The sequence below is a fragment of the Populus nigra genome, chromosome 17, assembly GCF_951802175.1.
Source record: "Populus nigra chromosome 17, ddPopNigr1.1, whole genome shotgun sequence".
Classification (NCBI taxonomy): domain Eukaryota; kingdom Viridiplantae; phylum Streptophyta; class Magnoliopsida; order Malpighiales; family Salicaceae; genus Populus; species Populus nigra.
The window spans coordinates 5,187,471-5,259,559 of NC_084868.1; the positions used below are offsets into that span (position 1 = coordinate 5,187,471).

At 42.2% G+C, this 72,089-nt stretch overlaps 1 pseudogene; it reads left to right on the forward strand.

The window, feature by feature from the left end:
- The first annotated feature begins 14,706 nt into the window (after positions 1-14,706).
- On the forward strand, positions 14,707-18,687 carry LOC133677530 (uncharacterized; annotated as a pseudogene).
- Positions 18,688-72,089: the final 53,402 nt, after the last annotated feature.

Sequence of the window (72,089 nt, forward strand, 5' to 3'; positions counted from 1 at the left end):
ACAAGTGAAAAGGGTCATAGGTTTTGATTCAATACTTGGATCGCGCTCAAAGTTTTACTGTAGTTTCTGGAGCCTGTTTTCCTCGAAGTATCTATGGAATCCCTACTCGTTGAAGAGGATGTCATATTGCCAGACTGGAATAACAGCTAAAAAGGGTCATAACTTTTGATCCAATAGTTGGATTGTGCTCAAAGTTTTACAGTAGTTTCCAGAGGCCTGTTTCCTTGTACAACATATGGAATCCCTACTAGTTGAAGAGGAGGTCTTGTCACGCAAGACTTGAATTATAGCTGAAAATGACTATAACTTTTGATCTGACCTTTGGATCGTACTCAGTTTTACCGTAGTTTTTGGAGCTCGTTTTCCTTAAAGTACCTATGGAATCCCTACTTATTGAAGAGGACGTCATGTCGCCAAATCGGAATAACAGCTGAAAAGAGCCATAACTTTTGATCTGATCATTGGATCGCGCTTAAAGTTTTACAGTAGTTTTTGGAGCCCCTTTCCTTGAAGTACCTATGGAATCCCTACTCGTTGAAGAGGACGTCATGTCGCCAGACCGGAATAACAGCTGAAAAGGGCCATAACTTTTGATCCGATAGTTGGATCGTGCTCAAAGTTTTATAGTAGTTTCCGGAGGCTTGTTTCCTTGTACAACATATGGAATCCCTACTAGTTGAAGAGGAGGTCTATCGCGCAAGACTTGAATTATAGCTGAAAATGACCATAACTTTTGATCTGACCTTTGGATCACACTCAAAGTTTTACAATAGTTTTTGGAGCTCGTTTTCCTTAAAGTACCTATGGAATCCCTACTCGTTGAAGAGGACGTCATGTCGCCAGATCGGAATAACAGCTGAAAAGGGCCATAACTTTTGATCTAACCGTTGGATCGCGCTTAAAGTTTTACAGTAGTTTCGGAGCCCATTTTCCTTGAAGTACCTATGGAATCCCTACTCGTTGAAGAGGACGTCATGTCGCTAGATCGGAATAACAGCTGAAAAGGGCCATAACTTTTGATTTGATAGTTGGATCGCACTCAAAGTTTTACAGTAGTTTCCGGAGGCCTGATTCTTTGTACTATCGATGGAATCCTACTCGTTGAAGAGGAGTTCTTGTCGCGCCAGACCGGAACAACAGTTGAAAAGGGCCATAACTTTTATCCGACCATTGGATCGCGCTTAAAGTTTTACAGTAGTTTCCAGAGCATGTTTTCCTTGAAGTACCTATGGAATCCCTACTCGTTGAAAAGGATGCTTGTCACCAGACTGGAATAACAACTGAAAAGGGCCATAACTTTTGATCTAACCATTGGATCCCGCTAAAAAATTTATAGCAGTTTCCGGAGGCCTGTTTCCTAGTACTACGTATGGAATCCCTATTAGATGAAGAGAAGTTCTTGCCGCGCAAGACTGGAATTACAATTGAAAAGGGCCATAACTTTTGATTTGACTATTGGATCGCACTCAAATATTTATAGTATTTTTTGGAGACCCTTTTCCTTGTACTATCAATGGAATCCTACTTGTTGAAGAGGAGGTCTTGTTGCCTCAGACAGGAATTACAGCTGAAAAGGGCCATAACTTTTGATCCGACCGTTGGATCATGCTCAAAGGTTTACGGTAGTTTCCAGAGCCTGTTTTCCTTAAAGTACCTATGGAATCCAACTTGTGGAAGAGGAGGTTTTGTCATGCCAGACCGGAATAATAGATGAAAAGGACCATAACTTTTGATCCAACCTTTGTATCGCGCTCAAAGTTTTACAGTTGTTTCCGGAGCCCATTTTCCTTGAAGTACCAATGGAATTCCAACTCGTTGAAGAGGAGGTCTTGTCGCGCCAGACCAGAATAACAGCTGAAAAGAGCTATAAATTTTGATCCGACAATTGGATTGCGCTCAAAGTTTTATAGTAGTTTTCGGAGCCCGTTTTCCTTGCAGCACCTATAGAATCCCTACTCATTGAAGAGGATGTCTTGTCGCCAGACCGAAATAACAGCTGAAAAGGGCTATAACTATTGCTCTGACCGTTGGATTGCGCTCAAAGATTTATTATAGTTTCCGGAGGTCGTTTTCCTTGAAGAACCTATGGAATCCAACTCGTGGAAGAGGAGGTCTTATCGTGCAAGACTGAAATAACAGCTGAAAAGGGCCATAACTTTTGATCTGACCGTTGGATCGCACTCAAAGTTTTACAGTACTTTCCGGAGGCCGTTTTCCTTATAGCATTTATGTAATTCAACTCGTGGAAGACGAGGTCTTGTCATGCCAAACCAAAATAACAAATGAAAAGGGTCATAACTTTTGATCCGACCGTTGGATCGCTCTAAAATATTTACAGTAGTTTCCAAAGGCACGTTTCCTTGTATAACCTATGGAATCCCTACTAGTTGAAGAAGAGGTCTTGTGGCACCAGACCGGAATAACAGCTGAAAAAGGTTAAAACTTTTGATCCGACTGTTGGATCGCTCTCAAATATTTACTGTAGTTTCTGAAGGCCCGTTTCTTTGTCCTACTTATGGAATCCGAACTAGTTGAAGAGGAGGTTTTGTGGCGCTAGACCGGAATAACAGCTGAAAAGGGTTGTAAGTTTTGATCCAACCGTTGGATGACGCTCAAATATTTACAGTAGTTTCCGGAGGCCCGTTTCCTTGTACTACCAATGGAATTCCTACTAGTTGAAGAGGAGGTCTTGTCGCGACAGATTGGAATAACTGCTGAAAAGCGCCATACTTTTGATCCGACTGGTGGATCGCACTCAAATATTTATAGTAGTTTCTGGAGGCCCGTTTCCTTGAACAACCTATGGAATCCCTACTCATTGAAGATGAGGTGTTGTCGCGCGAGACCTTAATAACAGCTGAAAAGGGCCATAACTTTTGATCCGATAATTGGATCGCGCTCAAATATTCAAAGCAGTTTTTGGAGGCCCGTTTCCTTAGACTACCTATGGAATCTCTACTCAATGAAGAGGTGGTCTTGTTGCACGAGACCTGAATAACAACTGAAAGGAGCCTTAACTTTTGATCCGACCGTTGGATCGCTCTCAAATATTTACCTGAATAACAGTTGAAAAAGGCCATAACTTTTGATCCGATAATTGGATCGTGCTCAAATATTCAAAGCAGTTTTTGGAGGCTCGTTTCCTTAGACTACCTATGGAATCTCTACTCATTGAAGAGGTGGTCTTGTTGCACGAGACCTGAATAACAGCTGAAAGGAGCCTTAACTTTTGATCCGACCGTTGGATCGCTCTCAAATATTTACAGTAGTTTCTGGAGGCCCGTTTCCTTGGACTACCTATGGAATCCCTACTAGTTGAAGAGGAGGTCTTGTGGCGTCAAACCAGAATAACAGCTGAAAAGGCCATAACTTTTGATCCGATCGTTGGATCGTGTTCAAATATGTATAGTAGTTTCCGGAGGTCTGTTTCCTTGTACTACCTCTGGAATCCCTACTAGTTGAAGAGGAGGCCTTGTCGCGCCAGATTGGAATAACAGCTGAAAAGCGCCATAACTTTTAATCTGACTGTTGAATCGCGCTCAAATATTTACAGTAGTTTCTAAAGGCCTGTTTCCTTGGAATATCTATGGAATTCCTACTCGTTGGAGAGGAGGTATTGTCAAGCGAGATCGGAATAACAGCCGAAAGGGGCCATAACTTTTAATGCTACTGTTGGATCGGTCTCAAATATTTATTGTACTTTCCGGAGGCCCGTTTCCTTATACTATCTATGCAATCCCTACTAGGTAAAGAGGAGGTCTTATGGCGCCAGACTAGAATAACAGCTGAAAAAGGCCATAACATTAGATCCGATCATTGGATCGCGCTCAAATATTTACAGTAGTTTTCGGAGGCCTGTTTCCTTTTATTACCTATGAAATCCCTACTAGTTGATACGGAGGTCTTGTCGCTGACCAGAATAACAGCTGAAAAGGGCCATAACTTTTGATTGGACCGTTGGATCGCTTCAAAATATTTACAGTTGTTTCCGGAGGCACGTTTCCTTGTACTACCAATGGAATCCCTACTAGTTGAAGAGGTGGTCTTGTGGCGCCATACCAAAAAAACAATTGAAAATGGCTATAACTTTTGATCCGACCGTTGGATCGCGCTCAAATATTTACAGTAGTTTCTAGAGGCCCATTTCCTTGGACTACCTATGGAATCCCTACTAGTTCAAGAGGAGGTCTTGTGGCGTCAGACCGAAATAACAACTGAAAAGGGCCATAGCTTTTGATCCGACCGTTGGATCGCACTTCAATATTTACAGTAGTTTCCGGAGGCCCATTTACTTGGACTACCTATAGACTCCATACTCATTGAAGAGGAGGTCATGTCGTGCCAAACCGGAATAACAGCTAAAAAGGGCCATAAATTTTGATCCGGCCGTTGGATCTCGCTCAAATATTTATAGTAGTTTCAAGAGGCCCGTTTCCTTGTACTACATATGGAATCCCTACTAGATGAAGAGGAGGTCTTGTCGCGCCAGACCGGAATAACAGCTGAATAGCTCCATAACTTTTGATCCGACCGTTGGATCGCGCTCAAATATTTACAGTAGTTTTCGGAAGCCCGTTTCGTTGTACTACGTTTGGAATCCCTACTAGGTGAAGAGGAGGTCTTGTCGCGCCAGACCGGAATAACAGCTGAATAGCGCCAAAACTTTTGATCTGACCGTTGGATCGCACTCAAATATTTACAGTAGTTTCCAGAGGCCCGTTTCCTTGTACTAGCTATGGAATCCATACTAGTTGAAGAGGAGGTCTTGTCGCGCCAAACTGGAATAATTGCTGAAAAACGCTTTAACTTTTGATCCGACTGTTGGATCACGCTCAAATATTTACAGTAATTTTCGGAACCTGTTTCCTTGTACTATATATGGAATCCATACTAATTGAAGAGGAAGTCTTGTCGCGCAAGACCGAAATTACAGTTGAGAAAGGCCATAATATTTGATCCGACCATTGAATCGCACTCAAACATTTACAGTAGTTTCCAAAAGCCCATTTCCTTGAACTACCTATGGAATCACTACTAGTTGAAGAGGATGTCTTGTGGAGCCAGACCGGAAGAATAGTTGAAAAAGGCCATAACTTTTGATTCGACGGTTGGATCGCGCTCAAATATTTACAGTAGTTTTTAGAGGTCTGTTTCCTTGGACTACCTATGGAATCCCTAATCGTTGAAGAGGAGGTCTAGTCGCGTGAGACGTTAATAACAGCTAAAAAGGGCCATAACTTTTGATCCGACCGTTGGATCCCTCTCAAATATTTACAGTAGTTTCCGGAGGCCTGTTTCTTTGTCCTACCTATGGAATTTGAACTAGTTGAAGAGGAGGTCTTATGGCACTAAATCAGAATAATAGCTAAAAAGGGCTATAACTTTTGATCCAACCGTTGGATCCCACTCAAATATTTAAAGTTGTTTTTGGAGGCCCGTTTCCTTGTACTACCTATGGAATCCCTACTAGTTGAAGAAGAGGTCTTGTGGCGACAGACTAGAATAACAGCTAAAAAACGCCATAACTTTTGATCCGACCGTTGGATCGCGCTAAAATATTTACAGTAGTTTCCGGAGGCCCGTTTGCTTGGAGTCTACATATAGAATCCCTACTTGGTGAAGAGGAAGTTTTGTCTCCCCAGACTGGAATAACAGCTAAAAAGGGCTATAACTTTTGATATGACCATTTGATAGCCTTCAATGTTTTACAGTAGTTTCCAGAGCCTGTTTTCCTTGAAGTACCTATGGAATCCCTACTCGTTGAAGAGGAGGTCTTGTCGCGCCAGACCAAAATAACAGCTAAAAAGGGCCATAACTTTTGATCCAACGGTTGGATTGCGCTCAAATATTTACAGTAGTTTCTGGAGGCCCGTTTCCTTGGACTACCTATGGAATCCCTACTAGTTGAAGAAGAGGTCTTGTGGCGACAAACTAGAATAACAGCTAAAAAGCGCCATAACTTTTGATCCGACCGTTGGATCGCGCTAAAATATTTACAGTAGTTTCCGGAGGCCCATTTGCTTGGAGTCTACATATAGAATCCCTACTTGGTGAAGAGGAGGTTTTGTCTCCCCAGACTGGAATAACAGCTAAAAAGGGCTATAACTTTTGATATGACCATGTGGTAGCCTTCAATGTTTTACAGTAGTTTCCGGAGCTTGCTTTGCTTGAAGTACCTATAGAATCCCTACTCGTTGAAGAGGAGGTCTTGTCACGCCAGACCAAAATAACAGCTAAAAAGGGCCATAACTTTTGATCCAACAATTGGATTGCACTCAAATATTTACAGTAGTTTCTGGAGGCCCGTTTCCTTGGACTACCTATGGAATCCATACTAGTTGAAGAGGAGGTCTTGTCGCGCCAAACTGGAATAACAGCTGAAAAGCGCTCTAACTTCTGATCCGACCGTTGGATCGCGCTAAAATATTTATAGCAGTTTTCGGAGCCTGTTTCCTTGTACTATATATGGAATCCCTACTAGTTGAAGAGGAGGTCTTGTCGCGCAAGACCGAAATTACAGCTGAGAAAGGCCATAACTTCTGATCCGACAATTGAATCGTGTTCTAATATTTACAGTAGTGTCCCGAAGCCCTTTTCCTTTTACTACCTATGGAATCCCTACTCGATGAAGAGGAGGTTTCGTCGCGCCCAACCGAAATAACAGCTGAAAAGCGCCATAACTTTTGATCCTACAGTTGGATTGCGCTCAAATATTTACAGTAGTTTCCGGAGTCCCGTTTCCTTGGAATCCCTACTCGTTGAAGAGAAGATCTTGTGGCGCCAGACCAGAATAATATCTGAAAAGGGCTATTACTTTTGATTCGACTATTGGATCGCATTCAAATATTTACAGTAGTTTTCGGAGGCCCGTTTCCTTGTACTACCAATGGAATTCAACTATTGGAATAGGAGGTCTTCTCGCGCCAAACTGGAATAACAGCTAAAAAGCGCCATAACATTTGATCTGATGGTTGGATTGCGCTCAAATATTTACCGTAATTTTCGAAGGCCTGTTTCCTTGTACTATATATGGAATCCCTACTAGTTGAAGCAAGCTTGTCAATTCCATTCCGTTTCGTCCGGAATGGCCAAAACATTCCATACCAATTCAAAAAACAGAACAATGCGGAACAATTTTCATCTCATTTTAAATCTTAGTCCGTTCTGGATTTTTCGGCTAAATTTCGGCCGAAACGTTCCGGTTTCATTCCACATGTTCCGTTCTACTCTTGAAAAACCATTGAACCTTGTTCAATTTAATTAATTAAACTACCCAAGTATAAAAAACTCTTTTTCATTACTATTTTCAATAACAATGATATTAATAATAATATTGAAAATTATTATTACTATTTTCATTAACAATGATATTAATTTTTTAAAATTAGATTTATCACTAATATATATGGTTTATATTCATGTTGTTTTTTTCATGTTTATACTTTGTAAAAATTTGAGCAAAACAAGGGATGCTTTAGATTCCATTACCTTAATAACATTGACCTAACTTTATATTTAAAAATTTGTGTTAAAATATTTTACTTTTATAATATTTTGATATTTTATTTAAGTTGAATTACTTTAAGTTAAAGATCTATTTAATATTGACTATTTAGAAATATTTTAAATTTTGAAATTATATTTGTTTGGCATTGTGTTTGTATTGCATAATTTATAATGAATTTATCTTGAATTTGAATTATGTTTGTTGAATATATATATATATATATATATATGAACAGTATAACCCCGAAAAGGCACGCCAAAACACTCCGAAACTGAAACATTCCATTCCAATTGAAAAAACGAAGCACCTACCGAAACGGAAATGACAACCTTGAGTTGAAGAGGAGATCTTGTCGCGCAAGACCGAAATTACAATTGAGAAAGGCCATAACTTTTGATCCGACCGTTGGATCGTGCTCCAATATTTACAGTAGTTTCCGGAAGCCCTATTCCGTTTACTACCAATGGATTCCCTACTCGGTGAATAAGAGGTTTTGTCGCGCCAGATCGGAATAACAGCTGAAAAGCGCCATAACTTTTGATCCGATTGTTGGATCATGCAGAAATATTTACAGTAGTTTCCGGAGGCCCGTTTCCTTGGACTACTTATGGAATCCCTACTCGTTGAAGAGGAAGTCTTGTGGCGCCAGACCGGAATAATATCTGAAAAGGGCTATTACTTTTGATCCGACCGTTGGATCGCACTCAAATATTTACAGAAGTTTCCGGAGGCCCGTTTCATTGGACTACCTATGGAATCCCTACTCGTTGAAAAGGAGGTCTTATGGCGCCAGACCGGAATAACATCTGAAAAGGGCTATTACTTTTGATCCGACCGTTGGATCGCACTCAAATATTTACTGTAATTTCCAGAGGCCTGTTTCCTTATACTACCTATGGAATCCAACTGGTGGAAAAGAAGGTCTTATTGCGCCAGACTGGAATAACATCGAAAAAGGGCCATAACTTTTGATCCGACCGTTGGATTACGCTGAAATATTTTTAGTAGTTTTCGGAGGCCCGTTTCCTTGTACTACCTTTGGAATCCCTACTAGTTGAAGAGGAGGTCTTGTCGCGCCAAACTGGAATAACAGCTGAAAAGCGCTTTAACTTTTGATCCGACCATTGGATCACACTCAAATATTTATAGTGGTTTTCAAAGCCTGTTTCCTTGCACTATATATGGAATCCCTACTAGTTAAAGAGGAGGTCTTGTCGCATAAGACTGAAATTATAGCTGAGAAAGGCCATAACTTTTGATCCAACCGTTGGATCGTGCTCAAATATTTACATTAGTTTCCGGAGGCCCGCTTCCTTGTACTACCTATGGAATCCCTACTCGTTGAAGAGGAGGTCTTATGGCGCCACACTGGAATAACATCAGAAAAGGGTTATGACTTTTGATCCTACCGTTGGATCGTGCTCAAATATTTACAGTATTTTCCGAAGGACCGTTTCCTTGTACTGCCTGTGGAATCCCTACTAGTTGAAGAGGAGGTCTTGTCGCGCCAGATCGGAATAACAACTGAAAAGTTCCATAACTTTTGATCCGACTGTTAGATCATGCTCAAATATTTACAGTAGTTTCTGGAGGCCCGTTTCCTTGAACTACTTATGGAATCCCTACTCGTTGAAGAGGAAGTCTTGTGGCGCCAGACTGGAATAACATCTGAAAAGGGCTATTACTTTTGATTCGACCGTTGGATCATGCTCCAATATTTACAATAGTTTCCGGAAGCCCTTTTCCTTTTACTACCTATGGAATCCCTACTCGGTGAAAAAGAGGTCTTGTCGCACGAGACCTGAATAATAGCTCAAAAGGGCCATAACTTTTGATCCGACAATTGGATCGCGCTCAAATATTCAAAGTAGTTTCCGGAGGCCCGTTTCCTTGGACTACCTATGGAATCCCTACTCATTGAAGAGGTGGTCTTGTCACGCGAGACCTGAATAACAGCTGAAAAGAGCCATAACTTTTGATCCGACCGTTGGATCGCTCTCAAATATTTACAGTAGTTTTCGAAAGCCCGTTTCCTTCTCCTACATATGGAATCCCTACTAGGTGAAGAGGAAGTCTTGTGGCGCCAGACTGGAATAACAACTTAAAAGGGCCATAACTTTTGATCTGACCGTTGGATCGTGCTCAAATATTTACAGTAGTTTTCGGAGGCTCGTTTCCTTGTACTACCTATGGAATCCCTACCAGTTGAAGAGGAGGTCTTGTCGCACCAAACTGGAATAACAGCTGAAAAAGGCTTTAACTTTTGATCCGACCGTTAGATCGCGCTCAAATATTTATAGTAGTTTTCGGAGCCTGTTTCCTTGCACTATAAATGGAATCCCTACTAGTTGAAGAGGAGGGCTTGTCGCACAAGACCGAAATTATAGCTGAGAAAGGCCATAACTTTTGATCCGATCGTTGGATCGTGCTCAAATATTTACATTAGTTTCCGGAGGCCCGCTTCCTTGTACTACCTATGGAATCACTACTCGTTGAAGAGGAAGTCTTATGGCACCACAATGGAATAACATCTGAAAAGGGCTATTCATTTTGATCCTACCGTTGGATCGTGCTCAAATATTAACAGTATTTTCCGGAGGACCGTTTCCTTGTACTCCCTATGGAATCCCTACTAGTTGAAGAGGAGGTCTTGTCGCGCCAGATCGGAATAACAACTGAAAATCGCCATAACTTTTGATCCGACTGTTGGATAGTGCTCAAATATTTACAATAGTTTTCGGAGGCCCATTTCCTTGTACTACCTATGGAATCCATACTAGTTGAAGAGGAGGTCTTGTGGCGCCAAACTGGAATAACAGCTGAAAAGCGCTTTAACTTTTGATCCGACCGTTGGATCGCACTCAAATATTTATAGTAGTTTTTGGAGCCTGTTTCCTTGCACTATATATGGAATCCCTACTAGTTGAAGAGGAGGGCTTGTCGCCCAAGACCGAAATTATAGCTGAGAAAGGCCATAACTTTTAATCCGACCGTTGGGTCGTGCTCAAATATTTACATTAGTTTCCGGAGGCCTGTTTCCTTCTCCTACCTATGGAATCCATACTAGGTGAAGAGGAGGTCTTGTGGCGCCAGACTAGAATAACAGCTAAAAAGGGCCATAACTTTTGATCCCACCGTTGGATAGCGCTCAAATATTTACAATAGTTTCCAGAGGCCAGTTTCCTTGTACTACCTATGGAATCCATACTAGTTGAAGAGGAGGTCTTATCGCGCCAAACTGGAATAACAGCTGAAAAGTGCTTTAACTTTTGATCCGACCGTTGGATCGCACTCAAATATTTACATTAGTTTTCGGAGCCTGTTTCCCTATACTATATATGGAATCCCTACTAGTTGAGAGAGGTGGTCTTGTCGCGCAAGACCGAAATTACAGCTGAGAAAGGCCATAACTTATGATCCGACCGTTGGATCATGCTCCAATATTTACAGTAGTTTACGGAAGTCTTATTCCTTTTACTACCTATGGAATCCCTACTCGGTGAAGAGGAGGTTTTGTCGCGCCTGACCGGAATAACAGCTGAAAAGCGCCATAACTTTTGATCCGACTGATGGATCGCGCTCAAATATTTACAATAGTTTCCGGAGGCCCATTTCCTTGGACTACCTATGGAATCCCTAGTCGTTGAAGAGGGGGTCTTGTGGCGCCAGACTGGAATAAAATCTGCAAAGGGTTATTAATTTTGATTCGACCATTGGATCGCCCTCAAATATTTACAGTAGTTTCCAAAGGCCCATTTCCTTGTACTACCTATGGAATCCTTTCTAGTTGAAGAGGAGGGCTTGTCGCGCCAGACAAGAATAATAGCTGAAAAAGGCCATAACTTTTGATTAGATCGTTGGATCGCGCTAAAATATTTACAGTAGTTTTCGGAGGCCCGTTTCCTTGTACTACTTATGGAATCCCTACTAATTGAAGAGGAAGTCATGTCGCGCCAGACCGGAATAACAGCTGAAAAGGGCTATAACTCTTGATCAGACCATTGGATCGCTCTAAAATATTTACAGTAGTTTCCGGAGGCCCGTTTCCTTGTACTACCAATGGAATCCCTACTCGATGAAGAGGAGATTTTGTCGCGCCAGATCGGAATAACAGCTAAAAAGTGCCATAACTTTTGATCCGACTATTGGATCGTGCTCAAATATTTATTGTAGTCTGGAGGCCCGTTTCCTTAGACTACTTATGGAATCCCTACTCGTTGAAGAGGAAGTCTTGTGGCGCCAGACCAGAATAACATCTGAAAAAGGCTATTACTTTTGATCCGACCGTTGGATCGCACTCAAATATTTACAGTAATTTTTGGAGGCCCGTTTCCTTGTACTACCCATGGAATCCAACTGGTGGAAGAGGAGATCTTCTTGCGCCAGACTGGAATAACAGCTAAGAAGGGCCATAACTTTTGATCCGACCGTTGGATCGCACTCAATTATTTACAGTAGTTTTCGGAGCCTCGTTTCCTTGTACTACCTTTGGAATCCCTACTAGTTGAAGAGGAGGTCTTGTCGCGCCAAACTGGAATAACTGCTGAAAAACGCTTTAACTTTTGATCCGACCGTTAGATCGCGCTTAAATATTTATAGTAGTTTTTGGAGCCTGTTTCCTTGTACTATATATGGAATCCCTACTAATTGAAGAGGAGGTCTTGTCGCGCAAGACCAAAATTACAACTGAGAAAGGCCATAACGTTTGATTCGACCGTTGGATCGCGCTCAAATATTTACAGTAGTTTCCAAAGGCCAATTTCCTTGTACTACCTATGAAAACCTTTCTAATTGAAGAGGAGGGCTTGTCGCGCCAAACAAGAATAATAGCTGAAAAATACCATAACTTTTGATTAGACCGTTGGATCGCACTCAAATATTTACAGTAATTTTCGGAGGCCCGTTTCCTTGTAATACCCATGGAATCCATCTGGTGGAAGAGGAGATCTTCTTGCGCCAGACTGGAATAGCAGCTAAAAAGGGCCATAACTTTTGATCCGACCGTTGGATTGCGCTCAATTATTTACAGTAGTTTCCGGAGGCCCGTTTCCTTGTACTACCTTTGGAATCCCTACTAGTTGAAGAGGAGGTCTTGTCGCGCCAAACTGGAATAACTGCTGAAAAACGCTTTAACTTTTGATCCGACCGTTGGATCGCGCTTAAATATTTATAGTAGTTTTTGGAGCCTGTTTCCTTGTACTATATATGGAATCCCTACTAATTGAAGAGGAGGTCTTGTCGCGCAAGACCAAAATTACAACTGAGAAAGGCCATAACGTTTGATTCGACCGTTGGATCGCGCTCAAATATTTACAGTAGTTTCCGAAGGCCAATTTCCTTGTACTACCTATGGAATCTCTACTCGTTGAAGAGGGGTCTTGTCGCGCAAGACCAAAATAACAGCTGAAAAAGGCCTTAACTTTTGATCCGATCATTGGATCCCGCTCAAAGTATTACAGTAGTTGCGGAGGCCGTTTTCCTTGAAGTACCTATGGAATGCAACTGGTGGAAGAGGAGGTGTTGTCGTGCCAGACCAGAATAACAACTGAAAAGGGCCATAACTTTTGATTCGATCGTTGGATTGTGCTCAAACATTTACAGTAGTTTCCAGAGCCTGTTTCCTTGTACTATATATGGAATCCCTACTAGTTGAAAAGAAGGTCTTGTTGCGCAAGACCGCAATTACAGCTGAAAAAAGCCATAACTTTTGATTCGACCGTTAGATCGCGCTCAAATATTTACATTATTTTTTGGAAGCCCTTTTCCTTATACTACCTATAGAATCCTGACTCGGTGAAGAGGAAGACTTTTTGCACCAGACTAGAATAGCAGTTGAAAAGGGACATAACTTTTGATCTGACCGTTGGATCGCACTCAAAGTTTTACAGTAGTTTCCGGAGCCCGTTTTCCATGAAATACCTATGGAATCCCTACTCGTTGATGAAGAGGTCTTGTAGCGCCAGACAGAAATAACAACTGAAAAGGGCCATAAATTTTGATCCGACTGTCAGATCGCCCTCAAAGTTTTACAGTAGTTTCCGGAGCCCGTTTTCCTTGAGGTAGTTTAGTTGATTTTCTTGAGTTTCTGGAATGTTTTTGAATTAAATCCTTAGTTCTTGATAATTCGTAATTGTTTAGCTCTTTTCTGATTTTTTTCATGTCTTCAAATTGTCATATTAATCGTACAAATTTGTATTGTTATTTGTGAATTTGTCATCAAGTTTCATTTTGTTAGTTTCGTAATTTCTTGCTTCTAGAGTCTATATCATATTTATAAATTCACTGCATAGTTGGTTGGTTTTTTTTTCCTGAATTGTTGCTAAGTGATTTCAAGAACTAAAGAAAGGCAATTTGAGTGGAAAAAGGCATAGGGAGCATATTTGAGTGAAAAGCCTATAAATTTGTGTGAAACACGTGTGTGAGGTGTTATTTTTATTGCTAACGATTTTCGTGTAGGTTTTAAAAAAAATGTCTTCTAATAGTGTGCCACAAAAGAACAGTGAAATCCAAGAAGATGGGCTTTCGAGAATACAACAACATATGGAATTTATGTTTGGTAAGCTTATGACTTGGATTGAAAAATTAGAGACTAGGTCTGATGGAGGGCGTAGTAAAAGGGGTAGAGAAGCTAGGAAGGAGGAGAGTGTTGTTGGAAACTCTACAGATGAAGTCGAGGATGATCTTAACCGTGGTGGTGGGTTCTATACACATAGGGGAGAGAGGTATGAGAATCGGTCAAGGATGGGACATATTCGACCACATAGGGATTTTGAGTATAGAGGGGATTTTGATGATTTGGGAGATATAGACCAAAATTTAGGTAGTATTAAGTTAAAAATCCCAGCCTTTAAGGGAAAAACTGATCCGGAAACTTATTTAGATTGGGAAAAAAAGGTGGAGATGATTTTTGACACCCATAGGTACTCTGAAGAAAAGAAGGTTAAGTTAGCTGTAGTGGAGTTTACTGACTATGACCATGGTTTGGTGGGAGAGATTGGTGGTAGAAAGAAAAAGGAATAGAGAAAGACCAGTTAGCACATGAGAGGAGTTGAAGACAATAATGAAGAAGATGTATGTTCCTAAACATTATTATCGGGAGTTGTTTAATCGTTTACAAATGATTACACAAGGTAATAAGAGTGTGGAGGAGTATCAAAAAGAATTAGAGGTGGCTATGATTAGAGCTAATGTTAATGAAGATGAGGAAGTTACGATATCTAGCTTATACGGGGTCTTCTTCGGGTTGGAAGATGAATTATAGGAGAGAGGGTAGTGCATCATTGAAGCCTTTGGTGACTTCTAAAGTTGCCGAACCTAACTCCATGAAGAAGCAGGTTTCGACTAATGATAAAAAATTTAAGGGAGAAGTTCAACCAAAGCGTAATCATGATATAAAGTTTTTCAAGTGTCAAGGATTGGAACACTATGCATCAGAATGTGCAAATCGTCGAGTTATGATTCTAAGGGATGATGGAGAGATTGTGTCCACTAGTGAGGAGTCTGATTGTGATGACATGCCCCCACTTGAGGATGCTAGTGATTTAGAATATGCTGTTGGTGATAAAGTTTTGGTGATTAGAAGGTCACTTAGTGTTCAGACTAAGGAGGATGATGTAGAGCAACAAAGGGAGAACATCTTCCATACTAGATGCCTAATCAACGATAAGGTATGTAGTATGATCATTGATAGTGGTAGTTGTACTAATGTTGATAGTGTTACTTTGGTTAGAAAGTTGGGATGAATACCATAAAGCATGAGAGGCCTTATCAACTTCAATGGTTGAATGAATGTGGTGTTGTTAGGGTGAATAAACAGGTGATGATTTCTTTTTCAGTAGGCAAATATAAGGATAAAGTGTTATGTGATGTTGTGCCTATGCATGCTACTCATCTGTTACTAGGGAGGCCTTGGCAATTTGATAGAAAAGCCAAGCACGATGGGTTTAAGAACAAGTATTCTTTAGAAAAGGATGGAAGGATTTATATACTTGCCCTACTCTCACCAAAGCAAGTGTATGAAGATCAAATTCAATTGAAGAAGGGTTATGAGGAAGAGAAACATGTTTCGGCCAAAGTGGAGGAACAAAAAGATTTGGCTAAAATGGAAAAACAAGCTGAACAGCATGGTGAGGATGTGAGGAACAGAGAAAAGAAAGTGAGCCATGAGTTGAAAACAAAAGGGAACAAAGTTTCAGCCCTTAGGACATTAGGGGAGGGTCATGGCCAAAAACAAAAAGATGAAAAGAAGGCCGAGAGTGGAGAGAAAATGAGTGGAGAGAAGAATGAAAGGGTAAGAAAAGAAGAGTGTGTAGAAAAGGTGGGGAAACACCTTAATTTTTTTGCAAAATCTAATGATCTTAAACATGCCTATCTTTTTGACTTGCCTATGATTTTACTTGTGTATAAGGAGGCATTCTTTAACTCAGATGATTTAGATTCTTGTGTTCCTAGTGTTGTTAAAGTTCTTTTGCAGGAATTTGAGGATGCCTTTCCGAATGACATTCCTAGTGTTTTGCCGCCAATTAGAGCTATTGAGCATCAAATTGACTTTGTTCCAGGAGCATCTATACCAAATAGGCCAGCTTATAGGAGCAATTCTGAAGAGAATAAGGAGCTTCAAAGGCAAGTGGGGGAGTTAATGTCGAAAGGATACATTCGAGAGAGCGTGAGTCCTTATGCAATTCTCGTGCTTCTTGTTCCAAAAAAGGACAAAACTTGGCGAATATGTGTGGATTGTCGAGCTATCAATAACATCACTGTAAAGTATCGACATCCCATTCCTAGATTAGATGATATGTTGGATGAATTACATGGTTCTAAATTGTTTTCGAAAATTGATTTGAAAAGTGGTTATCATCAAATTAGGATGAAAGAAGGGGATGAATGGAAAACTGCTTTTAAAACTAAATATGGTTTGTATGAGTGGTTGGTTATGTCTTTTGGACTTACTAATGCACCTAGTACTTTTATGAGATTGATGAATCATGTGTTGCGTGCTTTTATTGATAAGTTTGTAGTTGTTTACTTTGATGATATCTTGATTTATAGTAAGGAGATTGATAAGCATATAAGTCATTTGAGACAAGTTTTAATGTGCTTAGAAAAGAGTCCTTATATGCTAATTTGAAAAAGTGTGACTTTTGCATGGATAGGATTGTTTTTCTTGGATATGTGGTTAGCGCAAAAGTTATAGAAATGGATGAGGCTAAGGTTAAGGCTATTCAAGAATAGCCTACACCAAAATCCATAATAGACGTTAGGAGTTTTCATGGTTTGGCTAGTTTTTATAGGAGATTTGTTAAAGACTTTAGTACGATAGCCTCTCTATTGACTGAAATTGTTAAGAAAGCCGTGGGTTTTAAGTGGGGAGAAGTACAAGAAAATGCTTTTAGCTTGTTAAAATCAAAGTTGATTTCGGCACCTTTACTATCTTTACCTGATTTTAATAAAGCTTTTGAGATTGAATGTGATGCTTCAAGAATAGGTATTGGAGCTGTTTTAATGCAAGAAAAATGGCCCATTGCTTATTTTAGTGAGAAACTCAATGGTGCAACTCTTAACTATCCCACTTATGATAAAGAGTTGTATGCAGTCGTGTGAGCTTTGGAGACTTGGCAACATTATCTGTGGCCCCAAGAGTTTGTCATACATACTGATCACCAATTGTTGAAACATTTGAAGGGTCAAGGTAAGTTAAGTAGGAGACATGCTAAGTGGGTTGAATTTATTGAAACTTTTCCATATGTGATTAAATACAAACAAGGTCAGGAAAATGTGGTCGTCGATGCCTTGTCGCGAAGGTATGTTCTTCTTAATACTCTTAATACTAAATTGCTAGGATATGAGTATATTAAGGAATTGTATCTTGATGATCATGATTTCAGTGCTATATATGACACATGCAAGGTTTTAGCCATGGATAAATATTTTAGGCATGATGGATTTTTGTTTAAGGAAAATAAGTTATGTGTGCCTAATTGTTCTTTACGTGAATTACTTGTGAGGGAAGCACATGGGGGAGGTTTAATAGGGCATTTTGGAATTAGTAAAACTTTAGAGGTTCTGCATGAGCACTTTTATTGGCCTAATATGAAAAGAGATGTGCAAAGAATGTGTGATAGGTGCATAACATGTAGACAAGCTAAGTCTAGGGTAATGCCTCATGGACTATACACACCTTTGCCTGTTCCTAAGGAACCTTGGGTTGATATTTCTATGAATTTCATTTTGGGTCTACCTAGGTCTAGGAAAGGGAGAGATTCTATATTTGTTGTTGTGGATAGATTTTCTAAGATGGCACATTTCATTGCTTGCCATAAAACTGATGATGCAATAAATATAGCTGACCTATTCTTTAGAAAGGTCATTCGACTACATGGTCTTCCTAGGAGCATTGTATCCGATCGAGACGTTAAGTTTTTGAGTTACTTTTGGAAGGTTTTGTGGGGTAAGTTAGGAACTAAACTTTTATATTCTACTACTTGTCATCCACAAACAGATGGCCAAACTGAAGTTGTTAACCGAACTTTGATTCAATTGTTAAGGGCTATCATTCAAAAGAATCTTAAAAATTAGGAAGATTGTTTGTCATTCATTGAATTTGCATATAATCGTAGTGTGCGTTCTACTACTGATTATTCCCCATTTGAGATTGTTTATGGTTTTAACCCTTTAACACCATTAGATTTGATTCCTTTGTCTGTTGATGAAATTGTTAGTTTTGATGGACATCAAAAAGCACAAGTGGTGAAAGATCTCTAAGCAAACATTCGGCAACAAATAGAAAAAAAGAATGAACAATATGCAAACAAAGCCAATAGGGGACAAAAATTAGTGAGATTTGAACCAGGTGATTGGGTTTTGGAGCATATGAGGAAAGAAAGGTTTCCTGAACAAAGAAGATCAAAGTTGATGCCTCGAGGAGATGGTCCTTGATCATAGAAAGGATTAATGATAATGCCTACAAAGTGGATCTACCAGGTGAGTATGGTGTTAGTGCTACATTCAATGTTTCTGATCTTTCTTCATTTGATGTAGGTGATGATTCGAGGTCGAATCCTTTTGTGGAGCGAGGGGATGATGCGATCCAACCATCAAAGGATCCATTGGAGGTTCTAGATGGTCCAGTTACTAGGCTTAAGGCTAAAAAGTTCAAAGAAGCTTTCAATGGACTTCTTTAAGATACGTGGGCTAAGGTGGCCTTCAAGAGGATTTGTAATAATAAAGAGTAAGCCTTGATTAATCTGATTCATGTTCAAGAGGGGCTTGTTGGTGGAATTACCATTACACAAGGATTGGGAGAAAAAGACTAAACTCGGACAGTTTGACCTTTAGTTACTCTTTTAGTCATAACTGGAGTTACAGATCCAATTTTGATGTGATTCTAGTTGGGCTAGAAACTAGACTTCCATACCTTTCCAATGGTATATGCACACCTTCTAATTCATTAAGACGAGAGAGAACCATCCATTTTAAGTTGGGTCTTGCTGCTGCCAGACAGAATGCGGAAACAACGAACTTGTCTTATTTAATTAGTTGGGCTATCAAACTTTAATTATTTTGAGAAGAGACAATTTGTTTGGGTTTTAGACTTGTTTATTTTTTTTATTTTAATTAGTTTGGGCTAGTTTTAGCTTGGGTTGATTATTATTTAAATTGGGTTTATGTGAAACCCATTAGAGAAACTAGGGTTTTGGCTTGAAGTATAAATACTCTTTAGGAATAATTTTAGGGTAGACTTTTTGATAATATTTTCAGCATTGTAGCCGACTTTTGGTTGCTCAATCTTGGTTCTTGATTCAACTTTTAACTCTTCAAAGAATTGACTTTTGGCTACTTTTGCTCGTTTCCAGGTGTAGGTGTTGTGATCGAGTTGGTTTATAGTCTTGTTGCCTTGGAGCAAGTCTTCCATTGTGATAAGCTCATTCAAATCTCAACAAACTTGGGTTAGATTGATCTTGGGGTCACGAATACCACTAAATTTCTCTAGCGTTCGCATTAGGAGGTCTTGTTGTGCCAAACTGGAATAACAGCTGAAAATGGCCATCACTTTTGATCCGACCGTTGGATCGCTCTCAAATATTTACAGTAGTTTCGGAAGCCCGTTTCCTTGGACTACCTATGGAATCCCTACTAGTTGAAGAGGAGGTCCTGTGGAGCCAGACCAGAATAACAGCTGAAAAAGGCCATAACTTTTGATGCGATCGTTGGATCGTGCTCCAATATTTACAGTAGTTTTCGGAGGCCCATTTCCTTGGACTACCTATGGAATCCCTACTCGTTGAAGAGGAGGTCTTGTCGCGCCAGACCAGAATAATAACTTAAAAGGGCCATAACTTTTGATCCGACCGTTGGACTGCGCTCAAATATTTACTGTAATTTTCGAAGGCCTATTTCCTTGTACTATATATGGAATCCCTACTAGTTGAAGAGGAGGTCTTGTCGCGCAAGACTGAAATTATAGCTGAGAAAGGTCATAAATTTTGATCCAACCATTGGATCGTGCTTAATTATGTACAGTAGTTTCCGGAGGCCCGTTTCTTTAGACTACCTATGGAATCCCTATTCGTTGAAGAGGAGGTCTTGTCATGCAAGACCGCAATAACAGCTGAAAAGGGCCTAACTTTTGATTCGATCGTTGGATCCCACTCAAAGTATTACAATAGTTGCGGAGACCAAAGTTTTACAGTAGTTTCCTGAGGCCATTTTCCTTGAAATACCAATGAAATGCCTACTTGTTGAAGAGAAGGTTTTGTCGCGCCATACCAGAATAACAGCTGAAAAGGGCCATAAATTTTGATCCGACCGTTGGATCGCCCTCAAAGTTTTACAATAGTTTCCGGAGCCTGTTTTCCTTGAAGTACCTATGGAATTCCTACTCGTTGAAGAGGAGGTCATGTCGCGCCATACCAAAATAACAGCTGAAAAACGCCATAAATTTTGATCCGACCGTTGGATCGCGCTCAAATATTTACAGTAGTTTCCAGAGGCCCGTTTCCTTTGACTACCTATGGAATCCCTACTCGTAGAAGAGGTCTTATCGCGCCAAACCAGAATAACAGCTGAAAAGTGCCATAACTTTTGATCCGACCGTTGGATCGTGCTTAAATATTTACAGTAGTTTTTGGAGGCTCGTTTCATTGTACTACCTATGGAATCCCTACTAGTTGATGAGGAAGTCTTGTTGCGCTAGACTGGAATAACAGCTGAAAAGGATCATCACTCTTGATCCGACCGTTGGATCGCTCTCAAATATTTACAGTAGTTTTCAGAGACCTGTTTCCTTGGACTACCTATGGAATCCCTACTAGTTGAAGAGGAGGTCTTGTGGAGCCAAATCGGAATAACAGCTGAAAAGGACCATCACATTTGATCCGACCGTTGGATCGCTTTTAAATATTTACAGAATTTTCCGGAAGCCAGTTTCCTCGTACTACCTATGGAATCCCTACTAGTTAAAGAGGAGGTCTTGTCGTGCCAGACTGGAATTACAGCTGAAAAGGGCCATAACTTTTGATCCGACCGTTGGATCGCGCTCAAATATTTACAGTAGTTTCCGGAGGCCCGTTTCGTTGGACTACTTATAGAATCCCTACTCTTTGAAGAGGAGTTCTTGTCGCGCAAGACCGAAATAACATCTGAAAAGGGTCTTAACTTTTGATCCAATCGTTAGATCCTGCTCAAAGTATTATAGTAGTTGCGGAGGCCGTTTTCTTTGAAGTACCTATGGAATCCAACTGGTGGAAGAGGCAGTCTTGTCACACCAGACCGAAATAATGGTTGAAAAGGGCCATAACTTTTGATCCGACCGTTGGATTGTACTCAAACATTTACAGTATCTTCTAGAGCTAGTTTCCTTGTACTACCTATGGAATCCCTACTAGTTGAAGAGGAGATCTTGTCGCGCCAAACCAGAATAACTGTTGAAAAGGGACATAACTTTCGATCTGACCGTTGGATCGTGTTGAAATATTTCCAGTAGTTTCTGGAAGCCTGTTTCCTTGTACTACCTATGGAATCCATACTAGTTGAAGAGGAGGTTTTGTCGAGCCAAACCGGAATAACAGCTGAAAAATGCTATAATTTTTAATTTGACCGTTGGATCGCCCTCAAATATTTACAGTAGTCACCGGAGACCCATTTCCTTGCACTACCTATGGAATCCCTACTCGGTGAAGAGGAGGTCTTGTCGCGCCAGACCGGAATAACAGCTGAAAAGGGCCATAACTTTTAATCAAACCGTTGGATCGCTCTCAAATATTTACAGTAGTTTCTGGAGGCCCGTTTCCTTGCACTACCAATGGAATCCATACAAGTTCAAGAGGAGGTGTTGTCGCGCGAGACCGGAATAACAGCTGAAAAGGGCCAAAACTTTTGATCAGACCGCTGGATCGATCTCAAATATTTATAGTAGTTTCCAGAGGCCCGTTTCCTTGCACTACCTATGGAATCCATACAATTTGAAGAGGAGGTCTTGTCGTGCCAGACCGGAATAATAGCTGAAAAGGGCCATAACTTTTGATTAGACCGTTGGATCGCTCTCAAATATTTATAGTAGTTTCCGGAGGCCTGTTTCCTTGCACTACCTATGGAATCCATACAATTTGAAGAGGAGGTCTTGTCGTGCCAGATTGGAATAACAGCTGAAAAGGGCCATAACTTTTGATCCGACCATTGGATCGGTCCCAAATATTTACAGTAGTTTCCGGAGGCCCGTTTCCTTGTACTACCTATGGAATCCCTACAACGTGAAGAGGAGGTCTTGTCGCGCCAAACCGGAATAACAGCCGAAAAGAGCTATAACTTTTGATCCGACCGTTGGATCGCGCTCAAATATTTATAGTAGTTTCCGGAGGCTCGTTTGCTTGAACTACCTATCGAATCCCTACTATTTAAAGAGGAGGTCTTCTCGTGCCAGACCAAAATAACAGCTGAAAAGCATCATAACTTTTGATCCGATCATTCGGTCATGCTCAAATATTTACAGTAGTTTCCGGAGGCCTGTTTCCTTGGACTACCTATGGAATCCCTACTTGTTGAAGAGGGGGGCTTGTCGTGCGAGACTAGAATAACAGCTGAAAAGTGCCATAACTTTTCATCCGATCATTGAATTGGTCTCAAATATTTACGGTAGATTCCGGAGGCCCGTTTCCTTGTACTACCTATGGAATCCATACTAGTTGAAGAGGAGGTCTTGTCGCGCCACACCGGAATAACAGCTGAAAAGAGCTATAACTTTTGATCCGACCGTTGGATTGCGCTCAAATATTTATAGTAGTCTCCGGAGGCTCGTTTGCTTGTACAACCTTTGGAATCCCTACTCATTGAAGAGGAGGTCGTGTCGCGCGAGACCGGAATAACAGGAGAAAAGGGCCATAACTTTTGATCCGACCGTTGCATCGGTCTCAAATATTTATAGTAGTTTCCGGAGGCACGTTCCCTTGTACTACCTATCGAATCCCTACTACTTAAAGAGGAGGTCTTGTTGCGCCAGACCAGAATAACAACTGAAAAGCGCCATAACTTTTGGTCCGACCATTTGGTCGCGTTCAACTATTTATAGTAGTTTCCAGAGGCTTGTTTCCTTGGACTACCTATGGAATCAATAACTTTTGATCCCAACGTTGTATCGGTCCCAAACATTTACAGTAGTTTCTGGAGCCAGTTTCCTTGTACTACTTATGGAATCCCTACTAGTTGAAGATGAGATCTTGTCGTGCCAAACCAGAATAACTTCTGAAAAGGGACATAACTTTCGATCTGACCGTTGGATCGCGCTGAAATATTTCCAGTAGTTTCTGGAGGCCCATTTTCTTGGACTACCTATGGAATCCATACTAGTTGAAGAGGAGGTTTTGTCGCGCCAGACCGGAATAATAGTTGAAAAACGCCATAACTTTTAATTCGACCGTTGGATCGCCCTCAAATATTTACAGTAGTCACCGGAGACCCATTTCCTTGCACTACCTATGGAATCCATACAAGTTGAAAAGGAGGTCTTGTCGTGCCAGACCGGAATAACAGCTAAAAAGCGCCATAACTTTTGATCCGACCGTTGGGTCGCGCTTAAATATTTATAGTAGTTTCTGGAGGCCCTTTCCTTGGACTACCTATGGAATCCATACTATTTGAAGAGGAGGTGTTGTCGTGCCAGACCGGAATAACAGCTGAAAAATGCCTAACTTTTGATCTGATCGTTGGATCGCGCTCAAATATTTACAGTAGTCTCTGGAGGCTCGTTTCCATGGACTACCTATGGAATCCTTACTCGTTGAAGAGGAGGTCATGTCGCGCCAGACCGGAATAACAGCTGAAAAGAGCCATAACTCTTGATCCGACCGTTGGATCTCGCTCAAATATTTACAGTAGTTTGCGGAAGCCCGTTTCCTTGTACTACCTATCGAATCCCTTCTACTTGAAGAGAAGGTCTTGTTGCGCCAGACCGAAATAACAGCTGAAAAGCGCCATAACTTTTGTTCCGACCATTGGGTGGCGCTTAAATATTTACAGTACTTTCCAGAGGCCCTTTTCCTTGGACTACTTATGGAATCCCTAGTCGTTGAAGATGAGGACTTATCGCGCAAGACAGGAATAACAGCTAAAAAGCGCCATAACTTTTGATCCGACCGTTGGATCGCTCTCAAATATTTACAGTAGTTTCCGGAGGCCCGTTTCCTTGTACTACCTATGGAATCCCTACTAGTTGAAGAGGAGGTGTTGTCGCGCCAGACCAGAATAACAGTTTAAAAAGGCCATAACTTTTGATCTGACCCTTGGATCGCTCTCAAATATTTACAGTACTTTCCGAAGGCCCATTTCCTTGTACTACTTATAGAATCCCTTCTAGTTGAAGAGGAGGGCTTCTCGCGCCAAACATGAATAATAGTTGAAAAGGGCCATAACTTTTGATCAGACAGTTGGATCGCGCTCAAATATTTACAGTATTTTTTGGAGGCCCGTTTCCTTGTACTACCTATGAAATCCCTACTAATTGAAGAGGAGGTCATGTTGTGCCAGACCGGAATAACAGCTGAAAAGGGCCATAACTCTTGATGAGACCATTGGATCACTTTCAAATATTTACAGTAGTTTTCAGAGGCCTATTTCCTTGTACTACCTATGGAATCCCTACTAGTTGAAGAGGAGGTCTTATCGCGCCAGACTGGAATAACAGCTGAAGAACTAGATAAGTTGATTAATCAAGAAAACATAACTGTCCGCAGTCTATGTTTGATTTGATTGAATGTTCTCCCTAAGATTAATAACGTAGATCTGCCACAATTATTAAACTCAGTTGCTTCACAAGTTCATATACCACAACTCCGGTTTTGATATCAAACTTAACAATAGATTGTCTACAATAAAACATATTTAAAATATAAACAATCATAGGAAAAATAAGCATAGGAGAACAAACATATTCATCATATAAACTAAAAAGAAAAGGTAAAATAAATCTCACAGTTCTTGAAATCCGAAGGTTTCCGTGTCCTTGCAACCAAGAAAAAGTGTTTAGCCTTGCATATTTGTTGAACAACTAATCAAAAAGAAGAAAGAATGCATAATTTAGGGTTTCTTAGAGGAAGGGGGCATTTTTCTCTCCTTGGCTGGCTGCTGCCCCTTCTCTCTTTCTTTTTATATGCTAAGAAACCCTAGTCTCTATTTTACAAAATAGTCCTTCCTTAAGTTGGCAGTTTACATTTAAGTACTTCAATAACTATTTTTCCTAAAAAGGAGAAATATCCTTGCATGAAATCTTCAAACTCTCACTTAGAGAGCTAAATTGCTGATATAAAAACTTGGATGTCGGTTTAGATGCTTCGGAACTTAATTTGGACTCGTTTCTTCACGAAACCTGTTTGCTGGCAGAATTCAGATGTCATCTTTGAAAAATCATATCTCCCTCATATGACATCGGTTTTGGCTTAAATTTTAAACGTTTATATAAATTTGAGTCATGAATCCAAAAAAATTGAGTTTGCATCAATTGAACTTCTGTAGCTCCAGATATTCAAGTTGGAATGGCCGAAGGTCAACACTGGCAGATTGCGAGATTTGACTTTGAAGGCTGCGATTTCCATGCTCTTCCTTATTTTATTTTCTTGCCTTAGATGTCCAGAAAGGTATGGATGTTACCTTTTTAATTCCACTGGAATCACTTCATTTCAACCTCTAGAGCTCACGCTCTGCACAAAACATGGACTAAAGGTCAAATCTGCCAATTATCTCCAATTTACTCCTTTTTGCATCTTTCATCCAAAAGTGCCTTCAAAACATAAAACAAAGAATATCAAGGCATTTTATATATAAAACATAGGCAAAACACTAGTTAAATGTGGGTGAAACTATTGAATAATATGGTTGCATCAAATACCCCCACACTTAGCTCTTGCTCGTCCTCGAGAAAGGATAGGTAAAACCAAATTGAAGTTAAATTAAATGAAATCACTATGACTAATCTTCTAATCTCCCATCAATATCCAAGAATATATGCATTATAAACAAGAACACAATTAAGAAGGATAAAGAGTATAAATTTTCATGAATTTATTTACATGCAAACTTCAAAACTTAATTAATCGTCGGGATTTAAATGAAATCTATGCCATGCCAAAGTGATAGGTCCTCTCATTGATATACACTCCAACACTCACGTGTTTAGGGCTTATGTGTTTAAATCTCTCAAATTCAATCAATGAATATGTTCTACCATAAACTTGCTCTTCAATCTCATCTCCATTACTAACATATTACAAACAATGCATGAATCAAAAGGTCTTATTTTCTGGTTGTAATGGGGCTAAGGTTAAGGTGAGGTAAAAGAGAGTAAAAGAAAAGGTTCAAAGCAAAGAAAGTAGAGCAGTCTGAAAAATGATATTTCAAACAAGATATTCCATCAAAGCACATAAATTTTCCATCTTTAATCACCAATGCTTAACTTCTTTTGATTTCAAGCTTTTTCAATATAAAATCTTAAGAACATAAAGGAACACTTTTTTCTTTTTCTTTCCTTTTTTTTTACCTTTGGCAACTTTGCCCATCTTTTCATCAAGCATCACTTCTTCTTTCTTTTCACATAATTTCCAACCATAATTCCATGAGATATCATCAGTATATGCTCTACTAATCCTTGGCCAGGGGAAAAGGAAAACATATAGAAAGTTAAGGCTTATACATGGATAAAGCAAAGAAAAGATAAACAAGCTCAAAAGGGGCTCACTAAGGATAATATGCTTTAGGTTGGCTTTTAGGCTCAAGTGGTTAAAATTCCTAATGCCTTTATCATCTTAATGTATGTATGTAATATGAATGTAATCTCAACAAGATATGAAGCAAGTTCTAAAGATACATATCATTGAAAGAAGGCACAATCAAAGAATATAATGTTGAAGGCTCAAAAGCTTGCATTGGTATAACACTATAAAGTCAACTTGGCATATTCTCAAAGTCAATCCCTAAACCAATTAAACCTTAAAACTTGCATGCACACTCCTTCATTCGATTTATATCTTCATCTATCTCAACTAATTCTCATACATAATACTCATATTCTCAAAAACCAATGGGAGTTCAAAAGATCAAACATACTTTTTTTTATTTTGAAAAATAACAAAGAAAACCAAAATTAGAAAACCAACATTCTCCCAATACCCTCACACTTAAAACATAACATTGTCCTCAATGTTGAAATAAAAGAAAAGGAATATTGGAGAATGACAAAAATAAAGTAAAATGCGAAAAATAAAAGACAAGGGAAAAGAAAGCAAATCTGTTTTTTTTTTTGTGTGCTGGGTTGCCTCCCAGTAAGCGCTTTTGTTTTATGTCATTGGCTCGACATGTTGCATGCTTATTCTTCATAGATTGGTTCAGCTAACTCCGCAGAAGCGGTGAGTTCTGTCGTCCAACCTTCATAGAAAGGTTTCAAGCGATGCCCATTGACCTTGAGTACTTTGTTGGTTTCTAAACTTGTAATTTCAATTGCACCATAAGAAAAAACATTAGAAACAATAAATGGTCCAATCCAACAAGAGCGTAACTTTCCAGGAAAAAGTTTCAAACGCGAATGATAAAGAAGGACTTTGTCTCCAACATTAAACTCTTTTCTTGTAATCATTCGGTCATGGAGACTCTTAGTCTTTTCTTTATAAATCCTTGCATTCTCATAAGCATCATTTCGAATCTCTTCCAACTCTTGCAATTGGAACTTTCTTGCAATCTCAGCAGCATCATAATCCATGTTACATTTTTTAATGGCCCAAAAAGCTTTGTGTTCAAGCTCCACCGGTAGATGACATGCTTTTCCATAAATCATCCTATAAGGTGACATTCCTATAGGTGATTTGTAAGCAGTTCGATAAGCCCAAAGTGCATCACCAAGTCGTAGACTCCAATCTCGCCGGTTAGGTTGCACTGTCTTCTCCAAAATGGACTTGATTTCTCGATTTGAAATTTCAGCTTGGCCATTCATTTGAGGATGGTATGCTGTGGAAGTTCGATGAGTCACATGATATTTGCGTAACAATGCTTCCATTGAACGATTGCAAAAATGAGTGCCACGATCACTAATGATAGCTTTAGGGATTCCAAACCTGTCAAATATGTGAGTCCTAACAAAATCTAAAACAACCTTAGCATCATTAGTTCGTGTGGCTTTCGCCTCAATCCATTTGGACACATAATCAACAGCAAGAAGGATATAAAGATTGCCAAAAGAAGAAGGAAATGGACCCATAAAATCAATACCCCAAACATCAAAAATTTCACTCACAAGAATATTCGTTAAAGGCATTTGATTCTTATGAGTGATATTACCTGTTTTTTGGCATTTTTCACATGATTTGCAAAAATGATATGCATCCTTAAAAATAGAAGGCCAATAAAAACCACTTTCAAGTACCTTGTGGGCCGTTCTTTTTGCTCCAAAATGCCCACCACAAGAATGAGAATGACAAAAGGTAAGAATGGAATGAAATTCATCTTGTGGTACACATTCTCATAAGTTTTGATCCGACCGTTGGATTGCGCTCAAATATTTATAGTAGTTTCCGTAGGCTTGTTTCCTTGTACTACCTATCGAATCCCTACTACTTCAAGAGGAGGTCGTGTCGCGCCAGACCGGAATAACTGCTAAAAAGCGCCATAACTTTTGGTCCGACCGGTAGATCGGTCCCAAATATTTACAGTAGTTTCTGGAGGCTCGTTTCCTTGGACTACCTATCGAATCCCTACGACTTAAAGAGGAGGTCTTGTTGCGGCAGACCGTAATAACAGCTGAAAAGTGCCATAACTTTTGGTCCGACCATTCGGTCGCGATCAACTATTTACAGTAGTTTTCGAAGGCCCGTTTCCTTGCACTACCTATGGAATCCCTACTAGTTGAAGAGGAGGTCTTGTCGTGCCAGACCGGAATAACGGTTGAAAAGCGCCATAACTTTTGATCTGACCGTTGGATCGGTCCCAAATATTTACAGTAGTTTCCGGAAGTCCGTTTCCTTGTACTACCTATGGAATACCTACAACTTGAAGAGGAGGTCTTGTCGCCCCAAACCAGAATAACAAGAGAAAAAAGGCCATAACTTTTGATCCGACCGTTGGATCGCGCTCAAATATTTAGAATAGTTTCCGGAGGCCCGTTTCCTTGTACTACCTATCGAATCCCTATTAATTAAAGAGGACGTCTTGTCGCACCAGACCGGAATAACAACTGAAAAGCACCATAACTTTTAGTCCGACCATTCGGTCGCGTTCAACTATTTACAGTAGTTTTTGGAGGCCTGTTTCCTTGGACAACCTATGGAATCCGTACTCATTGAAGAGGCGGTCTTGTGGAGCCAGACTGAAATAACAGCTAAAAAAGGCCATAAGTTTTGATCCGACCGTTGGATCGCGCTCAAATATTTACAGTAGTTTCCGGAGGCCCGTTTCCTTGTACTACCTATGGAATCCCTACTAGTTAAAGTGAAGTCTTGTCGTGCTAGACCGGAATAACAGCTGAAAAACACCATAACTTTTGGTCCGACCATTCAGTCGCGATCAACTATTTATAGTAGTTTCCGGAGGCTCGTTTCCTTGTACTACCTATGGAATCCCTACTACTTGAAGAGGAGGTCTTGTCGCGCCAGACCGGAATAACGGCTGAAAAGCGCCATAACTTTTGATCCGACCGTTGGATCGGTCCCAAATATTTACAGTAGTTTCCGGAAGCTCTTTTCCTTGTACTACCTATGGAATACCTACAACTTGAAGAGGAGGTCTTGTTGCCCCAAATCAGAATAAAAGGAGAAAATGACCATAACTTTTGATCCGACCGTTGGATCGCGCTCAAATATTTAGAATAGTTTCCGGAGGCCGGTTTCCTTGGACTACCTATGGAATCCCCAATCCTTGAAGAGGAGATCTTGTCGCGCCAAACCGCAATAACTAATGAAAAACGCCATAACTTTTGATCTGACCGTTGGATCGCGCTCAAATATTTACAGTAGTTTTCGGAGGCCGGTTTCCTTGGACTACCTATCGAATCACCAATCCTTGAAGAGGAGATCTTGTCGCGCCAAACCGCAATAACTAATGAAAAACTCCATAACTTTTAATTCAACCGTTGGATCGCGCTCAAATATTTACAGTAGTTTCCGGAGGCCGGTTTCCTTGGACTACCTATGGAATCCCCAATCCTTGAAGAGGAGATCTTGTCGCGCCAGACCGCAATAACTAATGAAAACGCCATAACTTTTGATCCCACCGTTGGATCACGCTCAAATATTTACAGTACTTTCCGGAGGTCGTTTTATTGTACTACCTATGGAATCTCACTTAGTTGATGAGGAGGTCTTGTCGCGTCAGACAGGAATAACAGCTGAAAAGGGCCATCACTTTTGATCAGACTGTTGGATCGCTCTCAAATATTTACAGTAGTTTCCGGAGCCCTGTTTCCTTGGACTACCAATGGAATCCATACTAGTTGAAGAGGAGGTCTTGTCGCGCGAAACCGGAATGACAGTTGAAAAGGGCCATAACTTTTTATTCCACCGTTAGATCGCGCTCAAATATTTACATTAGTTTCCAAAAGCCCTTTTCCTTGTACTAGCTATAACATCCCGACTCGGTGAAGAGGTGGACTTCTTGCGCAAGACTAGAATAACAGGTGAAAAACGCCATAACTTTTGATCCGACCGTTGGATCGCTCTTAAATATTTACAGTAGTTTCCGGAGGCCCGTTCCCTTGGACTACATATGGAATCCCCACTCCTTGAAGAGGAGATCTTGTCGCGCCAGACCGGAATAACACATGAATAACGCCATAACTTTTGATCCGATCGTTGGATCGCGCACAAATATTTACAGTACGTTTCGTAGGTGGTTTTCTTTGCAATACATATGTAATCCATACTCGTTGAAGAGGAGGTCTTGTCGCACCAGACCGAAATAACAGATGAAAAACGCCATATCTTTTGATCCAACCGTTGGATCGTGCTCAAATATTTACAGTAGTTTCTGCAGCCCGTTGTCATTGAAGTACCTATGGAATCCCTACTCGTTGAAGAGGAGCTCTTGTTGCGCCAGACCAAAATAACAGATGAAAAACGCCATAACTTTTGATCTGACCGTTGGATCGCGCTCAAATATTTACAGTAGTTTCCGGAGGCCGATTTCCTTGGACTACCTATGGAATCCCCAATCCTTGAAGAGGAGATCTTGTCGCGCCAAACCGCAATAACTAATGAAAAACGCCATAACTTTTGATCTGACCGTTGGATCGCGCTCAAATATTTACGGTAGTTTCCGGAGGCCCGTTTCCTTGGACTACCTATGGAATCCTCACTCCTTGAAGAGAAGATCTTGTCGCGCCAGACCGCAATAACTTATGAAAAATGCCATAACTTTTGATCCGATCCTTGGATCACGCCCAAATATAAGTTTTCTTTGCAATACCTATGGAATCCCTACTCGTTAAAGAGGAGGTCTTGTCGCTCCAGACCGGAATAACAGATGAAAAACGCCATAACTTTTGATCCACCGTTGGATTGCGCTCAAATATTTACAGTAGTTTCTGGAGGCCCGTTTCCTTGGACTACCTATAGAATCCCCACACCTTGAAGAGGAGATCTTGTCGTGCCAGACTGCAATAACAGCTGAAAACGCCATAACTTTTGATCTGACCGTTTGATAACGCTCAAATATTTAAGGTAGTTTCCGGAGGCCCGTTTCATTGGACTACCTATGGAATCCACACTCCTTGAAGAGAAGATCTTGTCGCACCAGACCAGAATAACAAATGAAAAACCCCATAACTTTTGATCTGGTCCTTGGATCATGTCCAAATATTTACAGTACTTTCAGTAGGTTGTTTTCTTTGCAATACCTATGGAATCCCTACTCGTTGAAAAGGAGGTCTTGTCGCACCAGACCGTAATAACAGATGAAAAACGCCATAACTTTTGATCCGACCGTTGGATCGCGCTCAAATATTTATAGTAGTTTCCGGAGCCCGTTTTCATTGAAGTACCTATGGAATCCCTACTCGTTGAAGAGGAGCTCTTGTCGCGCCAGACCGCAATAACAGCAGAAAACTGCCATAACTTTTGATCTGACCGTTGGATAGTGCTCAAATATTTACAGTAGTTTCCGGAGGTTCGTTTCCTTGGACTACCTATGGAATCCCCAATCCTTGAAGAGGAGATCTTGTCGCGCCAGACCGCAATAACAGCTAAAAATGCCATAACTTTTGATCCAATCATTGGATCGTGCTCAAATATTTACAGTAGTTTCCGGAGGCTCGTTTCCTTGGACTACCTATGGAATCCCCACTCCTTGAAGAGGAGATCTTGTCGCGCCAGACCGGAATAACAGATGAAAAACGCCATAAGTTTTGATCCGACCGTTGGATCCCACTCAAATATTTACAGTACTTTCCGGAGGTCGCTTCATTGTACTACCTATGGAATCTCACTTAGTTAATGAGGAGGTCTTGTCGCGTCAGACCGGAATAACAGCTGAAAAGGGCCATGACTTTTGATCCGACCGTTGGATCGCTCTCAAATATTTACGTAGTTTCCAGAGGCCCGTTTCCTTGGACTACCTATGGAATCCCTACTTCTTGAAGAGGAGGTCTTGTCGCACCAGACCAGAATAACAGATGAAAAACGCCATAACTTTTGATCCGACCGTTGGATCGCGCTCAAATATTTGCAGTAGTTTCTGAAGGCCCGTTTCCTTGAACTACCTATGGAATCCCCACTCCTTGAATAGAAGTTCTTGTCATGCCAGACCGGAATAACAGATGAAAAACGCCATAACTTTTGATCCGACCGTTGGATCACGCCCAAATATATATAGTACTTTCCGGAGGCCGTTTCATTGTACTACCTATGGAATCCCTCTTAGTCGATGAGGAGGTCTTGTAGCGTCAGGTCGGAATAACAGCTGAGAAGGGCCATCACTTTTAATCCGACCGTTGGATCGCTCTCAAATATTTACGTAGTTTCCAGAGGCCCGTTTCCTTGGACTACCTATGGAATCCCTACTAGTTCAAGAGGAGCTCTTGTGGAGCCAGATTGGAATAACAGCTGAAAAGGGCCATCACTTCTAATGAGACCGTTGGATCGCTCTCAAATATTTACGGTAGTTTCCGGAGGCCTGTTTCCTTGAACTACCTATGGAATCCATACTAGTTGAAGAGAAGGTCTTGTCGCGCGAAATCGGAATGACAGTTGAAAAGGGCCATAACTTTTGATTGGACCGTGAGATCATGCTCAAATATTTCCAATAGTTTTCGTAGCCCGTTTTCATTGAAGTACCTATGGAATCCCTACTCGTTGAAGAGGAGCTCTTGTCGCGCCAGACCGCAATAACAGCTGAAAAACGCCATAACTTTTGATCTGACCGTTGGATCGCGCTCAAATATTTACAGTAGTTTCCGGAGGCCGGTTTCCTTGGACTACCTATGGAATCCCCACTCCTTGAAGAGGAGATCTTGTCGTGCCAGACCGCAATAACAAATGAAAAACGCCATAACTTTTGATCCAACCGTTGGATCGCGCTCAAATATTTACAGTAGTTTCCGGAGGCCCGTTTCCTTGGACTACCTATGGAATCCCCACTCCTTGAAGAGGAGATGTTGTCGCGCCAGACCAGAATAATAGATGAAAACCATCATAAGTTTTGATCCGACCGTTGGATCACGCTCAAATATTTACAGTACTTTCCGGAGGTCGTTTCATTGTACTACCTATGGAATCTCACTTAGTTGATGAGGAGGTCTTCTCGCGTCATACCAGAATAACAGCTGAAAAGGGCCATCACTTTTGATCAGACCGTTGGATCGCTCTCAAATATTTACAGTAGTTTCTGGAGGCTTGTTTCCTTGAACTACCTATGGAATCCATACTAGTTAAAGAGAAGGTCTTGTCGCGTGAAACCGGAATGACAGTTGAAAAGGGCCATAACTTTTGATTGGACCGTGAGATCGCGCTTAAATATTTACATTAGTTTTCAGAATCCCTTTTCCATGTACTAGCTATAACATCCTGACTCGGTGAAGTGGAGGACTTGTCGCGCAAGACTAGAATAGCAGGTGAAAAACGCCATAACTTTTGATCCGACCGTTGGATCGCTCTCAAATATTTACAGTAGTTTCCGGAGGCCCATTCTCTTGGACTATCTATGGAATCCCTACTCCTTGAAGAGAAGGTCTTGTCGCACCAGACCAGAATAACATATGAAAAACGCCATAACTTTTGATTCGATCGTTGAATCGCGCCCAAATATTTACAGTACTTTCCGTAGGTCATTTTCTTTCCAATACCTATGGAATCCCTACTCATTGAAGAGGAGGTCTTGTCGCACCAGACCGGAATAAAGATGAAAAATGCCATAACTTTTGATCCCACGGTTGGATCGCGCTCAAATATTTACTATAGTTTCTGGAGCCCTTTTTCCTTGAAGTACCTATGGAATCCCTACACGTTGAAGAGGAGCCCTTGTCACGCCAGACCGCAATAACAGCTGCAAAACGCCATAACTTTTGATCTGACCGTTAGATCGCGCTCAAATATTTACAGTAGTTTCCGGAGGCCCATTTCGTTGTACTACCTATTGAATCCCTACTTGTTTAAGAGGAGGTCTTGTCGCGCTAGACCGGAATAACAGCTGAAAATCACCATAACTTTTGATCTAACCATTCGATCGCGCTCAAATATTTACAGTTGCCTCCAGAGGACCATTTCCTTGGATTACCTATGGAATCCCTACTAGTTGAAGAGGATGTGTGAAGCCAGATCGGAATAACAGCTGAAAAGGGCCATCACTTTTGATCCGACCGTTGTCCCGTTTTTTTGTACGACCTATAGAATCCCTACAAGTTGAAGAGGAGGTCTTGTCGCGCCAGACCAGAATAACAGCTGAAAAGGGCCATAACTTTTAATCCAACCATTGGATCGCGCTCAAATATTTACAGTAGTTTCTGGAAGCTCGTTTCCTTGGACTACCTATGGAATCCCTACTTGTTGAAGAGGAGGTCTTGTCATGCGAGACAGAAAGGACAGCTGAAAAGGGCCATAACTTTTGATTCGACCGTTAGATCGCGCTCAAATATTTATATTAGTTTTCGAAAGCCCTTTTCCTTGTACTACTTATAGAATCCCGACTCGATGAAGAGAGAAGGACTTGTTGCGCCAGACTAGAATAACAGCTGAAAAGGGACATAATTTTTTATCCGGCCGTTGGATTACCCTCAAAGTTTTACACTAGTTTCCGGAGCCCGTTTTCCTTGAAGTACCTATGGACTCCCTACTCGTTGAAGAGGAGCTCTTGTCGCGCCAAACCAAAATAAGAGTTGAAAAATGCCATAATTTTTTATTCGACCATTGGATCGCGCTAAAAAATATACAGTAGTTTCTGGAGGCCCATTTCCTTGGACTACCTATGGAATCCCTACTCGTAGAAGAGGAGGTCTTGTCGCGCTAGACCGGAATAACAGCTGAAAAGCACCATAATTTTTTATCTGACGTTTGGATCGCGCTCAAATATTTACAGCAGTTTTTGGAGGCCCGTTTCATTGTACTACTTATGGAATCCCTACTAGTTGATTAGACGGTGGTCGCGCCAGACCGGATTAACAGCTGAAAAGGGCCATCACTTTTGATCGGACCGTTGGATCGCTCTCAAATATTTACAGTAGTTTCCGGAGGCTGTTTTCTTTGCAATACCTATGGAATCCCTACTCGTTGAACAGGAGGTCTTGTCGCGCCAGACCAGAATAACAACTAAAAAACGCCATAACTTTTGATCCGACTGTTAGATCGCGCTCAAATATTTACAGTAGTTCTCGGAGGTCTGTTTCCTTGGACTACCTATGGAATCCCTACTCATTGAAGAGGAGATCTTGTCTCCCCAAACCAGAATAACAGGTGAAAAGGGACATAACTTTTGATCTGACCGTTGGATCGCGCTCAAATATTTATAGTAGTTTGCGGAAGCTTGTTTCCTTGCACTACCTATCGAATCCCTACTACTTAAAGAGGAGGTCTTATGGAGCCAGACCGAAATAACAGCTGAAAAAGGCCGTTTCTAGAGGATCGCGCTCAAATATTTACAGTAGTTTCTAGAGGATCGTTTCCTTGGACTACCTATTGAACCCCTACTCGTTGAAGAGGAGATCTTGTCGCCCTAGAACGGAATAACAGATGAAACACACCATAACTTTCGATCCAACCGTTGGATCGCGCTCAAATATTTACAGTTGTTTCTGGAGTCCTTTTTCCTTGAAGTACCTATGGAATCCCTACACGTTGAAGAGGAGCTCATGTCAAGCCAGACCGGAAAAACAACTGAAAAGCACCATAACTTTTGATCGGACCGATGGATCGCGCTCAAATATTAACAGTAGTTTTCGGAGGGCCGTTTCATTGTACTACCTATGAAATCCCAACTAGTTGATAAGGAGGTCTTGTCGTGGAAGACTATAATAACAGTTGAAAAGCTCCATTACTTTTGATTCGACCGTTGGATCGCGCACAAATATTTACAGTAGTTTCCGAAGGCCTGTTTCATTGTACTACCTATTGAATCGCTACTCGTTTAAGAGTAGGTCTTGTCGCGCCACACTGGAATAACAGCGAAAAAGCGCCATCACTTTTGATCCGACCGTTGGATCGCACTCAAATATTTACAGTAGTTCTCGGAGGCCCGTTTCATTGTACTACTTATGGAATCCCTACTAGTTGTTGAGGAGGTGTTGTCGCGCCAGACCGGAATAATATCTGAAAAGGGCCATCACTTTTGATCCGACCGTTGGATCGCTGTCAAATATTGATAGTAGTTTCCGGAGGCCCATTTCCTTGGACTATCTATGGAATCCCTACTAGTTGATTAGGAGGTCTTGTCGTGCTAGACCGGAATAACAGCTGAAAAGGGTTATAAATTTTGATCCGACCGTTGGATCGCCCTCAAAGTTTGACAGTAGTTTCCGGAGCCCCTTTTCCTTGAAGTATCTATGGAATCCCTACTTGTTGAAGAGGAGGTCTTATTACGCCAAACCGAAATAACAGATGAAAATCACCAAAACTTTTGATCCGACCATTGGATCGCGCTCAAATATTTAAAGTAGTTTCCGGAGGCCCGTTTCGTTGAACTAGCTACGGAATCCCTACTAGTTGAAGAGGAGGTATTGTCGCGCCAGACTGAAATAACAGTTGAAAATAGCCATAACTTTGATCCGACCGTTGTATCGCGCTCAAATATATATAGTAGTTTCTGGATGCCGGTTTCCTTGGATTACCTACAGAATCCCTACTCGTTGAAGATGAGGACTTGTCACGCCAGACCAGAATAACAGCTGAAAATCGCCATAAGTTTTGATCTGACCGATGGATCGCGCTCAAATATTAACAGTAGTTTCTGGAGGCCCGATTCATTGTACTACCTATGAAATCCCTACTAGTTGATGAGGTCTTGTCGCGGAAGACTAGAATAGCAGTTGAAAAGCGCCATAACTTTTGATCCGACTGTAGCATCGCGCTCAAATATTAACAGTAGTTTCCGGAGGCCCGTTTCATTGTACTACCTATGGAATCCCTACTAGTTGTTGAGGAGGTGTTGTCGCGCCAGACTGGAATAATAGCTGAAAAAGGCCATCACATTTGATCCGACCGTTATATCGCGCTCAAATATTTACAGTAGTTTCTGGAAATCCGTTTCCTTACACTACCTATGGAATCCCTACTCGTTGAAGAGGAGGTCTTCTCGTGCCAGATCAGAATAACACGTGAAAAATGCCATAACTTTTGATCTGACCGTTGGATCGCACTCAAATATTTACAGTAGTTTTCGGAGGTCTGTTTCCTTTGACTACCTGTGGAATCTTTACTCATTGAAGAGTGTCATGCCAGACCAGAATAACAGCTGAAAAGCGCCATGACGTTTGATCTAACTGATGGATCCCGCGCAAATATTTATAGATGTTTCCGGAGGCCTGTTTCATTGTACTACCTATGGAATCCCTACTCGTCGAAGAGGAGGTCTTGTCGCATCAGACTGGAATAATAGCTGAAAAGGGCCATAACTTTTAATCCGACCGTTGGATCGCGCTCAAATATATACAGTAGTTTCTGGATGCTCGTTTCCTTGGACTACCTATGGAATCCCTACTAGTTGTTGAGGAGGTGTTGTCGCGCCAGACCAGAATAATAGTTGAAAAGGGCCATCACTTTTGATTCGACCGTTGGATCGCGCTCAAATATTTATAGTAGTTTCCGGAAATCCGTTTGCTTGGACTACCTATGGAATCCCTACTCGTTGAAGAGGTCTTTTCGCGCCAACTCAGAATAACACGTGAAAAACGACATAACTTTTGATCCGACCGTTGGATCGCACTCAAATATTTACAGTAGTTTCCGGAGGTCCGTTTTCTTTGACTACAAGTGGAATCCCTACTCGTTGAAGAAGAGGTCTTGTCACGCCAGACCAGAATAACAGTTGAAAAGCGCCATGACTTTTGATCCGACCGATGGACCCCGCTCAAATATTTATAGTTGTTTCCGGAGGCCTGTTTCATTGTACTACCTATAGAATCCCTACTCGTAGAAGAGGAGGTCTTGTCGCGGAAGACCAGAATAACAGCTGAAAAGCGTCATAACTTTTGATCCGACCGTTGGATCGCGCATAAATATTTACAGTAGTTTCTGGAGGCCCGTTTCATTGGACTACCTATGGAATCCCTACTCGTAGAAGAGGAGACTTGTCATGCCAGACTGGACTAACAGCTGAAAAGGGTCGTAACTTTTGATCGGCCGTTGGATCACTCTCAAATATTTACAGCAGTTTCCGGGGGCCCGTTTCCTTGTACTATATATGGAATCCCTACTCGTTGAAGTGGAGGTCTTTCCGCGCTAGACCGAAATAACAGCTAAAAAGGGCCATAAATTTTGATCCGACCGTTGGATCGCCCTCAAAGTTTTACAGTAGTTTCCGGAGCCCGTTTTCGTTGAAGTATCTATTGAATCCCTACTTGTTGAAGAGGAGGTCTTGTCACGCCAGACCGAAATAACAGCTGAAAATCGCCAGAACTTTTGATCTGACCGTTGGATCACGCTCAAATATTTACAATAGTTTCAGGAGGCCCATTTCCTTGGAATACCTATGGAATCCCTACTCATTGAAGAGGAGGTCTTGTCACGCCACACCGGAATAACTGCTGAAAATCACCATAACTTTTGATCCGACCATTGGATCGCGCTCAAATATTTACAGTAGTCTCTGGACTACCTATGGAATCCGTACTAGTTGAAGAGGAAGTCTTGTGGAGCTAGATCAGAATAAAAGCTGAAAAGGGCTATCACTTTTGATCCGACCGTTGGATCGCTCTCAAATATTTATAGCTGTTTTCGGAGGCCCGTTTCCTTGGACTAACTATGGAATCCCTACTCGAAGAAGACGAGGTTTTGTCGCGCGAGACCGGAATGACAGCTAAAAAGGGCCATACTTTTGATTCGACCGTTAGATCGCTCTCAAATATTTACATTAGTTTCCTTGTACTACCTATAGAATCCCGACTCGGTGAAGAGGAGGACTTGACACGCCAGACTAGAATAACAAATGAAAAGGGACATAATTTTTGATCCAGCTGTTGGATCGCCCTCAAAGTTTTACAGTAATTTCCGGAGCCCGTTTTCTCGAAGAGCTATGGACTCCCTACTCGTTGAAGAGGAGTTGTTGTCACGCCAGACCGAAATAAAAGCTGAGAAACACCTTAATTTTTTATTCGACTCTTGGATCGCGCTCAAATATATACAGTAGTTTCTGGAGGCTTGTTTCCTTGGACTACCTATGGAATCACTACTAGTTGAAGAGTAGGTCTTGTCGAGCCAGACCGGAATAACAGCTGAAAATGGCCATAACTTTTGATCGGACCGTAGGATCGCTCTCAAATATTTACAGTAGTTTCCGGAGGCCCGTTTCATCGTACTACATATGGAATCCCTACTAGGTGAAGAGGAGGTCTTGTCGCGACAGACTAGAATAACAGCTGAAAAGGGCCACAACATTTCATCCGACCATTGGATCGTGATCAAATATTTACAGTAGTTTCCAGAGGTCCGTTTCTTTGGACTACCTATGGAATCCCTACTCGTTGAAGAGGAAGGTGTTGTCGCACCAGATTTGAATAACTGTTAAAAAAGGCCATAAATTTTGATCCCACCTTTGGATCTCCCTCAAAGTTTTACAGTAGTTTTCGGAGCCCGTTTTTGAAGTATCTATGGAATCCCTCCTTGTTGAATAGGAGGTCTTGTCGCGCCAGACCGAAATAACACCTGAAAAACACCATAACTTTTGATCCGACCATTGGATCGCGCTCAAATATTTACAGTAGTTTTCGGAGGTCCGTTTCCTTGGACTACCTATGGAATCCCTACTTGTTGAAGAGGAGATCTTGTCGTGCCAGACCGGTATAACAGCTAAAAATCGTCATAACTTTTGATCCGACCGTTGGACCACGCTCAAATATTTACAGCAGTTTCTAGAGGCCTGTTTCATTGTAATACCAATGGAATCCCTACTAGTTGATTAGGAGATGTTGTCGCGTCAGACCGGAATAACAACTGAAAGGGCCATCACTTTTGATCCGACCGTTGGATCGCTCTCAAATATTTATAGGAGTTTTCAGAGGCCCGTTTCCTTGGACTACCTATGGAATCATTTCTCGTAGAAGAGGAGGTCTTGTCGCGCCAGACCGGAATAACAGTTGAAAAGGGCCATAAATTTTGATCCGACCGTTAGATCACCGTCAAAGTTTTACAGTAGTTTCCGGAGCCTGTTTTCCTTGAAGTATCTTTGGAGTCCTTACTCGTTGAAGAGGAGTTCTTGTTGCACCAGACCGAAATAAGAGCTAAAAAATGCCATAATTTTTTATTCGACCGTTGGATCGCGCTCAAATATATACAGTAGTTTCTGGAGGCCAATTTCATTGTACTACCTATAGAATCCCTACTCGTTGATGAGGAGGTGTTATTGCACCAGACCGAAATAACAGCTGAAAAGGGCCATCACTTTTGATCGGACCGTTGGATCCCGCTCAAATATTTACAGTAGTTTCCGGAGGCCCGTTTCATTGTACTACCTATGGAATCCCTACTAGTTGATTAGGAGATCTTATCACGCCAGACCAGTATAACAGCTAAAAATCGCCATAACTTTTGATCCGACCGTTGGATCGTGCTAAAAAATTTACAGTAGTTTCTGGAGGCCTGTTTCATTGTAATACCAATGGAATCCCTAGTAGTTGATTAGGAGATGTTGTCGCGTCAGACCGGAATAACAGCTGAAAGGGCCATCACTTTTGATCCAACCGTTGGATCGCTCTCAAATATTTATAATAGTTTTCAGAGGCCCGTTTTCTTGGACTACCTATGGAATCATTTCTCGTAGAAGAGGTCTTGTCGCGTCAGACCGGAATAACAGCTGAAAAGGGCTATAAATTTTGATCCGACCGTTAGATCGCCGACAAAGTTTTACAGTAGTTTCCGGAGCCCGTTTTCCTTGAAGTACCTTTGGAATCCCTACTCGTTGAAGAGGAGCTCTTGTCGCGCCAGACCGAAATGAGAGCTGAAAAATGCCATAATTTTTTATTCGACCGTTGGATCGCGCTCAAATATATACAGTAGTTTCCGGAGGCCAGTTTCATTGTACTACCTATAGAATCCCTACTCGTTGATGAGGAAGTGTTGTCGCGCCAGACCAGAATAGCAGCTGAAAAGGGCTATAACTTTTGATCGGACCGTTGGATCGCTCTAAAATATTTGCAGTTGTTTCCAGAGGCCCGTTTCCTTGTACTACATATGGAATCCCTACTAGTTGAAGACGAGGTCTTGTTACGTCATACCGGAATAATAGCTGAAAAGAGCCATAACTTTTGATCCGACCGTTAGATCGCGCTCAAATATTTACATTAGTTTTCGTAAGCTCGTTTCCTTGAACTACCTATGGAATCCCACTAGTTAAAGAGGAGGTCTTGCGGAGCTAGATCAGAATAACAGCTGAAAAGGGCCATCACTTTTGATCCCACCATTAGATCGCTCTTAAATATTTACAGTAGTTTTTGGAGGCCTGTTTTCTTGTACTACCTATGGAATCCCTACTAGTTGAAGAGGAGGTCTTGTCGCGCCAGACCAGAATAACAGCTGAAAAGTGCCATAACTTTTAATCCTACCGTTGGATCGCGTTCAAATATTTATAGTAGTTTCTAGAGGCCCGTTTCCTTGGACTACCTATGGAATCCTTAATAGTTGATGAGCAGGTATTGTCGCGCCAGACTGGAATAGCAGCTGAAAAGGGCCATAACTTTTGATCGGTCCGTTGGATCGCTCTCAAATATTTACAGCAATTTCTGGAGGCCCGTTTCCTTGTACTACATATGGAAACCCTACTAGTTGAAGACGAGGTCTTGCCACGTCAGACCGAGACAACATCTAAAAAAAGCCATAACTTTTGATTCGACCGTTAGATCGCGCTCAAATATTTACATTAGTTTTCATAAGCCTGTTTCCTTGGACTACCTATGGACTCCCTACACGTTGAAGAGGAGCTCTTGTCGCACCAGAACAAAATAAGAGCTGAAAAACGCCATAACTTTTTATTCGACTGTTAGATCACGCTCAAATATATACAGTTGTTTCTCGAGGCCCATTTCCTTGGACTACCTATGGAATCCCTACTCGTTGAAGAGGAGGTCTTGTCGCGCCAGACTAGTATAACAGCTGAAAAAAACAATAACTTTTAATCCTACCGTTGGATCGCGTTCAGATATTTACAGTAGTTTCCGAAGGCCCGTTTCCTTGGACTACCTATGGAATCCCTACTAGTTGAAGAGGAGGTCTTGTCGCACCAGACAGGAATAACAGCTGAAAAGCGCTACAACTTTTGATCCGACCGTTGGATCGCGCTCAAATATTTACAGTAGTTTCTGGAGGCCCGTTTCATTGTACTACCTATGGAATCCCTTCTAGTTGATGAGGAGGTGTTGTCGCGCCAGACCGAAATAACAGCTGAAAAGGGCCATCACTTTTGGTAGGACTGTTGGATCACTCTCAAATATTTACAGTAGTTTCTGAAGGCCCGTTTCCTTGGACTACCTATAGAATCCATACTCATTGAAGAGGAAGGTTTTGTCGCGCCACACCGGAATAATAGCTGAAAGAGACTATAAATTTTGATCTTACTGTTGGATCGCGCTCAAATATTTACAGTAGTATCCGGAGGCCCGTTTCATTGTACTACCTATGGAATTCCTACTAGTTGATGAGGAGGTGTTGTCGCGCCTGACCGGAATAACTGCTGAAAAAAGCCATCACTTTGATCCGACTGTTGTATTGCTCTCAAATATTTACAATAGTTTCCGGAGGCCCATTTCCTTGGACTACCTATGGAATCCCTACTCGTTGAAGAGGAGGGTCTTGTCGCACCAGGCCCAAATAACAGCTGAAAAGGACTATAAATTTTGATCCGATCGTTGAATCGCCCTCAAAGTTTTACAGTATTTTCCGGAGCCCGTTTTGCTTGAAGTATCTATGGAATCTCTACTCGTTGAAGAGCAGGTCTTGTCGAGCTAGACCAAAATAACAAGTAAGGAATATAACTTTTGATCCGACAGTTGGATCGTGCTCAAATATTTACAGTAGTGTCCGGAAGCTCGTTTCATTGGATTACTTATGGAATCCCTACTCGTTGAAGAGAAGGTCTTGTCGTTACAGGCCGGAATAACAACTGAAAAACAACTTTTTATCCGACGGTTGGATCCCGTTAAATATTTATAGTAGTTTCCAGAGGCCCGTTTCATTGTACTACCTATGGAATCCCTATTAGTTGATGAGATGGCCTTATCGCGGCAGACCAGAATAACAGCTGAAAAGGGTCATAACTTTTGATCCGATCGTTGGATCGCGCTCAAATATTTATAGTAATTTGCGGAGGCCCATTTCATTGTACTACCTATGTAATCCCTACTAGTATATGAGGAGGTGTTGTCGCGCCAGACCAGAATAACAACTGAAAAGGGCCATCACATTTGATCTGACCGTTAGATCACTCTCAAATATTTAAGTCTTGTCGCGGAAGACCAGAATAACAGTTGAAAAACGCCATAACTTTTGATCCGACTGTGGGATCGTGCTCAAATATTTATAGTAATATCCGGAGGCCCGTTTCATTGTACTCCCTATGGAATCCTTATTAGTTGATCAGGAGCAGTTGTCGCGCCAGACTGGAATAACAGCTAAAAAGGGTTATCACTTTTGACCCGACCGTTGGATCACTCTCAAATATTAACAGTGGTTTTCGGAGGCTCGTTTCCTTGGACTACCTATGGAATCCATACTAGTTGAAGAGGAGGTCTTGTCCCACCAAACCGGAATAACAGCTGAAAAGTGCCATAATTTTTTATCCGACCGATGGATTCCGCTGAAATATTTACAATCGTTTCCGGAGGCCCTTTCATTATACTACTTATGGAATCCCTACTAGTTGATGAGAAGTTGTTGTCTCGCCAGACCGGAAAAACAGCTGAAAAGGGCCATCACTTTTGATCGGACCATTAGATCCTGCTCAAATATTTACAGTAGTTTTCGGAGGTCCATTTCATTGTACTACCTATGGAATCCCTATTAGTTGATGAGCGAGGTTGTCGCGCCATACCGGAATAACAGCTAAAAAGGGCTATAATTTTTGATCGGACAGTTGGATCGCTCTCAAATATTTACAGCAGTTTCTGGAAGCCCGTTTCCTTGTACTACATATGGAATCCCTACTAGTTGAAGAGGAGGTCTTGTCACGCCAGACCGGAATAACAGCTGAAAAGGGCCAGAACTTTTGATCCGACCGTTGGATCACGCTCAAATATTTACAATAATTTCCAGAGGCCCACGTCCTTGGACTACCTATGGAATCCCTACTCGTTGAAGAGGAGCTCTTGTCGCGCCAGACCGAAATAAGATCTGAAAAACACCATAATTTTTTATTCGACCGTTGGATCGCACTCAAATATATACAGTTGTTTCTCGAGGCCCGTTTCCTTGGACTACCTATGGAATCCCTACTCGTTGAAGGGGAGGTCTTGTCGCGCCAGACCATAATAACAGCTGAAAAGGACCATAACTTTTAATCCTACTGTTGGATCGCGTTCACATATTTACAGTAGTTTTCGGAGGCCCGTTTCGTTGTACTACCTATGGAATCCCTACTAGTTGAAGAAGAGGTCTCGTCGTGCTAGACTGGAATAACAGCTGAAAAGGGCCATAACTTTTGATTCGACCGTTGGATCGCGCTCAAACATTTATAGTTGTTTCCGGAGGCCCGTTTCATTGTACTACCTATGGATTCCTTACTAGTTGATGAGGAGGTCTTGTCGCGGAAGACCAGAATAACAGCTGAAAGGCTCCATTACTTTTGATCCGATCGATGGATCGCACTCAAATATTTACAGTAGTTTCTGGAGGCCCGTTTCAATGTACTACCTATGGAATCCATACTAGTTGATGAGGAGGTGTTGTTGCGCCAGACCGGAATAACAGCTGAAAAGGGCCTTAAATTTTGATCCAATCGTTAGATCGCCATCAGAATTTTACAGTAGTTTCCGGAGCCTGTTTTCCTTGAAGTATCTATGGAATCTCTACTTGTTGAAAAGGAGGTCTTGTCATGCCAGACCGAAATAACTGTTGAAAATCACCACAACTTTTGATCTGAACATTGAAACGCGCTCAAATATTTACAGTAGTTTCAGAAGGCCCGTTTCCTTGGACTACCGATGAAATCCCTACTAGTTGAAGAGGAGGTCTTGTGGAGCCAGATTGGAATAAAAGATGAAAAGGGCCATTACTTTTGATCCGACCTTTGGATTGCTCTCAAACATTTACAGTAGTTTCCGGAGGCCCGTTTCCTTGTAATACCTATAGAATCCCAACTAGGTGATAAGGAGGTCTTGTCACGCTAGACCGAAATAACAGCTGAAATGGGCTATCACTTTTGATCCGACCGTTGGATCGCACTCAAATATTTACAGTAGTCTCCGGAGGCCCGTTTCCTTGGACTACCTACGGAATCCCTACTAGTTGAAGAGGAGGTCTTGTGGAGCCAAATCAGAATAAAAGCTGAAAAGGGCCATCACTTTTTATCTGATCGTTGGATCGCTCTCAAACATTTACAGTACTTTCCAGAGGCCCGTTTCCTTGTACTACCAATGAAATCCCTACTAGTTGATTATGAGGTGTTGTCGCATTAGGCTGGAATAACAGCTGAAAGGGCCGTCACTTTTGATCCGGCCATTGTATCGCTCTTAAATATTTATAGTTGTTTTTGGAGGCTCGTTTCCTTGGACTACCCATGGAATCCCTATTCGAAGAAGAAGAAATCTTGTTGCGCGAGACCGGAATGACAGCTGAAAAGGGCCATAACTTTTGATTCGACCGTTAGATCGCTCTCAAATATTTACATTAGTTTTTGAAAGCCATTTTCCTTGTACTACGTATAGAATCCCGACTCGGTGAAGAGGAGGACTTGTCGCACCAGACTAGAATAACATATGAAAAGGGATATAATTTTTGATCCGGCTGTTGGATCGCCCTCAAAGTTTTACAGTAGTTTCCGGAGCCCGTTTTCTTGACATACCTATGGACTACCTACTCGTTGAAGAGGAGCTGTTGTCGCGTCAGACCGAAATAAGAGCTGAAAAACGCCTTGATGTTTTATTCGACCGTTGGATCGCGCTCAAATATATACAGTAGTTTTGGGAGGCCTGTTTCCTTGGACTACCTATGGAATCACTACTAGTTGAAGAGGAGGTCTTGTCGCGCCAGACCGGAATAACAGTTGAAAAAGGCCATAACTTTTGATCGGAACGTAGGATCGCTCTCAAATATTTACAGCAGTTTCCGGAGGCCCATTTCATTGTACTACATATGGAATCCCTACTAGTTGAAGAGGAGGTCTTATCGCGACAGACCAGAATAACGGCTGAAAAGGGCCATAACTTTTGATCTGACCGTTGGATCGCGCTCAAATATTTACAATAGTTTCCAGAGGCCCGTTTCCTTGGACTACCTATCGAATCCCTACTCGTTGAAGAGGAAGGTGTTGTCGCACCAGATCTGAATAACAGCTGATAAAGGCCATAATTTTGATCCCACCTTTGGATCGCCCTCAAAGTTTTCGGATCCTGTTTTCCTTGAAGTATCTATAGAATCCCTCTTTGTTGAATAGGAGGTCTTGTCGTGCCAGACCAAAATAACACCTGAAAAACACCATAACTTTTGATCCGACCATTGGATCGCGCTTAAATATTTACAGTAGTTTCCAGAGGTTCGTTTCCTTGGACTACCTATGGAATCCCTACTTGTTGAAGAGAAGCTCTTGTCGCGTCAGACCGGAATAACAGCTGAAAGAGCTATCACTTTTGATCCGACCGTTTGATCGCGCTCAAATATTTACAGTAGTTTCCAGAGGCCCGTTTCCTTGGACTACCTATGGAATCCCTACTCGTTGAATAGGAGGTCTTGTCACGTCAAACCAGAATAACAGCTGAAACAGGGCCACAAATTTTGATCCGACCGTTAGATCGCCCTCAAAATTTTACAGTAGTTTCCAGAGCCCGTTTTCCTTGAAGTACCTTTGGAATCCCTGCTCGTTGAAGAGGAGCTCTTGTCACGCTAAACCGAAATAAGAGCTGAAAAACGACATAATTTTTTATGCGACTGTTGGATCGCGCTCAAATATATACATTGGTTTCCAAAGGCCCGTTTCATTGCTCCACCAATGGAATCCCTACTCGTTGATGAGGAGGTGTTGTCCCCCCATACCGGAATAACAGCTGAAAAGGGCAATAACTTTTGATCCGACCATTGGATCGCTCTGAAATATTTACTGTCGTTTCCAGAGGCCCGTTTCATTGTACTACCTATGGAATCCATACTAGTTGATGAGGAGGTGTTGTCACGCCAGACCAGAATAACAGCTGAAAAGGGCCATAACTTTTGATCCGACCGTTGGATCGCGCTCAAATATTTACAATAGTTTCCAGAGGCCCGTTTCCTTGGACTACCTATGGAATCCACACTCGTTGAATAGGAGCTCTTGTCGCGCCAGACCAAAATAAGAGCTGAAAAACGCCATAACTTTTTATTCGACCGTTAGATCGCGCACAAATATATACAGTTGTTTCTCTAGGCCCGTTTCCTTGGACTACCTATGGAATCCCTACTCGTTGAAGAGGAGGTCTTGTCGCGCCAGACCAGAATAACAGCTAAAAAGGACCATAACTTTTAATCCTACCGTTGGATCGCGTTCAGATATTTACAGTAGTTTCCGGAGGCCCGTTTCGTTGTACTACCTATGGAATCCTTACTAGTTGAAGAGCAGGACTCGTCGCGCCAGACCGGAATAACAGCTGAAAAGGCCATAAATTTTGATCCGACCGTTGCATCGCTCTCAAATATATACAGTTGTTTCTCGAGGCCCGTTTCCTTGGACTACCTATGGAATCCCTACTCGTTGAAGAGGAGGTCTTGTCGCGCCACACTAGAATAACAGTTGAAAAGGACCATAACTTTTAATCCTACAGTTGGATCGCGTTCAGATATTTACAGTAGTTTCCGGAGGCCCGTTTCGTTCTACTACCTATGGAATCCTTACTAGTTGAAGAGAAGGACTCGTCGCGCCAGACCGGAATAACAGCTGAAAAGGGCCATAACTTTTGATCCGACTGTTGGATCGCGCTCAAATATTTACAATAGTCTCAGGAGGACCGTTTCCTTGGACTACCTATGGAATCCACACTCGTTGAATAGGAGCTCTTGTCACGCCAGACCAAAATAAGAGCTGAAAAACGCCATAACTTTTATTCGACCGTTAGATCGCGCACAAATATATACAGTTGTTTCTCTAGGCCCGTTTCCTTGGACTACCTATGGAATCCCTACTCATTGAAGAGGAGGTCTTGTCGCGCCTGACCAGAATAACAGCTGAAAAGGACCATAACTTTTAATCCTACCGTTGGATCGCGTTCAGATATTTACAGTAGTTTCCGGAGGCCCGTTTCGTTGTACTACCTATGGAATCCTTACTAGTTGAAGAGCAGGACTCCTCGCGCCAGACCGGAATAACAGCTGAAAAGGGCCATAAATTTTGATCCGACCGTTGCATCGCTCTCAAATATATACAGTTGTTTCTCGAGGCCCGTTTCCTTGGACTACCTATGGAATCCCTACTCGTTGAAGAGGAGGTCTTGTCGCGCCAGACCAGAATAACAATTGAAAAGGACCATAACTTTTAATCCTACAGTTGGATCGCGTTCAGATATTTACAGTAGTTTCCGGAGGCCCGTTTTGTTCTACTACCTATGGAATCCTTACTAGTTGAAGAGAAGGACTCGTCGCGCCAGACCGGAATAACAGCTGAAAAGGGCCATAACTTTTGATCCGACTGTTGGATCGCGCTCAAATATTTACAATAGTCTCTGGAGGACCGTTTCCTTGGACTACCTATGGAATCCACACTCGTTGAATAGGAGCTCTTGTCGCACCAGACCAAAATTAGAGCTGAAAAACGGCATAACTTTTTATCCGACTCTTAGATCGCGCTCAAATATATACAGTTGTTTCTCAAGACCCGTTTCCTTGGACTACCTATGGAATCCCTACTCGTTGAAGAGGAGGTCTTGTCGCGCCAGACCAGAATAACAGCTGAAAAGGGCCATAACTTTTGATCCGACCGTTGGATCGCGCTCACATATTTACAATAGTCTCTGGAGGCCCGTTTCCTTGGACTACCTATGGAATCCCTACTAGTTGAAGAGGAGGTCTTGTCGCGCCAGACCGGAATAACAGCTGAAAAGGGCCATAACTTTTGATCCGACTGTTGGATCGCGCTCAAATATTTACAATAGTCTCTGGAGGACCGTTTCCTTGGACTACCTATGGAATCCACACTCGTTGAATAGGAGCTCTTGTCGCGCCAGACCAAAATTAGAGCTGAAAAACGACATAACTTTCTATTCGACTATTAGATCGCGCTCAAATATATACAGTTGTTTCTGAAGCCCGTTTCATTGTACCACCTATGGAATCCCTCTACCACTTGAAGAGGAGGTCTTGTGGCGCTAGACCGAAATAAAAGTTTAAAAGGGCTATAATTTTTTATCCGACCGTTGGATCGCTCTCAAATATTTACAGTAGTTTCCGGAGAGCCGTTTCCTTGGACTATTTATGGAATCCCTACTCGTGGAAAAGGAGGTCTTGACGCGTCAAACCAGAATAACAGCTGAAACAGGGCCATAAATTTTGATCCGACCGTTAGATCGCCCTCAAAATTTTACAGTAGTTTCCTAAGCCCGTTTTCCTTGAAGTACCTTTGGAATCCCTGCTCGTTGAAGAGGAGCTCTTGTCACGCTAAACCGAAATAAGAGCTGAAAAACGCCATAATTTTTTATGCGACCGTTGGATCGCGCTCAAATATATACAGTGGTTTCTAGAGGCCCGTTTCATTGTACTACCAATGGAATCCCTACTCGTTGATGAGGAGGTGTTGTCACCCCATACCGGAATAACAGCTGAAAAGGGCAATAACTTTTGATCCGACCATTGGATCGCTCTCAAATATTTACTGTAGTTTCCGGAGGCCCGTTTCGTTCTACTACCTATGGAATCCTTACTAGTTGAAGCGAAGAACTCGTCGCGCCAGACCGGAATAACAGCTGAAAAGGGCCATAACTTTTGATCCGACTGTTGGATCGCGCTCAAATATTTACAATAGTCTCTGGAGGACCGTTTCCTTGGACTACCTATGGAATCCACACTCGTTGAATAGGAGCTCTTGTCGCGCCAGACCAAAATAAGAGCTGAAAAACGCCATAACTTTTTATTCGACCGTTAGATCGCGCACAAATATATACAGTTGTTTCTCTAGGCCCGTTTCCTTGGACTACCTATGGAATCCCTACTCGTTGAAGAGGAGGTCTTGTCGCGCCAGACCAGAATAACAGCTGAAAAGGACCATAACTTTTAATCCTACCGTTGGATCGCGTTCAGATATTTACAGTAGTTTCCGGAGGCCCGTTTCGTTGTACTACCTATGGAATCCTTAGTAGTTGAAGAGCAGGACTCGTCGCGCCAGACCGGAATAACAGCTGAAAAGGGCCATAAATTTTGATCCGACCGTTGCATCGCTCTCAAATATATACAGTTGTTTCTCGAGGCCCGTTTCCTTGGACTACCAATGGAATCCCTACTCGTTGATGAGGAGGTGTTGTCACCCCATACCGGAATAACAGCTGAAAAGGGCAATAACTTTTGATCCGACCATTGGATCGCTCTCAAATATTTACTGTAGTTTCCGGAGGCCCGTTTCGTTCTACTACCTATGGAATCCTTACTAGTTGAAGAGAAGGACTCGTCGCGCCAGACCGGAATAACAGCTGAAAAGGGCCATAACTTTTGATCCGACTGTTGGATCGCGCTCAAATATTTACAATAGTCTCTGGAGGACCGTTTCCTTGGACTACCTATGGAATCCACACTCGTTGAATAGGAGCTCTTGTCGCGCCAGACCAAAATAAGAGCTGAAAAACGCCATAACTTTTTATTCGACCGTTAGATCGCGCACAAATATATACAGTTGTTTCTCTAGGCCCGTTTCCTTGGACCACCTATGGAATCCCTACTCGTTGAAGAGGAGGTCTTGTCGCGCCATACCAGAATAACAGCTGAAAAGGACCATAACTTTTAATCCTACCGTTGGATCGCGTTCAGATATTTACAGTAGTTTCCGGAGGCCCGTTTCGTTGTACTACCTATGGAATCCTTACTAGTTGAAGAGCAGGACTCGTCGCGCCAGACCGGAATAACAGTTGAAAAGGGCCATAAATTTTGATTCGACCGTTGCATCGCTTTCAAATATATACAGTTGTTTCTCGAGGCCCGTTTCCTTGGACTACCTATGGAATCCCTACTCGTTGAAGAGGAGGTCTTGTCGCGCCACACTAGAATAACAGTTGAAAAGGACCATAACTTTTAATCCTACAGTTGGATCGCGTTCAGATATTTACAGTAGTTTCCGGAGGCCCGTTTCGTTCTACTACCTATGGAATCCTTACTAGTAGATGAGAAGGACTCGTCGCGCCAGACCGGAATAACACCTGAAAAGGGCCATAACTTTTGATCCAACTGTTGGATCGCGCTCACATATTTACAATAGTCTCTGGAGGACCGTTTCCTTGGACTACCTATGGAATCCACACTCGTTGAATAGGAGCTCTTGTCGCGCCAGACCAAAATTAGAGCTGAAAAACGGCATAACTTTTTATTCGACTATTAGATCGCGCTTAAATATATACAGTTGTTTCTCAAGGCCCGTTTCCTTGGACTACCTATGGAATCCCTACTCGTTGAAGAGGAGGTCTTGTCGCGCAAGAACAGAATAACAGCTGAAAAGGGCCATAACTTTTGATCCGACCGTTGGATCGCGCTCACAGATTTACAATAGTCTCTGGAGGCCCGTTTCCTTGGACAACCTATGGAATCCCTACTAGTTGAAGAGGAGGTCTTGTCGCGCTAGACCGGAATAACAGCTGAAAAGGGCCATAACTTTTGATCCGATCGTTGGATCGCGCTCAAATATTTACAGTTGTTTCCGAAGGCCCGTTTCATTGTACCACATATGGAATCCCTCTACCACTTGAAGAGGAGGTCTTGTGTCGCTAGACCGAAATAAAAGTTTAAAAGGGCTATAATTTTTTATCCGACCGTTGGATCGCTCTCAAAATATTTACAGTAGTTTCCGGAGGGCCGTTTCCTTGGACTATTTATGGAATCCCTACTCGTGGAAAAGGAGGTCTTGACGCGTCAAACCAGAATAACAACTGAAACAGGGCCATAAATTTTGATCCGACCGTTAGATCGCCCTCAAAATTTTACAGTAGTTTCCTGAGCCTATTTTCCTTGAAGTACCTTTGGAATCCCTGCTCGTTGAAGAGGAGCTCTTGTCACGCTAAACCGAAATAAGAGCTGAAAAACGCCATAATTTTTTATGCGACCGTTGGATCGCGCTCAAATATATACAGTGGTTTCTAGAGGCCCGTTTCATTGTACTACCAATGGAATCCCTACTCGTTGATGAGGAGGTGTTGTCACCCCATACCGGAATAACAGCTGAAAAGGGCAATAACTTTTGATCCGACCATTGGATCGCTCTCAAATATTTACTGTAGTTTCCGGAGGCCCGTTTCGTTCTACTACCTATGGAATCCTTACTAGTTGAAGAGAAGGACTCGTCGCGCCAGACCGGAATAACAGCTGAAAAGGGCCATAACTTTTGATCCGACTGTTGGATCGCGCTCAAATATTTACAATAGTCTCTGGAGGACCGTTTCCTTGGACTACCTATGGAATCCACACTCGTTGAATAGGAGCTCTTGTCGCGCCAGACCAAAATAAGAGCTGAAAAACGCCATAACTTTTTATTCGACCGTTAGATCGCGCACAAATATATACAGTTGTTTCTCTAGGCCCGTTTCCTTGGACTACCTATGGAATCCCTACTCGTTGAAGAGGAGGTCTTGTCGCGCCATACCAGAATAACAGCTGAAAAGGACCATAACTTTTAATCCTACCGTTGGATCGCGTTCAGATATTTACAATAGTTTCCGGAGGCCCGTTTCGTTGTACTACCTATGGAATCCTTAGTAGTTGAAGAGCAGGACTCGTCGCGCCAGACCGAAATAAGAGCTGAAAAACGCCATAATTTTTTATGCGACCGTTGGATCGCGCTCAAATATATACAGTGGTTTCTAGAGGCCCGTTTCATTGTACTACCAATGGAATCCCTACTCGTTGATGAGGAGGTGTTGTCACCCCATACCGGAATAACAGCTGAAAAGGGCAATAACTTTTGATCCGACCATTGGATCGCTCTCAAATATTTACTGTAGTTTCCGGAGGCCCGTTTCGTTCTACTACCTATGGAATCCTTACTAGTTGAAGAGAAGGACTCGTCGCGCCAGACCGGAATAACAGCTGAAAAGGGCCATAACTTTTGATCCGACTGTTGGATCGCGCTCAAATATTTACAATAGTCTCTGGAGGACCGTTTCCTTGGACTACCTATGGAATCCACACTCGTTGAATAGGAGCTCTTGTCGCGCCAGACCAAAATAAGAGCTGAAAAACGCCATAACTTTTTATTCGACCGTTAGATCGCGCACAAATATATACAGTTGTTTCTCTAGGCCCGTTTCCTTGGACTACCTATGGAATCCCTACTCGTTGAAGAGGAGGTCTTGTCGCGCCAGACCAGAATAACAGCTGAAAAGGACCATAACTTTTAATCCTACCGTTGGATCGCGTTCAGATATTTACAGTAGTTTCCGGAGGCCCGTTTCGTTGTACTACCTATGGAATCCTTAGTAGTTGAAGAGCAGGACTCGTCGCGCCAGACCGGAATAACAGCTGAAAAGGGCCATAAATTTTGATCCGACCGTTGCATCGCTCTCAAATATATACAGTTGTTTCTCGAGGCCCGTTTCCTTGGACTACCAATGGAATCCCTACTCGTTGATGAGGAGGTGTTGTCACCCCATACCGGAATAACAGCTGAAAAGGGCAATAACTTTTGATCCGACCATTGGATCGCTCTCAAATATTTACTGTAGTTTCCGGAGGCCCGTTTCGTTCTACTACCTATGGAATCCTTACTAGTTGAAGAGAAGGACTCGTCGCGCCAGACCGGAATAACAGCTGAAAAGGGCCATAACTTTTGATCCGACTGTTGGATCGCGCTCAAATATTTACAATAGTCTCTGGAGGACCGTTTCCTTGGACTACCTATGGAATCCACACTCGTTGAATAGGAGCTCTTGTCGCGCCAGACCAAAATAAGAGCTGAAAAACGCCATAACTTTTTATTCGACCGTTAGATCGCGCACAAATATATACAGTTGTTTCTCTAGGCCCGTTTCCTTGGACCACCTATGGAATCCCTACTCGTTGAAGAGGAGGTCTTGTCGCGCCATACCAGAATAACAGCTGAAAAGGACCATAACTTTTAATCCTACCGTTGGATCGCGTTCAGATATTTACAGTAGTTTCCGGAGGCCCGTTTCGTTGTACTACCTATGGAATCCTTACTAGTTGAAGAGCAGGACTCGTCGCGCCAGACCGGAATAACAGTTGAAAAGGGCCATAAATTTTGATTCGACCGTTGCATCGCTTTCAAATATATACAGTTGTTTCTCGAGGCCCGTTTCCTTGGACTACCTATGGAATCCCTACTCGTTGAAGAGGAGGTCTTGTCGCGCCACACTAGAATAACAGTTGAAAAGGACCATAACTTTTAATCCTACAGTTGGATCGCGTTCAGATATTTACAGTAGTTTCCGGAGGCCCGTTTCGTTCTACTACCTATGGAATCCTTACTAGTAGATGAGAAGGACTCGTCGCGCCAGACCGGAATAACACCTGAAAAGGGCCATAACTTTTGATCCAACTGTTGGATCGCGCTCACATATTTACAATAGTCTCTGGAGGACCGTTTCCTTGGACTACCTATGGAATCCACACTCGTTGAATAGGAGCTCTTGTCGCGCCAGACCAAAATTAGAGCTGAAAAACGGCATAACTTTTTATTCGACTATTAGATCGCGCTTAAATATATACAGTTGTTTCTCAAGGCCCGTTTCCTTGGACTACCTATGGAATCCCTACTCGTTGAAGAGGAGGTCTTGTCGCGCAAGAACAGAATAACAGCTGAAAAGGGCCATAACTTTTGATCCGACCGTTGGATCGCGCTCACAGATTTACAATAGTCTCTGGAGGCCCGTTTCCTTGGACAACCTATGGAATCCCTACTAGTTGAAGAGGAGGTCTTGTCGCGCTAGACCGGAATAACAGCTGAAAAGGGCCATAACTTTTGATCCGATCGTTGGATCGCGCTCAAATATTTACAGTTGTTTCCGAAGGCCCGTTTCATTGTACCACATATGGAATCCCTCTACCACTTGAAGAGGAGGTCTTGTGTCGCTAGACCGAAATAAAAGTTTAAAAGGGCTATAATTTTTTATCCGACCGTTGGATCGCTCTCAAAATATTTACAGTAGTTTCCGGAGGGCCGTTTCCTTGGACTATTTATGGAATCCCTACTCGTGGAAAAGGAGGTCTTGACGCGTCAAACCAGAATAACAACTGAAACAGGGCCATAAATTTTGATCCGACCGTTAGATCGCCCTCAAAATTTTACAGTAGTTTCCTGAGCCTATTTTCCTTGAAGTACCTTTGGAATCCCTGCTCGTTGAAGAGGAGCTCTTGTCACGCTAAACCGAAATAAGAGCTGAAAAACGCCATAATTTTTTATGCGACCGTTGGATCGCGCTCAAATATATACAGTGGTTTCTAGAGGCCCGTTTCATTGTACTACCAATGGAATCCCTACTCGTTGATGAGGAGGTGTTGTCACCCCATACCGGAATAACAGCTGAAAAGGGCAATAACTTTTGATCCGACCATTGGATCGCTCTCAAATATTTACTGTAGTTTCCGGAGGCCCGTTTCGTTCTACTACCTATGGAATCCTTACTAGTTGAAGAGAAGGACTCGTCGCGCCAGACCGGAATAACAGCTGAAAAGGGCCATAACTTTTGATCCAACTGTTGGATCGCGCTCAAATATTTACAATAGTCTCTGGAGGACCGTTTCCTTGGACTACCTATGGAATCCACACTCGTTGAATAGGAGCTCTTGTCGCGCCAGACCAAAATAAGAGCTGAAAAACGCCATAACTTTTTATTCGACCGTTAGATCGCGCACAAATATATACAGTTGTTTCTCTAGGCCCGTTTCCTTGGACTACCTATGGAATCCCTACTCGTTGAAGAGGAGGTCTTGTCGCGCCAGACCAGAATAACAGCTGAAAAGGACCATAACTTTTAATCCTACCGTTGGATCGCGTTCAGATATTTACAATAGTTTCCGGAGGCCCGTTTCGTTGTACTACCTATGGAATCCTTAGTAGTTGAAGAGCAGGACTCGTCGCGCCAGACCGAAATAAGAGCTGAAAAACGCCATAATTTTTTATGCGACCGTTGGATCGCGCTCAAATATATACAGTGGTTTCTAGAGGCCCGTTTCATTGTACTACCAATGGAATCCCTACTCGTTGATGAGGAGGTGTTGTCACCCCATACCGGAATAACAGCTGAAAAGGGCAATAACTTTTGATCCGACCATTGGATCGCTCTCAAATATTTACTGTAGTTTCCGGAGGCCCGTTTCGTTCTACTACCTATGGAATCCTTACTAGTTGAAGAGAAGGACTCGTCGCGCCAGACCGGAATAACAGCTGAAAAGGGCCATAACTTTTGATCCGACTGTTGGATCGCGCTCAAATATTTACAATAGTCTCTGGAGGACCGTTTCCTTGGACTACCTATGGAATCCACACTCGTTGAATAGGAGCTCTTGTCGCGCCAGACCAAAATAAGAGCTGAAAAACGCCATAACTTTTTATTCGACCGTTAGATCGCGCACAAATATATACAGTTGTTTCTCTAGGCCCGTTTCCTTGGACTACCTATGGAATCCCTACTCGTTGAAGAGGAGGTCTTGTCACGCCAGACCAGAATAACAGCTGAAAAGGACCATAACTTTTAATCCTACCGTTGGATCGCGTTCAGATATTTACAATAGTTTCCGGAGGCCCGTTTCGTTGTACTACCTATGGAATCCTTAGTAGTTGAAGAGCAGGACTCGTCGCGCCAGACCGGAATAACAGCTGAAAAGGGCCATAAATTTTGATCCGACCGTTGCATCGCTCTCAAATATATACGGTTGTTTCTCGAGGCCCGTTTCCTTGGACTACCAATGGAATCCCTACTCGTTGATGAGGAGGTGTTGTCACCCCATACCGGAAAAACAGCTGAAAAGGGCAATAACTTTTGATCCGACCATTGGATCGCTCTCAAATATTTACTGTAGTTTCCGGAGGCCCGTTTCGTTCTACTACCTATGGAATCCTTACTAGTAGATGAGAAGGACTCGTCGCGCCAGACCGGAATAACAGCTGAAAAGGGCCATAACTTTTGATCCGACTGTTGGATCGCGCTCAAATATTTACAATAGTCTCTGGAGGACTGTTTCCTTGGACTACCTATGGAATCCACACTCGTTGAATAGGAGCTCTTGTCGCGCCAGACCAAAATTAGAGCTGAAAAACGGCATAACTTTTTATTCGACTATTAGATCGCGCTTAAATATATACAGTTGTTTCTCAAGGCCCGTTTCCTTGGACTACCTATGGAATCCCTACTCGTTGAAGAGGAGGTCTTGTCGCGCAAGAACAGAATAACAGCTGAAAAGGGCCATAACTTTTGATCCGACCGTTGGATCGCGCTCACATATTTACAATAGTCTCTGGAGGCCCGTTTCCTTGGACAACCTATGGAATCCCTACTAGTTGAAGAGGAGGTCTTGTCGCGCTAGACCGGAATAACAGCTGAAAAGGGCCATAACTTTTGATCCGATCGTTGGATCGCGCTCAAATATTTACAGTTGTTTCCGAAGGCCCGTTTCATTGTACCACATATGGAATCCCTCTACCACTTGAAGAGGAGGTCTTGTGTCGCTAGACCGAAATAAAAGTTTAAAAGGGCTATAATTTTTTATCCGACCGTTGGATCGCTCTCAAAATATTTACAGTAGTTTCCGGAGGGCCGTTTCCTTGGACTATTTATGGAATCCCTACTCGTGGAAAAGGAGGTCTTGACGCGTCAAACCAGAATAACAACTGAAACAGCGCCATAAATTTTGATCCGACCGTTAGATCGCCCTCAAAATTTTACAGTAGTTTCCTGAGCCTGTTTTCCTTGAAGTACCTTTGGAATCCCTGATCGTTGAAGAGGAGCTCTTGTCACGCTAAACCGAAATAACAGCTGAAAAACGCCATAATTTTTTATGCGACCGTTGGATCGCGCTCAAATATATACAATGGTTTCCAGAGGCCCGTTTCATTGTACTACCAATGGAATCCCTACTCGTTGATGAGGAGGTGTTGTCACCCCATACCGGAATAACAGCTGAAAAGGGCAATAACTTTTGATCCGACCATTGGATCGCTCTCAAATATTTACTGTAGTTTCCGGAGGCCCGTTTCATTGTACTACCTATGGAATCCATACTAGTTGATGAGGAGGTGTTGTCGCGCCAGACCAGAATAACAGCTGAAAAGGGCCATAACTTTTGATCCGACCGCTGGATCGCGCTCAAATATTTACAATAGTTTCCAGAGGCCCGTTTCCTTGGACTACCTATGGAATCCACACTCGTTGAATAGGAGGTCTTGTCGCGCCAGGCCAAAATAAGAGCTGAAAAACGCCATAACTTTTTATTCGACCGTTAGATCGCGCACAAATATATACAGTTGTTTCTCTAGGCCCGTTTCCTTGGACTACCTATGGAATCCCTACTCGTTGAAGAGGACGTCTTGTCGCGCCAGACCAGAATAACAGCTGAAAAGGACCAAAACTTTTAATCCTACCGTTGGATCGCGTTCAGATATTTACAGTAGTTTCCGGAGGCCCGTTTCGTTGTACTACCTATGGAATCCTTACTAGTTGAAGAGCAGGACTCGTCGCACCAGACCGGAATAACAGTTGAAAAGGGCCATAAATTTTGATCCGACCGTTGCATCGCTCTCAAATATATACAGTGGTTTCCAGAGGCCCGTTTCATTGTACTACCAATGGAATCCCTACTCGTTGATGAGGAGGTGTTGTCACCCCATACCGGAATAACAGCTGAAAAGGGCAATAACTTTTGATCCGACCATTGGATCGCTCTCAAATATTTACTGTAGTTTCCGGAGGCCCGTTTCGTTCTACTACCTATGGAATCCTTACTAGTTGAAGAGAAGGACTCGTCGCGCCAGACCGGAATAACACCTGAAAAGGGCCATAACTTTTGATCCGACTGTTGGATCGCGCTCAAATATTTACAATAGTCTCTGGAGGACCGTTTCCTTGGACTACCTATGGAATCCACACTCGTTGAATAGGAGCTCTTGTCGCGTCAGACCAAAATTAGAGCTGAAAAACAGCATAACTTTTTATTCGACTATTAGATCGCGCTCAAATATATACAGTTGTTTCCGAAGGCCCGTTTCATTGTACCACCTATGGAATCCCTCTACCACTTGAAGAGGAGGTCTTGTGGCGCTAGACCGAAATAAAAGTTTAAAAGGGCTATAATTTTTTTTCCGACCGTTGGATCGCTCTCAAATATTTACAGTAGTTTCCGGAGGGCCGTTTCCTTGGACTATTTATGGAATCCCTACTCGTGGAAAAGGAGGTCTTGACGCGTCAAACTGGAATAACAGTTGAAAAGCGCCATAACTTTTGATCCGACCGTTGGATCATGCTCAAATGTTTACTGTAGTTTCCGGATGCCCGTTTCCTTGTACTACCTATGGAATCCCTACTCGTTGAAGAGGAGGTCTTGCCGCGCCAGATCGGAATAACAGCTGAAAAATGCTATAACTTTTTATCCGACCGTTGGATCGCGCTCAAATATTTACAGCAGTTTCCAGAGGCCCGTTTCATTGTACTACTTATGGAATCCCTACTAGTTGATGAGGAGGTCTTGTCGCGCTAGACCGGAATAACAGCTGAAAAGGGCCATAACTTTTGATCCGATCGTTGGATCGCTCTCAAATATTTACAGTAGTTTGCGGAGGCCTGTTTCATTGTACTACCTTAGGAATCCCTACTAGTTGAGGAGGAGGTGTTGTCGCGCCATACCAGAATAACAGCTGAAAACTGCCATCACTTTTGATCCGACCGTTAGATCGCTGTCAAATATTTACAGTAGTTTCCGGAGGCTGGTTTCTTTGGACGACCTATGGAATCCCTACTCGTTGAAGAGGAGGTCTTGTCGCGCTAGACCGAAATAACAGCTGAAAAACACTATAACTTTTGATCCGACCGTTGGATCACGCTAAAAAAATTACAGTAGTTTCCGGAGGCCCGTTTCATTGTACTACTTATGGAATCCCTACTAGTTGATGAGGAGGTGTAGTCACGCCAGACCGGAATAACAGCTGAAAAGGGCCATCACATTTGATCCGACTGTTAGATCGCTCTCAAATATTTACAGTAGTTTCTGGAGGCCCGTTTCCTTGGACTATCTATGGAATCCTTATTCTTTGAAGAGGAGGTCTTGTCGCGCTAGACAGGAATAACAGCTGAAAAACGCTTTAACTTTTGATCCGACCGTTGGATCGCGCTCAAATATTTACAGTAGTTTCCGGAGGCCCGTTTCATTGTACTACCTATGGAATCCCTACTAGTTGATGAGGAGGTGTTGTTGCGCCAGATCGAAATAACAGCTGAAAAAGGCCATAAATTTTGATCCGTTTTCCTTGAAGTATCTAAGGAATCCCTACTTGTTGAAGAGGAGGTCTTGTCGCGCCAGACTAGAATAACAGCTGAAAAGCGCTACAACTTTTGATCCGACCGTTGGATCATGTTGAAATGCTTACTATAGTTTCCGAAGGCCCGTTTCATAGTACTACTTATGGAATCCCTACTAGTTGATGAGGAGGTCTTGTCGCGCCAGACCGAAAAAACATTTGAAAAATATTTACACTAATTTTCGAAGACCTGATTCATTGTACTACCTATGGAGTCCCTACTAGTTGATGAAGAGGTCTTATCGGGCCAGACTGGAATAACAGCTGAAAAGGGCCATCACTTTTGATCCGACTGTTGGATCGCTCTCAAATATTTACAATAGTCTCTGGAGGCCCGTTTCCTTGGACTATCTATGGAATCTGTACAAGTTAAAGAGGAGGTCTTGTGGAGCCAGAACGGAATAACAGCTGAAAGGGCAATAACTTTTGATCCGACCGTTGGATCGTGCTCAAATATTTACAATAGATTCTGAAGGCCCGTTTCATTGTACTACCTATGGAATCCCTACTAGTTGATGAGGAGCTCTTGTCACGCCAGACTGGAATAACAGCTGAAAAGGGCCATCACTTTTGATCCGACCGTTGGATCGCTCTCAAATATTTACAGTAGTCTCCGGATGCTCGTTTCCTTGGACTACCTATGGAATCCCTACTAGTTGATGAGGAGGTCTTGTCGCGCCAGACCGGAATAAGAGCTGAAAAGGGCCATTACTTTTGTTCCGACCGATGAATCCCACTCAAATATTTACAGTAGTTTTCGAAGGCCTGTTTCATTGTACTTCCTATGGAATCCCTACTAGTTGATGAGGAGGTCTTGTTGCGGAAGACCAGAATAACAGCTGAAAAACACCTTAACTTTTGATCCGACCGTTGGATTGCGCTAAAATATTTACAATAGTTTTCGAAGGCCTGTTTCATTGTACTTCCTATGGAATCCCTACTTGTTGAAGAGGAGGTCTTGTCGCGTCAGACCGAAATAACAGCTGAAAAACGCCTTAACTTTTGATCCGACTGTTAGATCTCGCTCAAATATTTACAGTAGTTTCTGGAGGCCCGTTTCCTTGAACTACCTATGGAATCTCTACTCGGTGAAGAGGAGGTCGTGTCGCGCCAGACTGGAATAACAGTTGAAAAGTGCCATAACTTTTGATCCGACTGTTGGATCACGCTGAAATGTTTACTGTAGTTTCTGGAGGCCCGTTTCATTGGACTACCTATGGAATCTGTACTAGTTAAAGAGGAGGTCTTGTGGAGCCAGATCGGAATAACAGCTGAAAAGGGCCATCATTTTTTATCCGACCGTTGGATCGCTCTCAAATATTTACAGTAGTTTCCGGAGGCCTGTTTCCTTGTACCACCTATGGAATCCCTTCTAGTTGAAGAGGTCTTGTCGGGCTAGACTAGAATAACAGTTGAAAAGGGCCATAACTTTTGATTCGACCGTTGGATTGCGCTAAGATATTTACAATAGTTTCTAGAGGCCCGTTTCCTTGAAATACCTATGGAATCCCTACTAGTTGAAGAGGAGGTATTGTCGCGCGAGACCGGAATGATAGCTGAAAAGGGCCTTAACTTTTGATTCGGCCATTAGATCGTGCTCAAATAATTACATTAGTTTGGGGAATCCCTTTTCCGTGTACTACTTATAGAATACCGACTACGTGAAGAGGAGGACTCGTCGCGCCAGACTAGTATAACAGCTGAAAAGGGACATAATTTTTTATCCGGCCGTTGGATCGCCCTCAAATTTTACAGTAGTTTCCAGAGCTCGTTTTCCTTGAAGTACCTATGGAATCCCTACTCGTTGACGAGGAGCTCTTGTCATGTTAGACCGAAATAATAGCTGAAAAACGCCATAATTTTTATCCGACCGTTGGATCGCTCTCAAATATATACATTAGTTTCTGGAGGCCCGTTTCCTTGGACTACCTATGGAATCCCTACTCGTAAAAGAGGAGGTCTTGTCGCGCCACACCGGAATAACAACTGAAAAGGTCCATAACATTTTATCCCTATAGAATCTCGACTCGGTGAAGAGGAGGATTTGTTGTGCCAGACTAGAATACCAGCTGAAAAGGGACATAATTTTTGATCCGGCCGTTGTATCGCTCTCAAATATTTATTGTAGTTTCTGGAGGCCCGTTTCATTGTACTACCTATGGAATCCCTACTAGTTGATGAGGAGGTCTTATCGCGGCAAACCAGAATAACAGTTGAAAAGGTCCATAACATTTGATCCGACCGTTGGATTGCGCTAAAATTTTTACAGTAGTTTCTGGAGGCCCGTTTCATTGTACTACCTATGGAATCCCTACTAGTTGATGAGGAGGTGTTGTCGCGCCATACCGGAATAACAGTTGAAAAGAGTCATTACTTTTGATTCGACCGTTAGATCACTCTCAAATATTTACAGTAGTTTCCGGAGGCCCATTTCCTTGGACTGCCTATGGAATCCCCACTCGGTGATGAGGAGGTGTTGTCGCGCCAGACCAGAATAACAACTGAAAAGGGCCATTACTTTTGATCCGACCGTTAGATCGCTTACAAATATTTACAGTAGTTTCTGCAGGCCGGTTTCCTTGGACTACCTATGCAATCCCTACTTGCTGAAGAGGAGGTCTTGTCGTACCAGACCAGAATAACAGCTAAAAAGGGCCATAAATTTTAATCGGACCATCGGATCGCTCTCAAATATTCACAACAATTTCTGGAGGGCCGTTTCTTTGTACTAGCTATGGAATCCCTACTAGTTGAAGACGAGGTCTTGTCGCGCCAGACTCGAATAACAGCTGAAAAGGGATATAATTTTTTATTCGCCTGTTGGATCGCCCTCAAAGTTTTACTGTTGTTTTCGGAACGCGTTTTCTTTGAAGTACCTATGGAATCCCTACTCGTTAAAGAAGAGCTCTTATCGCGCCAGACTGAAATAATAGCTGAAAAACACCATAATTTTTATCCGACCGTTGGATCGCTCTCAAATATCTACAATAGTTTCTGGAGGCCCGTTTCCTTGGACTACTTATGGAATCCCTACTCATAGAAGAGGAGGTCTTGTTGCGCCAGACCAGAATAAGAGCTGAAAAGGGCCATCACTTTTGATCCGACCGTTGGATCGCGCACAAATATTTACAGTTGTTTTCGGAGGCCCATTTCATTGTACTACCTATGGAATCCCTACTAGTTGATAAGGAGGTGTTGTCGCGCCAGACCGGAATAACAGCTGTAAAGGGCCATCGCTTTTGATCCGACTGTTGGATCGCTCTCAAATATTTACAGTAGTTTCTGGAGGCCCGTTTCCTTGGACTACCTATGGAATCACTACTCGGTGAAGAGGAGTTCTTGTCGCACCAGATAGGAATAACAGCTGAAAAGGGCCATAAATTTTGATCCGACCGTTGGATCGCCCTCAAACTTTTACAGTAGTTTTCGGAGCCCGTTTTCCTTGAAGTACCAATGGAATCCCTACTCGTTGAAGAGGAGGTGTTGTCGTGCCAGACCTCAATAACAGTTGAAAAACGCTATAACTTTCGATCCGACCGTTGGATCGCGCTCAAATATTTACAGTAGTTTCTGGAGGTCCGTTTCCTTGGACTACCTATGGAATTCCAACTCGTAGAAGAGAAGGTCTTGTCACGCGATACCGGAATAACAACTGAAAAGCGCCATAACATTTGATCGGACTGTTGGATCGCTCTCAAATAGTTACAGCAATTTCCATAGGCCCGTTTCCTTGTACTAGCTATGGAATCCCTACTAGTTGATGAGGAGGTATTGTTGTGCCAAACCGGAATAACAGCAGAAAAGGGCCATCACTTTTGATCCAACCGTTGGATCGCTCTCAAATATTTACAGTAGCTTCCGGAAGCCCGTTTCCTTGGACTACCAATGGAATCCCAACTTGTTGAAGAGAAGGTCTTGTCGCGCCAGACTAGAATAACAACTGCAAAATGCCATCACTTTTGATCCGACCGTTGGATCGCGCTCAAACATTTACAGTAGTTTTCATATGCCCGTTTCATTGTACTACCTATGGAATCCCTACTAGTTATGAGGAGGTGTTGTCGCGCTAGACCGGAATAACAGCTGAAAAAGGGCCATCACTTTTGATCCGACCGTTGGATCACTCTCAAATATTTACAGTAGTTTTCGGAGACCCGTTTCCTTGGACTACCTATGGAATCCCTACTCGCTGAATAGGAGGTCTTGTCGCGCCAGACCGGAATAATAGCTGAAAAGGGGCCATAAATTTTGATCCGACCGTTGGATCACTCTCAAATATTTACAGTAGTTTCCGGAGGCCCGTTTCCTTTGACTACCTATGGAATCCCAACTCGCTGAATAGGAGGTCTTGTCGCGCCAGACCAGAATAACAGCTGCAAAGTGCCATCACTTTTGATCCGACCGTTGGATCGCGCTCAAACATTTACAGTAGTTTTCATATGCCCATTTCATTGTACTACCTATGGATTCCCCACTAGTTGATGGGAGGTGTTGTCGCGCCAGACTAGAATACCAGCTGAAAAGGGCCATCTCTTTTGATCCCACCGTTGGATCGCTCTCAAATATTTACAGTAGTTTGCGGAAGCCTGTTTCCTTGGACTACCAATGGAATTCCTACTTGTTGAAGAGGAGGTCTTGTTGCGCCAGACCACAATAATAGTTGAAAAGGGCCATAACTTTTAATCCGATTGTTGGATCGCGCTCAAATATTTACAGTAGTTTCCGAAGGCTTGTTTCCTTGGACTACCTATGGAATCCCTACTCGTTGAAGAGGAGGTCTTGTTGCGCCAGATCGGAATAACAGCTGCAAAGGGCCAACACTTTCGGTCCGACTGTTGGATCATTCTCAAATATTTACAATAGTTTACGGAGGCCCATTTCCTTGGACTACCTATGGAATCCCTACTCGTTGAAGCGGAGGTCTTGTTGCGCCAGACCAGAATACAGTTTAAAAGGGCCATAACTTTTAATCCGATTGTTGGATCGTGCTCAAATATTTACAGTAGTTTCCGAAGGCTCGTTTACTTGGACTACCTACGGAATCCCTACTCGTTGAAGAGGAGGTCTTGTCGCGCCAGATCGGAATAACAGCTGCCAAGGGCCAACACTTTCGGTCCGATTGTTGGATCGCTCTCAAATATTTATAGTAGTTTCCGGAAGCCCGTTTCCTTGGACTACCTATGGAATCCCTACTCGTTGAAGAGGAGATCTTGTCGCACCAGATCGGAATAAAAGCTGAAAAGGGCTATAAATTTTGATCTGACCATTGGATTGTCCTCAAAGTTTTGCAGTAGTTTCCGGAGGACCTTTTCATTGTACTACCTATGGAATCTGCTTGACCGCTTTTTATGTTCGGCTTGTTTTAACTCGCAAGTGCACGAGTGTGCGATGTAGCAATTAACTCGGTAAGATCGAGGTCATATCCACAGAGAGCTAGATCTGGAAATTAAATTAACAATAACTTGGTTGAAAATGATTGATGGATTTGTTTTCAAAGATGAAAAAGTGTAAATAGATTTTAAATGACAAGAAAAAGTAAGTCTTGGTCCAAATCAATTTTAATGGTGATGTATTGGTGATTCCTTCAACATATATAAGATAACTCAACCTAATATCAACGATGGTGATATTAGATCGGAAGATATTACAATGAAGTTTAAAAAGATGAAGATTGATTATTGCTTAAGAATGAACAAGTATTTTCATATTAAGTAAGACATTGAATCAAGCAATCTCTATACCAAAACTAAGGTTTGTGCATAAAAATTCAAGATTATAACATTACCTAAATGATTTCTAAAATTTCTTTGCAATAATAAACATTTATGAAGAAAATGAAAAGATAGACATTAAGATTCATTCATATCTTAAAGAACTCACCTCAACCACCATCATCCTTGATTTGGATCCAAGAAGAAGATTAGCCAACCATGATTATATATAATAACACTTTAATAAACATAAAATGACTTGAATCAAACTGAAATAATGAGTTTTACAAGCTAAAGAACCGAAATCTATAAAGAAGAACACAACACAATTTCAGTAAAAATTCAGACACAAATCTGACTCTAACTTTGGACAGCAATTCGACCCTTTTAGAAGCCTCCTCTGGAGATGGCTATTAGAGACATATTTATAGGCCATTCTGTTGGCTTTCCATATCATTAAAGAACAACTCATTTGGATATCTGAGTCAAAAGTTATGGACAAAACACCGAAAGACGTTCTGGAAAATCAAACCAGGCCAGCTTGGAGAACACTTTGGTGCACGTTTTTCTTCCTCCTTTATGAGTTGTCTCTTTCTTCTTTTGACCCAAAATAATGTCACAATGTCCCCTCCAGCTTTCCATCCATGTGCTTGCCCTCTTGGATCAATGAATTACCCAAATAAATCAAATGTTATTTATTGTGTGGACATGTAGGATCATGGATTGTGTTTGGGCTGATTTGGAGGGTGATTTGGGGCTGAATTTAAGCATCAAATAAGGATACAAATGTACCTATTATTTGGGCTAAGATTGACATTGAAACCTTGAGTGTTTGATGGTTGAAGTTTGCACACAACATAAGGCAAGTTTGGGCTTGAAATAGATCATATGATATTCTTTTCTAGAATTGGAATAGAATTGATTTTTGGGGCAAATTTGGAGCACTTATTTGAACCAATATTTGCTTCAATCTTCAACTAAATTTCTCTTCAATTCTTTGTTCCAAATTCCGACGTTGAATTTTCTGAAATAATTCATTTAAGCTCCAAAAACCTATCGAAACATTAAAAGAAACTTCATTACTAAAAAGTACATCAATTATTATAAAAAACCCAAATAAAAACAATAAATACATATGTAAAATAAGAGACTTAATGATACTTTTGATGCACAATCAGAATCCCTACTCGTTGAAGAGGAGGTCTTGTCGCGCAAGACCAGAATGACAGCTGAAAAGGGCCATAACTTTTGATGTGACCATTAGATCGCGCTCAAATATTTACAGTAGTTTCTGGAGGCCTATTTCATTGTACTACTAATGGAATCCCTACTCATTGAAGAGGAGATCTTGTCGTGCTAGACCGGAATAACAGCTGAAAAGGGATTTGATCCGACCGTTGGATCGCCCTCAAAGTTTTACAGTAATTTCCGGAGCCCTTTTTCTTGAAGTATCTAATGAATCCCTACTTGTTGAAGACGAAATCTTGTCGCGCTAGACCGCAATAACACCTGAAAAACACCATAACTTTTAATATGACCGTTGGATCTCACTCAAATATTTACTGTAGTTTCCCAAGGCCCGTTTTCTTGGACTACATATGGAATCCCTACTCGTTAAAGAGGAGGTCTTGTCGCGCCAAACTGGAATAAAAGATGAAAAACGCCATAACTTTTGATTCGACAGTTAGATCGCGCTCAAATATTTACAGTTGTCTCTGGAGGCCCTTTTCCTTGGACTACCTATGAAATCCCTACTCGTTTAAGAGGAGGTGTTGTCGCACCAGACCGAAATAACAACTAAAAGGGCCATCACTTTTAATCCAACCGTTGGATCGCTCTCAAATATTTATAGTTGTTCCGGAGGCCCGTTTCATTGTACTACCTATGGAATCCCTACTAGTTGATGAGGAGGTCTTGTCACAACAGACTAGAATAACAGATGAAAAGGGCCATAACTTTTGATCCGACCGTTGGATCGCTCTCAAATATTTACAGTAGTTTCGGGAGGCCTGTTTCATTGTACTACTAATGGAATCCCTACTTGTTGATGAGGAGATCTTGTCGCGCTAGACCGGAATAACAGCTGAAAAGGGCTATAAATTTTGATGCGACAGTTGAATCGCCCTCAAATATTTACAGTAGTTTCCGGAAGCCCGTTTCCTTGGACTACCTATGGAATCCCTACTCGTTGAAGAGGAGATCTTGTCGCGCCAGACCGGAATAAAAGCTAAAAAGGGCCATCAATTTTGATCCGACCATTGGATCGTCCTCAAAGTTTTGCAGAAGTTTCAGGGGGGCCTTTTCATTGTACTACCTATGGAATCCCTACTCGTTAAAGAGGAGGTCTTGTCGCGCGAGACCAGAATGACAGCTGAAAAGGGCCATAACTTTTGATGCGATTGTTAGATTGCGTTCAAATATTTACAGTAGTTTCCGGAGGCCTGTTTCATTGTACTACTAATGGAATCCCTACTCGTTGAAGAGGAGATCTTGTCGTGCTAGACCGGAATAACAACTGATAAGGGCTATAAATTTTGATCCGACCGTTTGATCGCCCTCAAAGTTTTACAGTAGTTTCTGGAGCTCGTTTTCCTTGAAGTGTCTATGGAATCTCTACTTGTTGAAGAGGAGATCTTGTCGTGCTAGACCAAAATATCAGCTCCAAAAGGGCCATCACTTTTGATCCAACTGTTAGATCGCTCTCAACTATTTATAGTAGTTTCCGGAAGCCCGTTTCTTTGGACTACCTATGGAATCCCTACTCGTTGAAGAGGAGATCTTGTCGCGCCAGACCGGAATAAAAGCTGAAAAAGGCCATAAATTTTGATCCAACCGTTGGATCGCTCTCAAATATTTACAGTAGTTTCCGGAAGCCCATTTCCTTGGACTACTTATGGAATTCCTACTCGTTGAAGAGGAGATCTTGTCGCGCCAGACCGAAATAAAAGCTGAAAAGGGCCATAAATTTTGATCCGACCATTTGATCGCCCTCAAAGTTTTACAGTAGTTTCTGGAGCCCAATTTCCTTGAAGTATTTATTGAATCCCTACTTGTTGAAGAGGAAATCTTGTCGCGCCAGACCGCAATAACACCTGAAAAACACCATAACTTTTAATACGACCGTTGGATCTCGCTCAAATATTTACAGTAGTTTCCCGAGACCCGTTTTCTTGGACTACCTATGGAATCCCTACTCGTTGAAGAGGAGGTCTTGTCGCGCCAAACTGGAATAACAGATGAAAAACGCCATAACTTTTGATTCGACAGTTGGATCGCGCTCAAATATTTACAGTTGTCTCCGGAGGCCCTTTTCCTTGGACTACCTATGGAATCCCTACTCGTTGAAGATGAGGTCTTGTCGCACCAGACCGGAATAACAACTGAAAGGGCCATCACTTTTGATCCAACCGTTGGATCGCTCTCAAATATTTATAGTAGTTTCAGAGGCCCGTTTCATTGTACTACCTATGGAATCCCTACTAGTTGATGAGGAGGTCTTGTCGCAGCAGACTAGAATAACAGCTGAAAAGGGCCATAACTTTTGATCCGACCTTTGGATCGCTCTCAAATATTTACAATAGTTTCCGGAGGCTTGTTTCATTGTACTACCAATGGAATCCCTAATAGTTGAAGAGGAGATCTTGTCGAGCCAAACCGAAATAACAGCTGAAAAGGGCCATAAATTTTGATTCGACAGTTGAATCGCCCTCAAATATTTACAGTAGTTTACGGAGGCCCATTTCCTTGGACTACCTATGGAATCCCTACTCGGTGAACAGGAGGTCTTGTCGTGCCAGACCGGAATAACAGTTGAAAAGGGCCATCACTTTTGATCCAACCGTTGCATCGCTCTAAAATTTTACAGTAATTTCCGAAGCCCATTTTCCTTGAAGTATCTATGGAATCCCTACTTGTTTTGAAGAGGAGGTCGTGTCGCGCCAGACCGAAATAACAGCTGAAAAATGCCGGAGACCCGTTTACAGTAGTTTTGATCCGACCGGTGGATCGCTCTCAAATATATATAGTAGTTTCCGAAGGCCCGTTTCCTTGGAGTACCAATGGAATCCCTACTCGTTGAAGAGGAGGTCTTGTCGCACTAGACCGCAATAACAGTTGAAAAACGTCATAACTTTTGATCTGACTGTTGGATAGCCCTCAATTATTTACAGTAGTTTTCGGAGGCCCGTTTCATTGTACTACCTATGAAATCCCTACTAGTTGATTGGGAGGTGTTGTCGCGCCAGACCAAAATAACTGCTGAAAAGGGCTATCACTTTTGAGCTGACCGTTGGATCGCTCTCAAAGTTTTACAGTAGTTTCCGCACACCCGTTTCCTTGGAATACCTATGGAATCCCTACTTGTTGAAGAGGAGGCCTTGTCGCGCCAGACCGAAATAACAGCTGAAAAATGCCATAAATTTTGATCCGACCGTTAGATCTCTCTCAAATACTTACAGTAGTTTTCAAAGGCCAGTTTCCTTGGACTCCCAATGGAATCCCTACTCGTTGAAGAGGAGGTCTTTTTGTGCTAGACTAGAATAACAGCTGAAAAGGGCCATAAATTTGATCCGACCATTGGATCGCCCTCAAAGTTTTACTGTAGTTTCTGAAGGCCCGTTTCCTTGGACTACCTATGGAATCCCTACTCATTGAAGAGGAGGTATTGTCGCGCCAGATCGAAATAACAGCTGAAAAACACCATAACTTTTAATCTGACCGTTGGATGGCGCTCAAATATTTAAAGTAGTTTCCGAAGGCCTGTTTCGTTGTACTACCTATGGAATTCCCACTAGTTGATGAGGAGGTGTTGTCGCGCCATACCGGAATACCAGCTGAAAAAGGCCATCACTTTTGATCCCACCATTGGATCGCTCTCAAATATTAATAGTAGT